Source organism: Zea mays, chromosome 4 (genome assembly GCF_902167145.1).
Source record: "Zea mays cultivar B73 chromosome 4, Zm-B73-REFERENCE-NAM-5.0, whole genome shotgun sequence".
Taxonomy (NCBI): Eukaryota; Viridiplantae; Streptophyta; class Magnoliopsida; order Poales; family Poaceae; genus Zea; species Zea mays.
This window is the reverse complement of record NC_050099.1, coordinates 228,032,235-228,104,323: the sequence shown is the minus strand read 5'-3', so window position 1 is coordinate 228,104,323 and position 72,089 is coordinate 228,032,235. Positions and strand designations below refer to the sequence as shown.

The 72,089-nt window shown below is 43.8% G+C and overlaps 1 protein-coding gene and 1 long non-coding RNA gene across 2 annotated transcripts; both read left to right on the top strand.

The window, feature by feature from the left end:
* The first annotated feature begins 41,072 nt into the window (after positions 1–41,072).
* On the top strand, positions 41,073–43,776 carry LOC109946104 (extensin). Its single transcript, XM_020552870.1, has one exon. It carries the CDS (start codon positions 41,150–41,152, stop codon positions 43,598–43,600), a length of 2,451 nt encoding a protein of 816 aa, XP_020408459.1. The 5' UTR covers positions 41,073–41,149; the 3' UTR covers positions 43,601–43,776.
* Positions 43,777–50,170: 6,394 nt separating this feature from the next.
* LOC109945635 (uncharacterized) lies at positions 50,171–60,357 on the top strand. The gene is made up of 2 exons (XR_002268903.1): positions 50,171–50,376; positions 59,521–60,357. It is a non-coding gene; the product is annotated as an uncharacterized lncRNA (long non-coding RNA).
* Positions 60,358–72,089: the final 11,732 nt, after the last annotated feature.

The window sequence follows — 72,089 nt, the reverse complement described above, 5'->3', positions numbered from 1 at the left end:
TCATCAAATGTAAAGTTACCATGATGAAAGTCATCGTACCATTCATCTTCGTTGAATGAGCTCTCTTGACAAAGCTCTCTGTGCTGAGGCCTTCGGTCCTGGTCATCTTGAGTAAGATGACACATTTCTTCAGCGGCTTCGTCAATCTTCTTCTGAAGGTCGACCAGCCGGGCCATCTTCTCCTTCTTCCTTTGTACTTGCTGATGGATGACCTCTAAGTCCCCGATTTCCTGATCGATTTGTTCCTCCTGTAGAGTTGGGCTGGTGGCCTTCCTCTTTTGGTTTCTAGCCTCTCGCAGAGAGAGGGCATCTTAATTTGTGTCTAGTGGTTGCAAGGCAGCCCCTGGCACCGTTGTCTTCTTCGGTGGCATGTCAAAGATGGATGGTCTTCCGAAGGTTGTGGAAGTGAGTTCACCGGAGGTGGGCGCCAAATGTTGGTCACTTGTTCTCAAATGCTATAGAATAAGAACAAGGCAACACGTACAATTGTTAATGGTTAAAGACCTTTGTCCTCCGAAACATAATTTCCTCTCGGATATAATGATCCTTAGACGAAGGTCATACCTTCATCATTTTTGTCATATAAACGTAAGTATAAATAGACAGAGAAAAGAATACATAAGGATGCAGAGGGACAAAGATAATAATTGTCGCATACCAATGATCTATCATTATTATTATCTTTATCCAGCATAAATAGACATTGTCAAATATTTGTATTACAATTGTACCTTCGGCTTGCCAGAAGGTGAGAGAGCAAGGATGACACGAGAGAGATTACAATCCAATGTGAACAGTATGGTGCTACTGTTCATCTATTTATAGGCACGAGACACAGCCCGGACAAAATTACATTCATGCCCTTGACATTTACTCATGGTTATAATACAAATTATTATGGACTAAGTGGTCACTCAACGAACAGGTCCTTATGGAGAGGTACTCAGGAAACAGCTTGAGTCCCCTAAAGTATCACAAGATCATCATCGGGATAACATCATCATATCATAAATATTCACATCATGTTCATTGATTAAGGTAAAGCAATAGCATAAAGCTAACCATGATAAACCAAAAGGTAAACAAGGATAAGGTAAATACAGACTAGTCAATCCTTAGGGTTCAATAAAGTTGTCACACCCGGATTTAAGGGATAAAGCTGGGTGCATCTCATATATGCGCCAAAGAAGACAACATATATAATAATAGAGTGTATAGAGATAAATGTCACAATATCATCAAAGTACTTAACACTTAGCGGAATTCTTACAAAATAAAAGATAAGTATAAAACGAACTAAAGTCCATCCTTGGCGCCAAAAAGTCAACTGGGAGACGCCACCTAGATCAAGTCAAACTCCTCACTATGTGGCTCCTCATGAACCGCCTGTTCTTCTCCTGTGGGGGGTGTGAGACAGCAAGGGTGAGCTCACACATGTTCATCGCTCAACAAGTTGTGGGGAATATTGTGGATGAACTCTCAAAAGGTGGGAGTTCATGTGATGTGTAAGGCTGATCAACAATAGGGGTTAAAGCTGAGCATTGCTTTTAATAAGTTGGTCAAATTTTATTAGCAGTTACTAAAAATAAGTAAATACCAAACCATAATAAGAATAGAACAAAATTAATAAATAATCCCATGCAATGCAAATGACAATTTGAATTTAGTTTCATAATTTAATCATGCGAGAGTCCTGAGCTGCTCTTGATCGTGAGCTCGGCTAGTATACTAGTTTTACACTCTGCAGAGGTTGTACCCTGTACCCACAAGTCATGTTACCCATCTGCCAAGGGGTCATGAATCCCATACACCTCTACCAAGGAAGCGAGGCAGGGTAACACTACGAGGCCTTTACAAAGTTCCACTAGCTTCCGAAAACCCGCTATAGTTTCTGGGAAGAGCACTAGCTTGCAGGAATCCCTTGTCTGACCGCCATCGCAGCAAAATCAACCCGAGAACTTCCCTGCATGCAACTCCCCTACTGCCCTTGCCCCTTTCGAGTAACGTAGTCTTCCACTAGCTTTCCTAATTAGTCAGCCAAGGGCGTCTCATTCCGCCTTGTGGTGGAACGTGTTTCTCAAGTTAAGCTCCATGTTCCAATTACAGATAATGATCTTGACATGAATATAAATAGCATACAGAATAATTGGAACATGGATATAATGAAATATTAACCCAAAACCATATAAAGCAATAGCAAAACTACCTAAATGATTTAGGGATAAACAAGGTAAAAGATAATCAGACTAGGGTGGCATATTGGGTCCCATCAAAATTAAACCTATGCATGAATAAGTGGTATTAAATAACATTATTGGGTAATAAAAGTGGTCAAGGTCACAACTTGCCTGGCACTTGAGATTCCAGGTACCAGAGTGATTCTTCAGATCCTCGTGACCGCACTGCTAGTCGTAGCAATACAAACAAACATGGTATAGACAAAATTAACATTACACCAAACATAAGAACAAACTGCATAATAATGATCTGCGCGTCGCTACGAGATCGTCGTTTCGAGAACTACTAAGATCGGAGTCATGGTTAAGGAGTTATGATCTATGGAAGATCTACATGGTTGGAATATTAAATTATAAATTGATTATTGTACATCATATGAGAAAATATACTCTAAATAATCAATTCAAATTTAATCTAGATTATACTTGACTAGAGATCCTGTTTTAACCACATTATAATTATGATCAGGTTAGTTTTGATTTAGAAGAGCTAATCTAGTAGACATAGGATAAATAAATATCTAACTATAAAATTATGCAATATGGTATAATTAATGTTGTTACTGCGTAGTAAATACTTATACGAAACTAACACAACTAGAACGAGTCAAATCAGATTAAAACGAAGAAGTTATGAATTTCCAAAGTTCGTATGTGCTTGCTACAAAATTAATTGAGTAATCAATTCTAGTATGGGTTTCATGTTAAAACAATGTTACCAAGTAATAGACAATATTATTATAAAATTATAGGAACCGGAATGAATTAAAAATGAGTTAAAATAAACTTTCTATGAATTATTTAAGTTTCTGCAATAAATTTTACACCAGAAATCATTTTTCTGAATTATTTCCTCTATTTTACTGCATGTATGGACCCCACGCAATATTACCAAGAACCACAGGGTCTGCTATATAAAAAGCCCAGTCCCCAGGGCACGCCCGTGATGGACCGAGGGTTGGTTTCACTATACTTTAGGGGTCTTTAAGCAAAATGGTTTGCCAAAGCGGTTGGATGGATATTGGTCGTTTGATTAGAAGTGAGTGGTTTAGAATAAACTGACCCTAAAACTAACCGGTACGCCGCGCGGATCCTTGGATCCAGATCCAACAACCGATAGCCGAGTCGGGATCAGAACGCCTGAGCACGATCCAACCGCCCGATCCAAAACCTACAGGTCCGATATAAAACACCTGATGTGGCTTCCTACGTGTTCGATTTCCATCCTACGGTCGTGATCAATCCTACCGAACCGGTACGAGACAGGGTAATCCGGCTGTTCACTTTAGGATCGACAGTATAAGCCCCAATCTCCCCCACGATGCGTTGGTTCGCCGGCGCAGACAACCATGGCGACGACGCCATGGCCGGAGATGGCCAACCGACGGCCTGTTAACCCGACTAGAGCGAAGCCTAACCGTAGAGAGAAAGGAGATAAAGCGGACTGGCCAGGGTAGTCATACCGGTGCTGAGGTGTGTGGGCGGAGCCACAGACATGCGGGCGCAATCCCATGATCCAACACAATTCCGACGAGAAATTGCCGTCGGTGGGGTGGTCGACTTCCCGTGCTCTCATGTTCAATTCTGACTGGGTGAATATGTACTTGAGACTCTTGTGATCTGTGTATATATCACACTTCTGCCCATATAAATAGTGCCTCCAGGTCTTTAGTGCATGAACCACTACTGCTAATTCCAGATCATGTGTGGGGTAATTCTTCTCATGAATCTTCAATTGTTGGGACGAGTACGCCACTACTCTTTACTCCAGCATTAACACACATCCCAGACCGGTGTATGAAGCATCACAATATACTGAGAATGGCTTGTGAACATCTGACACAATCAATACTGGTGTTGTTGTCAACTTCTTCTTCAACGTCTCAAAGGACTCTTGGCACGCTGGGGTTCACTTTAACTCAACTTTCTTTGCCAGCAAGGCAGTCGTTGGCCTGACAATATTGGAGAAACCTTCAATGAAACTCCGATAATAGCTGACCATTCCAATGAAACTCTTGATTCCCCGGACATCTTTTGGTGCTTTCCAATCTAGAATAGCTGCTACTTTCTTCGGATCCACAACATCCATCTTAGTTTATAATATGACCCAAGAACAGGACTTCGCTGATCCAGAACTCGCACTTGCTCAGCTTGGCATACAACTAACAATCTTGTAGCCTCTGCAGTACTTTCCTCAAGTGCTCTTCATGTTCTTGCTCATTCTGGGAATATATGAGGATATCATCGATGAACACCACTACGAACTTGTCGAGGTAGTCCATGAATACACTGTTCATCAAGTACATGAAATAAGCTGGTGCATTTGTTAGACCGAATGACATGACCGTGAACTCATATAGTCCATACTTGGTAATAAATGCTGTCTTTGGTATATCCGAAGGTCGGATCCTGAGATGATGGTAACCGGACCTCAGATCTATCTTCGAGAACACACTGGCTCCCCTCAACTGATCGAATAGATCTTCAATTCTTGGCAGAGGGTACTTGTTCTTGACAGTGACTTCATTAAAAGATCTGTAATCAATGCACATTCTCTTTGTCCCATCTTTCTTCTCCACAAATAACACTGGGGTGGCCCAAGGCGAAGTACTTGGTTTGATGTAGCCTTTCTCTAATAGCTCATCAATCTGCTTCTTGAGCTCCACCAAATCTGGTCCGGACACTCGATAGTCTCTCTTGGAAATAGGGACGGTGCCTGGGATAAGCTCTATGGCAAACTCAACTTTACGCTCGGGTGGCATGCCTGGTAATTCCTCAGTGAACACGTCGGGGAAATCTGACACAATTCTAATCTCCTCAATCAGGTTGGCCTCCTTGCCATCTACAGACAAATGGTGACAGACTCCTGCTTCTAATTCAGGCATGAACAGTTCAGTTACTACTTCCTTCCCGGATGGGGACACTAACTTTACTGTCCTCTTGTCACAACTGGTAGTGGCTTGGTTTCTGTGCAGCCAATTCATCCCTAGGATGACATCTAAACCTTGAGTACCCATTACTACTAGGTTAGCAGGGAAGTCTATCCCCCTTATTTCAATCCTTAGATTCGGACACATCTTATCAGACTGAACCTTTCCCCCAACTGAATTAACTCTTAAAGGTGGAATCATTGGTTCTACAAGGATGTTATGTGCTTCTACCCATGATGTAGAAACAAAAGAATGTGTGGCACTAGTATCAAATAGTACTTTTGCTAGATAGGATTCGACTGGAAGCATACTTACTGCCACATCTGGTGCACCATGGATTGCTTCGGCCTCCAAGTGGTTCACCTTTCCATAATTGTAGGCCTGGCCACGACCTCCTGGTGCTTGCTGTGGTGCTCCTTGTCTTGCTGAGGTGTTGAAAGCTGGTGGCTGTTGAGTTGCCTTCTTTGGGAAATGATCCGCCCAGTGACCTTGTTCCCCCCATGCGGAAACATCCACGATATCCTCCTTGCGCTGGCGCTGCCTAATTGTTTTGGTTGGTTGCTAGGGCAGGAAGGCGAGGTGTCTGGTTGTTCTGAGGCTGGTACTGATTTCCTCCTTACTGGTTGTTCTGACAGTACTGTTGTTGTTGCTGCTGAGGGAACTGCCTCTAACACTGCTGCTAGTGCTGACGCTGATGCTGAGGCTGGTGCTATTGACCTTGCTTGAACTGCTGAGGTGGGTTGCCTGAGTAGCAGGGACGGCTGCTACTCCCGGCCTGAGATCCACCAATCTTCCGTTTCCTGTCCTCCATCTCCCGGTTGTAACACCCTGAATTTGGGGGTATAAAATTTCTTTCTTATTATCATCCAAATTCAGGTGTTACTCTTCTCTCTCTCACCCTAGGTTCTATCTCTCCCTAGATTCTCTCTCTTTTTCCTTTTGAGTAGATATAGCTTAATTAAGGGGGAATTAATTATTTATTTTTGCCAAAACATTATGGGTCATGACATGTTGCATCATGTTGAGTTTGAATATTCTTTGAATTGTTGCACATGTTTGAATTAGTTTGAATTTGAAACTTGATTTGAATTTGAATTGAAAACCCTAGTGAAAAGAAATGGAAAAGCAAAGAAAATTCAGGAAAAAGGAAAAAAGGCAAAGCAGCCCAGCCGACCCAGCTCGGCCTAGCCAGGACGCGGCGGCAACCCCCTCCCCCACGCGCCCTCTCTCACCCTCTCTCTACCCAGTGGGGCCAGGCTGTCGGTGTCGGTTTCTCGCCCGCGCGCCCTTCTTCTCTCTCTGCTTTGCGGACCCGCTTTGCCAGTCGTCAAGCCACTACCCCCACGTGCCCGTCCTCTCTCTCTACGCCGTGGGCCTGCGCTGTCAGCTCTGCGTTCCCCGTGCCCGCCGTGGACCAGCGCGCGCGCACTCGTGCACGTCGCCGGGAACCTCGGCCACGTCGTCCGCCCACGCGTCCCAGCTCTTTTTGAGCACCGCCCACACCCGCACTCACTTCCCCGCCTCATTTCACGTAGCCCCGCTCTCGCTAGCGCTCTGCCCACGCTGTTCGACCTCGCCAGAGACCCGCGCCCGCCTCCCCGGTCATCCAGCTCGCTGGAGGCCACGCCAAGCGACCCCGAGCTCCGCCTCGAGGTGAGAACATCCATCCCCGCGCTTGTTTTCCCCTATTCACGCCTACCTATAGCCAATTTGGCCTCACCGGCGTGCGGCCGCGCTTGCTCGGCACGCCCGCACGGTGTTCGGCCAGCCCGACCCCGTCCAGTGGCCCGGTATTGGCCCATAATGCTCCCCCACCTCCACTGGAACTACCCTAAGCCCTATCGCGGCCGATTGCCTCTTCTGGCGGCCGAAATTCCTCACCGGAGTTACCTTGTCCCACTCGGAGCTTTCCTCCCCCCTGTTTCCCCCTCTTTGACCCCGGTCTCGTGGCCACAACCCTGCCATCGAGTTCCCCGAGTCGTCTTCTCCATCTCTAACCAACTCCAACGACCCCAGAACCGCGATAGCACGCACCCGCCCCAACTCCGACGACTTCACCGCCGCGAAGAGGACCGACGCCGCCCACAGCCGTTCACCCCCTCCCGGTTTGATCTCCCCCGTCCGATCTTGATCGCACGACCCAGATCACGGGATACCGCTTCGCGCACGCGCGCCCTGCGTCCGGACCCGCCTGTCAGCGCCTGTGTCCCCTAGTGCTGGGCCCGATCGATCAGCCCGTCCCTTTCCCGGCTGCTGACACCCCTGGCCTGCCTGTCAGCGCTCGCTCGCCCTCGGCCACATATCTAATCTCGGCCATTGATTTCTGATCTAACGGTTGAGATCGTCCGATACCCTTTCGCGTGTAGTTTTGCTTAAAAGACCCTCGGGTTAGTTGGAATTAACCCGCCGTCCCTGGTTTTCGTGCGCAGGCCCCTGTAATCTTGCAAATTGAACCCTAGACTTTTAAATAATTATAGAATTAGACCTAGTTTCATATTTTAAATTCCCAAACTTGTTTATTTCATAACTTTTGCATATGAACGCCAAATTTAGTGATTCAAATTGCAAAATGTTCATAGGAATATTCTCTGTTTAAATAAATTAGTTCCATTTACTGTCAGCACATTCTAATTTTATGGTTAACTATGAACTAGCATATGTGTAGGTTTTTTTATTTAATAAAATAAATAAAAGGAAAATCCTAGGGGTTAAAGTATATTTAGTTTTGTGAGACTAATAACCTGTATTACATGAATTCATCTCTGGTCTAACTTTTAGGTTACAATAAAATAAATAAAACTAGGTTATGTAATTATGGACAACACTTAAAGAATAATCAACTCCTAAATGAAGTTAGTTCATGTTATACTTTGATCTCATCCTTATTTAATACTGTGCCTTTTGAGATGTACTCCAATGTTTGTACATGTTTTGGTGTGCTGTTCATTTGTACTTTCCAAATGTATTGAATGTATGCTTGCTTTATTTAGACAACGAGCAGTCCGAGGTTCCCGAGTGTGTTGCTGAAGACCTCCCTGAGCAACAACCTGGTGAAGGCAAGTGTCCTCTGACCCATTATGTCCTACGTACTTTATAATTCACTGTCCCACATTACATTATTTGAACCTAAGGATTGACTAGTTTGTATTTACCTTATCCTTGTTTACCTTTTTGGGTTATCATGGTTAGCTTTACGTTATTGCTTTAACTTAATCAATGAACATGATGTGATTATTTATGATACGATGATGTTATCCCGATGATGATATTGTGATACTCTAGGGGGCTCAGGCCATTTTTCCTGAGTACCTCTCTGTAAGGACCTGTTCGTGGAGTGACCACCTGGGATAACAGTGCAACCATGAGGGTAGAATGGGACGCCCTTAGCTGATTAATTAGTTGAATCTTGGGGTGTAGTTGGCTTTGCCTGAGGGCCGTTAACGGGGGCCAGGGCGTAGTGCTCGCTCTACCAAGGGGGGGGGGTGCAGAGGTTCATTCGATTTGGTTTTGTTAGTCACCCACCTTGGGGGGTGTACTGCGTTTGTACGACTGGCAAAACCTAACGAGCAGCTATGCACCAGGGGAGTCTTTGTAAAGGCTACGTAGTGTATCCCTGGCCATTCACCGCGGTAGTGAAGATCGGGTCTGTATAACCCAAGCTGGAAAGGGATCACGACTTGTGGGTAAAGTGTGCAACCTCTGCAGAGTGTTAGAAACTGGTACATCAGCCGAGCTCACGGTTAAGAGCAGCCTTGGGATCCTCTTTGATTAGAAGAACTTTGGTTACTTTTATGAGGATGGTTAATAATGTTGGTTATAATTCTGATCTCTGGTATTTCCTCCTGGAGGGAGTACTTTTGGGTAATAACTAGATTTATTACTAAAACTTGGCTCTACTAATAGTAATAAATGTTTGACTAACTAAAAGCAACTGCTTAACCTCAACCCCACATACAGCTAGTCCACTTTAGCCAAACAGGACATTTGCTGAGTACGTTGATGTGTACTCACCCTTGCTTTACAAACCACCCCACCCCAGGTTGTCCCCACTGTACTCAGTACTCAGGAGGTGATGCTGGCAACATGGAGGACTTTGAGGAGTTCCATGACTACGACGAGTTCTAGTTTTTCTTAGTGGCAAACCCCTAGTCAGCTGCCTGTGTAGGCTTATCTTCTATGTTTCGTTTCTTCGCACTTTGATATTTATGTTAAAGACAATGGTTATGTATTAGACTCTGTGGATGTCCTGGACATCTTGATGTAATTAAAGTACCTTTCCGCTATTTATTTCGAGCATTGTGTGATGATGTCCAATTATGTAATCGCTGTGTACGTGAGTTTCTGATCCTGGCACATACATGGTTCGCATTCTGTTTGCCTTCCAAAACCGGGTGTGACATAAGTGGTATCAAAGCCCTGCTGACTGTAGGACCGCTAACCTAGACTAGAATGGTCGCCCTAAGGAACTAAAGACCCCTACTCTTACTTTGATCTCTAGAGTCATTTCAAGAGCTGGTCATCTTGACCAACTCTATGTTATTTACTTATCTCAAAAGTTTTGTCTCATTTTTCTTTCTGTTTACTTTCTGGTCTCATAGTTCTACTCTTACTCTTGTGCTTACGATGTCTTTTGTAGATGGCTCGTATTAGGTGCATGTAACACCCCGAGATGCTACTGGACTTCACTACCAACAGCCAAACACTAAAAAAATAAAATTTGGCAGCGTCTCCTTTGTATTTATAAGCATTGCAGAAGCAAAAGAGATATATCAATACAAAATGAACCATACTAGTATGATATAATTCTCATCAAGGACTATTAACCACGAATGAACCAACTTATGCCTACATCATACTTTAAAGTAGGAACCTCAAAAGTCAATAACCCAAGCTAATTATTTGGTTCTTTAAACAATGTGTGCAATGTGCCGCTACTTCCCACTCCCCTTGATAAGCATCAAGTACCTGCATTGAGTAATGCAAGAGTGAGATGAAACATCTCAGCAAGCAAATTGTTTTGACGAGATATCTAAACCACAAAATGAATTAATCAATATTTTACATGAATCACAATTAAGATCAGAAATACTTGTAGATATAGAACTCAATAGTCCCCATATAACCAGTACCATCTCATTTCTTCGAACAACCACAATAGTTTGTATAACACACCGCATCGTACCCCTCCTCGGGCAACATACGATGCTAAGTTGTACCGGTACAGTCGGACCATAGGTCACGACAAAACTTCAGATGCAAATGAATCATGCAATGCATATGGAATGCTGCATTTATCAATATATTTCACTTCCTTTAGATACAATACAAATCTCTAATAATACTTCATCTTCCTTCAGATACAATACAAACCTCAAATAATACTTCATCTGCCTTCAGATACAATACAAACCTCAAATAATACTTCATCTGCCTTTAGAGGTGTGAATTAATCTCATGGGTCATACTCAAACCATAATCATCATCAATATATGATTGAGCATCAATATAATACAATCAAGTAAAGCATCATCATATAGTTCAATTATGAAAGAATCCAATAATTCTGAATATTAGAGTGTAGGTGATAAAAATAACAAGTCAAAACGGTAGCAACCACCGCTACATTCACTTGCCTTCATCGAAGAAGAAAAATGTACTAGGCATGATCCGGAGTGTAGCCACCTATTGCGGATATAAAACTTAGTACAAATATTTCATAAACATTTGCCAACAATCAACAAATGGCTCCTACACTTGACACCAAGACCCGGTGGAAAGACTCCCACCCTGAACCACATGCCAAACAGCAGCAGCGCTATTTGTTAATTTTGTATCTTTAAAATTATAACAGTGGTGATATTAAACAAATAATCTAGGAGTATCTACAAAAAATACTCTACAACTTCGGTATTCAATCGATATTTAAATTTTTTCATCTTCAACTTGCTCCGTCCTCTTCAATCCAACTTGCTCCTTCCCTTCTCGATCCTTGCTACGTGGAGGAGATCTAGAGGGAGGAGGAAGCAGTGGAGAGGGTAGAGGGCGGCTGCAAATGGGGAGGAGAGGGGGCGGCTCCAGGGAGGGGAGGGAAGGGGTGGCCAGGAAGGGGGAAAGGAAAGGGGCGGCCACCTAGGGTTTTGTGGGAGAAAAGAAACGATGCCTCAGATGACTTCTGACTTTGCATCCAACGGACCACAACCCTTTTCCCACATCCACGCAACGAAGATTAACTTTTAGTCACTTTTTTGGGATATTACAGTGCACTACACGTAAGTCTGTGATCCCCTTTTTGCCTTCTCGCCTAGCAGAGCGTCCACTGCGTTGCACGGTGCGAGGTCAGTCTAGTCACCTGAAGAGATTGCATCGTCGCCTGCATGAGGAGCAGGAGCGTCGACGCCAGGAGCAGGAGCAGGACAAGGAGCAACATGACTCTTCCCCCTCACCTCAGTAGGAGGTGGAGTCTGGGAGGCAGCCTTCCAATGCGCCTCAGCCAGAGATGCCCCCTCCACCACCACAGGGCATCCTGGTTGCTGGAGGAGACCCTGACAGAGATGGAGATGACGACAACGCCAGTGGCAGTTCAAGCCATGACATGGAGCTCTCGGAGGAGCCGGAGGGATGGATCGCTAGACCCATCACTCATGACGTCGCTCGCGGGTGTCACTTCCATGACGCTCTTAACACCTTGCTGCGTTGGGCCTTCAACCGACACACTTGGTCTATCGAGTACCGTTGTGTAGTCTACCAGCATCGTCGCAGGTTATACCTGGACTAGTGGGAGGCTACTTGCTTGGTGCGTCGTCCGGACGATGATCTCCGGGGTGCAGAGGCCTTCTTAGAACACTATTCTATTACTGAGAGGGATACTTCCGAGGCAGCCATGTAAGATGCAGCACGACAGGCACTTTCTTAGTATTGCTCGTTGTTCAGCGGGGTAGCTTATGGCCTCGACCTGAAGTACTACCCTCGCCGTTCGACCGGTAGTGCTAGAGGTGTGATTGTCTCACCAGTTGGTGAGGGCAATCCCAGGCTGAACAGCATGGACAACCTGGCCGCCGTGCTCAACACAGAGTTGGACCACGCCCTTGACGAGTTAGGCAAGGTTTGGGCGGAGGTTGCGGAATTGCGTGCTGAGTGCGCAACATGCCACTATCTGGATGGTGGTTCTCTCGCCCCTGTCGGGATTCAGCACCCTTACCGTTCGTCGCCCCGTGGTCGCTTCGACTATGGTACCCTAGACTGCAGGACCTGGATAGATTTGGATCCGTATATCGATAGACTCGAAGTCTATAATAATGCTTAATTCAGTGTCTTAGTCTAGTTAGTCTTAGTTAGAGTTAATTTTCTTACCATATGTTGGAATGCTTGTCATGATGAACATGTAATGAAGTTGGATCTTTGTAATGATTGTCATCAAGGTGTGGGTATCCCCTACAACTTGGTATAATTATTAATAAAGTTAGTTATTTAGTTGGGTAATCCCTTTATTTCCACTTTCCTCTTTATCTGAGAAGCTGTCAGTGAAGATGATCAATTGTTCAGTGTTATGAAGATTTTCTATACATCTTTTCTTATGCTGAAAGGTTGCAGAGTCAGATTTGATATATGTGTGTGATTTCTACAGATGTCTGAGAATAGGCACAGAGGTGCAAGGCATGCTCAGCCAGAACAGTAGACACCCCAGGAAGATGCAGCTCAGCAGCAGCAGTTGCCACCGCCACCCTAATGACCATTTAGCAAATGTTCTTGATGCAGACACAAGCAGTTCAAGCAATTGGTCAGACTTTAGTAGCAATGCAGCAGGTGCAGCAACAGCCACCCCCACCTCAGCCTCCAGTGCAAGTCCAGATGCCATAGGTGCCCAGAGAAAAGCGGGCAGAATTCATGAGGGGCCATCCCCCTGTCTTTGCCCATTCTACTGATCCATGGATGCCGAAGATTGGCTGTGTACCGTGGAATGTGAGTTGCACACTGCCCAATGCAACGACCGTGAGAAGGTGTCGTATGGTCCCCGACAACTGAGGGGAGCAGCACAGTCTTAGTGGGAGTCTTACCTCGCCACCCATGCCGACCCAAGCCATCACCTAGGAGGAGTTCAGGGACAACTTCCGTCGCTACCATGTGCCCGAGGGACTGATGATAGTGAGGAAGGAGTTTCTTGCCTTGAAGCAAGGTCCCCTATCCGTTAGTGAGTATAGGGATAAGTTTCTGTAGCTGTCACGTTATGGCCCAGAAGATGTCAACATGGATGCCAAGAGGCAGTACCGCTTCTTGAGAGGATTGGTTGATCCCCTACATTATCAGCTGATGAACCACACCTTCCCTACCTTCCAGCATTTGATCGATAGGGCTATTATGGCGGAAAAGAAGTGTTGGGAGATGGAGGACAGGAAACACAAGATTGGTGGATCTCAGGTCGGGAGTAGCAGCCGTCCTCGCTACTCAGGCAACCCACCTCAGCCATTCAAGCAGGGTCACCAGCACCAGCATCAGCGTTAGAACCAGCAGCAGCAGTACAAGAGGCAATTTCCTCAGCAGCAGCAGCAGCAATACCGTCAGAATAACAAGTAGGGAGGAAATCAATATCAGCGTCAGAGCAACCAGGCACCCCGTCTTCCTGCCCCAGCAACCAACCAGAACAACCAAGCAGCCAGCGCAAGGAGGAAGTCGTGCATGTTTCCACTATGGGGAACAAGGCCACTGGGTGAATCATTGCCCAAAGAAAGCAGCTCAGCAGCAGCCAGCGCCCAATGCCCCAGTCAGGTAGAATGCAATGTAGCAAGGAGGCAACAATCGAGGGTAGCCTCGAGTCCAGTATGGAAAGGTGAACCACTTGGAGACTGACACAGTCTAGGAGACTCCAGGAGTGGCACTAGGTACGTTTTCAGTCGAGTACCATTCTTCAAATGTGTTATTTGATACTGGAGCATCACATTCTTTTGTAACTGCATCATGGGTAGAATCACATAATATACCACTAGCACCCATGTATCCACCTATGAGGGTTAGTTCAGTTGGTGGAAGAACCCAAACAAATAGATTTTGCCCTAGTGCAAAAGTTCAAATAAGGGGAATAGAGTTCCCCGCTGATTTAATAGTTATGGGTAACCAGGATACAACTATAGATGTCATCCTAGGGATGAATTGGCTAACCAAGTATCAAGCCAGTCTTAGCTGTGATAAGAGAACGGTGAAGTTAGTGTCCCTATTAGGAGAAGAAGTGTTAGTAGAGTTGGTCTTGTCTGGACCAAGGAAAGGAAGTTGTCACCAAGTCACCGCCCATATTGAGGAGGTTAAACCATTAGAGGCTATCAATGTAGTATCAGAATTCCCAGATGTGTTTCCCGAGGAGTTACCAGGTATGCCACCTGAAAGGAAGGTTGAATTTGCCATAGAGCTTATACCAGACACCGCCCCTATTTCCAAGAGAGCCTATCGAGTGTCCGGACCAGAATTGGTGGAACTCAAGAAGCAGATTGATGAATTGTCAGAGAAGGGCTACATCAAACCGAGTACATCGCCTTGGGCAGCCCCAGTGTTATTTGTATAGAATAAGGACAGAACAAAGAGGATGTGCATTGACTACATATCCCTGAATGAAGTTACTATCAAGAACAAGTACCCCCTACCCATAATTGAAGACTTATTCGATCAGTTGAGAGGAGCCGGTGTGTTCTCAAAGATAGATCTGAGGTCAGGTTACCATCAGCTCAGAATCCGACCTTCGGATATACCGAAGACAACATTCATCACCAAGTATGGACTATATGAGTTCACGGTCATGTCATTTGGTTTGATGAATGCGCTAGCTTACTTCATGTATTTAATGAACAGTGTGTTCAGGAGTACCTCGACAAGTTCGTAGTGGTGTTCATTGATGATATTCTTATATATTCCCAAAATGAGCAAGAGCATGAGTAGCATTTGAGGAAAGTACTTCAGAGGCTACGAGATTGTCAGCTATATGCCAAGTTCAGCAAGTGCGAGTTCTGGATCAGTGAAGTCCTGTTCTTGGGTCATATTATAAACCGAGACAGATTGGCTGTAGATTCGAAGAAGGTAATGGCTATTCTGGACTGGAAAGCACCAAAAGACGTCCGAGGAATCAAGAGTTTCATTGGAATGGTCGGTTATTATCGGCGTTTCATTGAAGGTTTCTCCAAGATTGCTAGGCCAATGATAGACTTGTTGGCAAAGAAGGTTGAGTTCAAGTAGACCCCAGCATGCCAGGAGTCCTTTGAGACATTGAAAGAGAAGTTGACAACATCACTAGTATTGATTCTGCCAGACGTTCATAGGCCATTCTTAGTATATTGTGATGCTTCGTACATCGGCCTGGGATGTGTATTAATGCAGGAAGGGAGAGTAGTGGCATACTCGTCCTGCCAGTTGAAGATTCATGAGAGGAACTATCCTACTTATGATCTGGAATTAGCAGTCGTGGTTCATGCATTGAAGACCTGGAGGCACTATTTGTATGGGCAGAAGTGTGATATCTATACGGATCACAAGAGCCTCAAGTACATATTCACTCAGTCAGAGTTAAACATGAGGCAGCGAAGATGGCTAGAATTGATCAAAGATTATGAGCTGGAGATTCATTATCACCTAGGCAAAGCAAATGTGGTTGCGGATGCTCTAAGCAGAAAGAGTCAAGTTAATATGTTGGCCGCTCACCCGATGCCGTATGAGCTAGCGAAGGAATTCGACAGATTGAGTCTCGGATTTCTGAACAACACCCAAGGAGTGACAATTGAGTTGGAACCCACTCTAGAGCAAGACATCAGGAAGGGCCAGAAGAATGATGAGAAGATCAACGAGATCCAGTAGCTGATCATAGATGGAAAAGGCAAGGATTTTTGTGAAGATGCAAAAGGAGTGGTATGGTTCAAGGATAAACTATGTGTTCCCGACATCAAATCGACCCAGGAACTAATTCTCAAGGAAGCTCATGATACAACATACTCTATACACCCTGGTAATGAGAAGATGTATCAAGACCTAAAGAAAAAATTCTGGTGGTACGGTATGAAACGGGAGATAGCAGAGTATGTGGCTGTATGTGACAGTTGTCAGAGGATTAAAGCAGAACATCAGAGGCCTGCAGGTTTGTTGCAGCCGTTGCAGATTCCTCAGTGGAAATGGGATGAGATCGGAATGGACTTCATAGTTGGTTTGCCTCGCACTCGTACTAGTTATGACTCCATCTGGGTAGTAGTGGACCATTTGACAAAGGCGGCCCATTTCATACCAGTCAAGACCACCTACAATAGTGTAGTGTTGGCCGAACTATATATGTCTCGGATTGTGTGCTTGCATGGCGTTGCAAAGAAGATAGTATCAGACAGAGGCACTCAGTTCACCTCTCATTTTTGGCAGCAGTTGCATGAAGCTTTGGGCACACACTTAAAATTCAGCTTAGCTTATCACCCGCAAACATATGGTCAAACAGTGAGGACCAATCAGATTCTTGAAGATATGTTGAGGGCTTGTGCTTTGCAAGATAGGGTAGGTTGGGACAAGAGGCTACCATATGCAAAATTCTCTTACAACAACATCTATCAAGCCAGTCTGAAGTTGTCACCATTCGAAGTGCTTTATGAGAGGAATTGCAGAACTCCATTGCATTGGGACCAACCTGGTGAAAGACAGGTGTTCGATCCAGATATTTTGCTTGAAGCTGAAGAGAACATCAGAATGGTCCGAGAGAATTTGAAGGCAGCGCAGTCTAGACAGCGAAGCTAAGCTGACACCCGAAGAAGAGAACTGAGTTTTGAAATAGGAGACTATGTCTACTTAAAGGTATCGCCAATCAGAGGAATCAAAAGGTTCGGAGTCAAAGGCAAGCTAGCACCTCGATACATCGGACCATACCTGATTCAAGCAAGGCGTGAAGTGGCATATCAACTCAGTTTACCAGAGAATATGTCAGCTGTGCATGATGTGTTCCATGTGTCTCAGTTGAAGCAATGCCTGAGAGTGCCAGAAGAGCAGTTGCCAACAGAGGATCTTGAGGTTCAAGAAGATCTAACATATATTGAGAAGCCAACTCAAATTCTGGAAACAGCAGATCGGGTCACTCGGAGAAGTACCATTAGGATGTGCAATGTCAAATGGGGCCACCACTTAGAAGAAGAAGCAACCTGGGAAAGAGAATATGATTTGAAAGCCAAGTACCCTGAGCTCTTTTCTAGCCAGCCTTGAATCTCGAGGGCGAGATTCTTTTTAAGGGGGATATGTCTGTAACACCCTGAATTTGGGGGTATAAAATTTCTTTCTTATTATCATCCAAATTCAGGTGTTACTCTTCTCTCTCTCACCCAAGATTCTATCTCTCCCTAGATTCTCCCTCTCTTTTTCCTTTTGAGTAGATATAGCTTAATTAAGGGGGAATTAATTATTTATTTTTGCCAAAACATTATGGGTCATGACATGTCGCATCATGTTGAGTTTGAATATTCTTTGAATTGTTGCACATGTTTGAATTAGTTTGAATTTGAAACATGATTTGAATTTGAATTGAAAACCCTAGAGAAAAGAAATAGAAAACCAATTAGGAAATTCAGGAAAAAGGAAAAAGGCAAAGCAACCCAGCCGGAACTAGCTTGGCCCAGCCAGGCTGTGCGCCCGCGCGCCCATGCCGCCTGACAGGTGGGTTCCACCTGTCAGCGACAACCCCTCCCCCGCGCGCCCTCTCTCACCCTCTCTCTGCCCAGTGGGGCTAGGCTGTCGGCGCCGGTTTTCTCGCCAGCGCGCCCTTCTTCTCTCTTTGCTTTGCGGGCCCGCTTTGCCAGTCATCGAGCCATTACCCCCGCGCGCCCGTCCTCTCTCTCTCCGCGCCGTGGGCCTGTGCTGTCAGCTTCGCCTTCCCCGCGCCCGCCGTGGACCAGCGCGCGCGCACTCGCGCACGTCGCCGGGAACCTCGGACATGTCGTCCGCCCACACGTCCCAGCTCTTTTTGAGTGCCGCCCGCACCCGCACTCACTTCCCCGCCTCATTTCACGCAGCCCCGCTCTCGCTAACGCTCTGCCCACGCCGTCCGATCTTGCCGGAGACCCGCGCCCGCCTCTGTCACACCCAGTTTTAGAAGGCAAACCGAATGCGAACCTTGTACGTGCCAGGATCAGCAATTCATGTACATAGCAGTTACATAACATGGACATCATCACACAGTGCTCAAATAATAGCATAAACAGGTATAATAGTCGATTACATCATGATGTCTGAAACATCCACATATTCTTTACAATAATCAAAGTGCGAAAACGAAACGTAGATACACGCGGCCTTCACAGGCAGCCGATTGGGGGTTGCCGCTAACCCACGCCTAGAACTCATCATAATCTTGGAACTCCTGGAAGTCTCCTTCCACGACTTCATCTTCTCCTGAGCAGTGGTTGCAATGCTAACAAACTGGGGATGGGGGGGGGTTGGTGTGTAGAGCAAGGGTGAGTACACATCAACATACTCAGCAAGTGTCCTGTTTGGCTGTAGTGGACTAGCTTTATGTGGGGGTAAGTCAAGCAGTTGCTTTTAGTTGGTCAGATTATTATTACTAGTAGAGAGAGCCAAGTTTTAGATTTAACCCACGTTATTAACCCATACATACTCCTTTCCAAACGGAAAGAGTACCACTTACCATTACCAGAGTCAATACCAAGAACCATCAATCTCATTGCCACCAGCCGTCCGAACATCTCTGATCAAGTACCACTAATCACTGGAGCTCCCTTGGCCGCTCATAACCGCGAGCACGGCTGATATATCAGTTTTCATACACTCTGCAGAGGTTGTGCACTTTACCCACAAGCCGTGATTCCCTTTCTGCCCGAAGATCATGACTCTCCATTGATCACTACCAAGGTGACCCAGCAGGGCATCACTACGTAGCCTTTACAAAGATTCCCCAGGGCTGTAGCCGTTCGTTAGTTTCCTAAATGCACCGCACTCCTCCCCAAGGGGCGAACCCAAACTTGGCAGAGCGAGCCACATACACCGAGCCCCATTGACGGCACGACGGCTAAGCGAACTACACCCCAGATCCTCTAATTATTCAGCTAAGGGCATCCCATTCCACCCTCATGGTTGCACTGTTGTCCCGGGCGGTCATCCAACGAACAGGTCCTTACGGAGAGGCACTCGAGAAACCGCTCGAGCCCCCTTGAATGCCACAAGTATAACGTCATAATAAAGGAGGGAAAACAGCGTATCATTGATAAATCTCATCATGTTCATTGATTAGAGTTGAGCAATAGCATAAAGCTAAACAATAATAATCCAACCCAAATAGGTAAACAAGGACATGGATAACAAAAGCTAGTCAATCCTTAGGTATAACTGTGAAATGCACGAGGTGAATTAAAGAATGTATAGGACAGAGATAGGTCAAGGGACACTTGCCTTCACCAAACAGATGCTCAGGGTCTTCAACTTTGTAGAACTCGAAGAATTCGATCACTTGGTTATCGAAGCTTGACTGTCGATTCCTTGAAGCTCGAAAATGGATCGCGGTCTATTCGCAATGCGAAGCGAAGATGAACAGGCACAAGCAAACAAACATATACATATGCATAAGAACATTACATCATACAAAGAAAGACATAATCAAAACATGCAATACGAAATAGAGCGTGTTACTACGGTCACACGAGGACAAAGAAACGCGACGGTCGAGGCTACGGTCAAGAGGTTATCGTGTTTACGCTAAATAAATACTAGTTAAAACGTTTGATTCGACCTGATTATATTAACCGATATTTATTATATAATCCTAAGTGGAACGCTACGCATTTAATCTAGTTAGAGTATTAATCTAACAAATATTAGTCGAGCAACCCCGACCTAAGTCAATTATCTAAAACATATGACTTGACAAATTAACCTTATTAACATGAGTGATTATAGGCGAAAACAATTTATTATAACACGCAGACGTCGCGCGGCACACGTGATCGACATGCGAGATATGCGTGGGAGAGGAACCGAGGCGATCGACACATCGGTCAAGAGATATCGCGTGCATGCTAAGCCGATATTAATTACAATATTTTAATACGACCTAGTCATACTAACAGATAATTATCGCATAGATACCATTGACGCTTAGCTTTGATGGGTTTACTACTCGGTTACCCGTTGTTTAAATTACGTAAATTAATTAACGGGAGCGATTCTAGGTGAAACATTTTATTGCCACGTGACAAGGCACGTGACCCATTAAACTAGGTGTGGTACATGTGGAACAACTCAAGCGATAGGGCACGCCGACACGTGCGAACGACACACACAGTGCGCGCGAACGGCACACGCGACTTCAACGTGCTACACGCGGACACCGGCGAGGATAGACTACTACGTCTAGCAGTAGACGAGGGGTAGAAGCATGCTGTCGTCGAGCGAGGGCACTGGTGCGATTCGACGAATGACACGCACGGGAGCTGTACCGGGGCCGCGCGAAGCACGCCGGGGCACCGGGCCGCGCACGGACATGCTAGGGACGCGCGAGGGCCGCGGACGACCATGCAGGGACGCCGGTCGTGCATGGACGAGCCGCGCAGGGCACGGGCGAGTCGCTGGCTTGATGGTCGTGCCCAGCCACGGGGCTCGCCGTGTGCGCAGGGCACGCCGGGCTGGCCACGCAGGCCACGAGCCGCGCCAGGGCGAGACTGCACTGGGCACCGCGCGCACTGCGCAGCGGGCACTGCGTGCCGCGCCGGGGGCAACGCGTGCCACGCCAGGCCGTGCCACGGGCACCGTGGCTGCGGGCTACGCCGGCCGAGCACGCCACGCCCGCGCGCAGCGAGCACGCTGGGCGAGCTCCGGCCATGGCGGGCGAGTGCCATGTCGGGCGCCGCGAGAAACGGGGAGGAGGGGAAGGTGGAGGGGGAGAGGGGCGAGCTTACCACGAGGACGGAGACGGCGCGGCTGCACAGCACGCTAGCGCGCTAGGGCGCGGAAGGACGAGTGGATCGTGGGCGCTGGCGCCTCCACTCACGCGCGCGCATGCAGGTGACGGCTGGGAGCGCGCAGGCGGCTAGGGTTTGGGGCGTGGGCGTCGCGTGGTTGGGCGAGCCACGCAGGCGGCGGCGCGGGCAAGGCCACGGCGCGCGCGAGGGCTAGGGCGCACGAGATGGGCCGAGCAGGCCAGGGCACGCGGAGGGGCGCTGGCCGGGATGCGCGCTTGCGGGGGAGCTGGGCCGCGCGAGCTCCGGGTGGGCCGCGGGAGTGGGCCGGGAGGGGAGGTGCGCGCTGGGCTGGGACGGTTGGTGGCTTTTCCCTTTTTATTATTTCTATTTTTCTTCTTTCTGTTTGAATATGGCTCTAGCTTTTAGATTCAAAACTAGACATGCTTCTTGAGTTCACTCATTAAACAAAATGAAAGCATGCTCCAGCATGATGCGACAGTCAAGCATCTCTAGGATTTTATTTTACTAGGCTTACATATATAAAACAAAATAACTCTCCACTATTTGGAAAAAGAGTAGAAAAGAAGGAAAGAAAGAGGGTAACACCTGAATTTGGTGGATATTAGAAAAAGAAATTTTACACCCCAAATTCAGGGTGTTACAGCCTCCCCGGTCATCCAGCTCGCTGGAGGCCACGCCAAGCGACCCTGAGCTCCGCTCCGAGGTGAGACATCCATCCCCGTACTTGTTTTCCCCTATTCACGCCTACCTGTAGCCAATTGGGCCTCGCTGGCGTGCAGCCACGCTTGCTCGCCGCGCCCGCACGGTGTCCGGCCAACCCGACCCCGTTCAGTGCCTCGTTATTGGACCATAATGCTCCCCCACCTCCACTGGAACTAGCCCGAGCCCTATCGCGACCGATTGCCTCTTCTAGCGGTCGGAATTCCTCACTGGAATTACCCCGGCCCGCCCGGAGCTTTTCCCCCGCTGTTTCCCCCTCTCTGACCCCGGTATCGTGGCCACAACCCCGCCATCGAGTTCGCGGTGTCGTCTTATCCATCTCTAACAAACTCCGGCGACCCCGGAACCGCCGTAGCACGCACCCGCCCCAACTCCGACGACTTCACCGCCACGAAGAGGAGAGGCGCCGCCTCCAACCGTTCACCCCCTCCCTGTTGATCTCCCCCGTCCGATCTTGATCGCACGGCCCACATCACGAGATACAGCTTCGCGCATGTGCGCCCTGCGTTCGGACCTGCCTATCAGCGCCTATGTCCCCTGGCGCTGGGCCTGATCGGTCAGCCCATCCCCTTCCCGGTCGCTGACACCCCTGGCTCGCCTGTCAGCGATCGCTCGCCCGCACGTGCTCACCCTCGGTCGCATATCTAATCTCGGCCATTGATTTTTGATCTAACGGTTGAGATCGTCCGATACCCTTTCATGTGTAGTTTTGCTTAAGAGACCCTTGGATTAGTTGGAATTAACCCGCCGTCCCTGGTTTTCGCGCGCAGGCCCCTGTAATCTTGCAGATTGAACCCTAGACTTTTAAATAATTATAGAATTAGACCTAGTTTCATATTTTAAATTCCCAAACTTGTTTATTTCATATCTTTTGCATATGAACTCCAATTTAGTGATTCAAATTGCAAAATGTTCGTAGGAATATTCTCTGTTTAAATAAATTAGTTCCATTTATTGTCTGTACATTCTAATTTTATGGTTAACTATGAACTAGCATATGTGTAGGTTTGTTTATTTAATAAAATAAATAAAAGGAAAACCCTAGGGGTTAAAGTATATTTAGTTTTGTGAGACTAATAACCTGTATTACATGAATTCATCTCTGGTCTAACTTTTAGGTTACAATAAAATAAATAAAACTAGGTTATGTAATTATGGACAACACTTAAAGAATAATCAACTCCTAAATGAAGTTAGTTCATATTATACTTTGATCTCATCCTTATTTAATATTGTGCCTTTTGAGATGTACTCCAATGTTTGTACATGTTTTGGTGTGCTGTTCATTTGTACTTTCCAAATGTATTGAATGTATGCTCGCTTTATTTAGACAACGAGCAGTCCGAGGTTCCCGAGTGTGTTGCTGAAGACCTCCCTGAGCAACAACCTGGTGCGTGTCCTCTGACCCATTATGTCTTACATACTTTATAATTCACTGTCCCGCATTACATTATTTGAACCTAAGGATTGACTAGTCTGTATTTACCTTATCCTTGTTTACCTTTTTGGGTTATCATGGTTAGCTTTATGCTATTGCTTTAACTTAATCAATGAATATGATGTGATTATTTATGATACGATGATGTTATCCCGATGATGATATTGTGATACTCTAGGGGGCTCAGGCCATTTTTCCTGAGTACCTCTCCGTAAGGACCTGTTCATGGAGTGACCACCTGAGATAACATTGCAACCATGAGGGTGGAATGGGACACCCTTAGCTGATTAATTAGATGAACCTTGGGGTGTAGTTGGCTTTGCCTGAGGGCCGTTAATGGGGGCCGGGGCGTAGTGCTCGCTTGCCAAGGGGGTGTGCAGAGGTTCATTCGATTTGGTTTTGTTAGTCACCCACCTTGGGGAGGTGTACTGCGTTTGTACGACTGACAAAACCTAATGAGCAACTATACACCAGGGGAGTCTTTGTAAAGGCTACGTAGTGTATCCCTGGCCATTGACCTCGGTAGTGAAGATCGGGTCTGTACAACCCAGGCTGGAAAGGGATCACGACTTGTGGGTAAAGTGTGCAACCTCTGCAAAGTGTTAGAAACTAGTATATCAGCTGAGCTCACAGTTAAGAGCAGCCTTGGAATCCTCTTTGATTAGAAGAACTTTGGTTACTTTTATGAGGATGGTTAATAATGTTGGTTATAATTCTGATCTCTGGTATTTCCTCTTGGAGGGAGTACTTTTGGGTAATAATTGGTTTATTACTAAAACTTGGATCTACTAATAGTAATAAATGTTTGACTAACTAAAAGCAACTGCTTAACCTCAACCCCACATACAGCTAGTCCACTTTAGCCAAACGGGACATTTGCTGAGTATGTTGATGTGTACTCACCCTTGCTTTACAAACCACCCCCACCCCAGGTTGTCCCAGTGTACTCAGTGCTCAGGAGGTGATGCTGGTAACATGGAGGACTTTGAGGAGTTCCAGGACTACGATGAGTTCTAGTTTTTCTTAGTGGCAAACCCCCAGTCAGCTGCCTGTGTAGGCTTATCTTCTACATTTCGTTTCTTCGCACTTTGATATTGATGTTAAAGACAACAGTTATGTATTAGACTTTGTGGATGTCTTGGACATCTTGATGTAATTAAAATACCTTTCCGCTATTTATTTCAAGCATTGTGTGACGATGTCCAATTATGTAATCGCTGTGTACGTGAGTTTCTGATCCTGGCACGTACATGGTTCGCATTCGGTTTGCTTTCCAAAACCGGGTGTGACACCGGCGCTCCCTTTCAGTCATTATAGCTCTATCGATCAAATGCTGGAAGGTGGGGAAAGTGTGATTCATCAGCTGATAGTGAAGGGGATCAATCAAACCTCTTAGAAAACGGTACTATCTCTTGGCATCTGTATTGACATCTTCAGGTGCATAACGTGACAATTGCAGAAACTTGTCCCTGTACTCACGGACAGACAATGGACCTCGCTTCAACGCTAGAAATTCCTACTTCCTTACTATCATCATGCCTTCAGGCACATGGTAGGGACGGAATTTGTCCCTGAACTCCTCCAAGGTGATGGCTTCAAGGTCGGCATGGGTGGCGAGGTAAGACTCCCACTAGGACTGTGCTTCCCCCCTAGCAGGCGGGGACCATACAGAACCTTCTCACGATCGTTGCACTGAGCAGTGTGCAACTCACGCTCCACAGTATGCAGTCAATCTTTGGCGTCCATGGGGTCTGCAGAATGGGCAAAGACAGAGAGATGACCCCTCATGAACTCCGCCCGCTTGTCTCTGGACATCGGTGGCATTTGCACTTGCATCTGAGGTTGAGGTGGGGGTTGCTGCTGCTGCACCTGCTGCATTGATGCTAAAGTCTAGCCAATCGCTTGGACTGCTTGAGTTTGCATCAGGAACATCTATTCAATAGTCATCAGGGGGTGGCGGTGGCAACTGCTGCTGAGGTGCCTCCTCCTAGGGTGCCTGCTGCTCTTGTTGAGCACGCCTTCCACCTCTGCTCCTATTCTCAGACATGTGTCGAAAGCGCACAAACATCATATCTGACTCTGTAGTCTTTTAGCACAAGAAAAGGTATATGGAAATCTTCATAACGCTGAACAATTGATCATATTTACTGACTCTCCACATAGCCAACACAACTTCTCAAATAAAGATGAAAGTGAGAATAAGTGGGTTGCCCAACTAAATAACTGACTTATTATAGGGGCTTATGAATCGATCCTAAGCACCACAGATTCTAACAGTTTTATCTTTCAAGGTTTCTAGTTATTTTTGTTCCTTTAGTCGATCTTTTGCTGTGGTCGTCCTAGATCCAGTTTTTCATGTTTTTTTCCTAGGGTCGAGTCGAGAGTAGTGGCAGGATCTTTTTGCTAGTGGTCTGGTCGACAGTAGTGGCAGTTGTTCAAAGACAATTAGAGACTTTTTATGCTTGAATCTCTATTTTTTTATTCTTCTATATATTAATCGACAAAGTTGTTGTCTTTCTTTCTAAAAATTACTTAATGATATATTTGAATTGTATTTGAGTTAAAAAGTTTTTGTAACAAAGACTTGTGGATTGTGGATGTAGTTCTAGAATCATCAAAACATGGATGCTTTAGGTCTTTTTTAGGGTTTGTTTGGGAGAAGAGGAGCTAAAATCCTTTTACTATTCAATTTTAAATGGTAAGAGAATTTTAGCTCCCTTAATCTTCTTCTCCCAAACATGCCCTTAGTATGACCTAACATAATACTGAGTTTGGCTTGGTGTTGGACATGATTCGTGCTAAGGGGTCGGCTAGGGCATCCGAATTAAATTGGGCAGTTTTGCCACGTCTAATTAGTAGTATTGATTTTCAAGAATTTCTAGGATGTATCTTTTTTATAGTGCGTCATTTCATGATTAATGTTGAGACTTACACTACACGACGGTTTATTTACGCTGACTTACGGTTGGTTGCTAAAAGCGTCTCCAACGACGTACGATTGGTCGCTAAAGACCTTTAGTGGCCTATAAAAATGGTCGTTGTAGATGCCGTCGCTACCGATCATCCGTTGCTGATATTGTATATTTAGCGACCAATTGTATGTTGTTATACATTTAGCGACCAACTGTGGGTTGTTATACTATACATTTAGCAACCAACAGAAAGTTGTCCTATTTACAATTGTTAACAATAATAAATTACAGTTAATGATATATACAAAATCACCACAAATCATAGATTTTCTTACACATAAACACATAGTGACATAGACATATACAATTAATTAGTATTCCATAATTAGTATTTTAGATAGACATACATAGATTTTCATAGCACCACAGATCTAATAAGCTCTTAGAGGGGAGTCGACGGCAGGGGTGCACATTGTGGAGGCGGCTACTTGGAGGAAATTTGGTCGCTGGTGAGACATTTTCTCTGTTTGGAGGAAATCAGATATGACACAATTTGATTTAAGCACTACTACAGGAAACCTCTGTACAGGCGGTCCGGTTAGCCTCTACACAGGCGGTTCCAGGAACCGCTTGTGGTGCACCGACTGTGATGTAAAACAACATCACAGACGGTCAATCAAAAACCGCTTGTGATAGACACACATCACAGGCGGTCTGGTTTAAAAGAACCGCCTGTGATATACACACATCACAGGTGGTCCAGTTTAAAAGAACCGCCTGTGATAGACAAACATCACAGGCGGTTTTAAATATAAGTCCGACTGTATTTCAATATACAGATTCCAAATTCGTATTTAGATTCCAGATTCATATACAAAATTAATAACAGATTCAAACACATATTCCATACACAGATTCAAACACATATTCCATACACAGATTCATAATACACAAATTCCATACACATATTCATCCACATATCAAGTTCCATCATACACAGATTTATACACATATCAAGTAGCATAACAACTCAACATCTCAAAGTTCCATAGACAACTAAACATCTAAAGTTCCTAACTAAAGATTTAAACACTGTGTGATATCGTGTACAAACTTAGTTCTGGGAATTGTTGCAAATTTCCATTTGTATTGTAGAATAGCCCTTGTTGATAAAGAACTTCACGACGCATAAAGTAAAGCAAGTCTTTTACAACCTTAGCCACGCCGATGGAAACCATATCTCTTTCTAACCATTCAGTATTGATCTTGGATTTAGGAACCTGCAATGAAAGCAAAAAGCAAGCAGTACTAAGAGTAATGTGATGAGCAACAATTATAACATAAAAATTGCAACATAGACAATGATAGCGAACTTACATCCTCACGATTGACCATGTAATGAAAGGTGACACGACACCATTCGCATACATAATAACCGCACAGGACAGTACCCGGAGGTTGTTTGTCACCATATGGAAATAATGATATTGACAAATTAGGCTTGTCCTCTGGATGTTCGCCGCCAAGACCTTTCCAATAAAAACGGTATGCACTGCATATAAGAATAGCATTGTGAGATTAAGAATACATTTGTTAAGTTGTAATAAGTACAAGTGTGCAATAATAATCATACTTATCTAAAATCTTCAAGAAGTCATTATACGTAGCCTTTTCCATTCTCAGTGAGTCGAAGACCACGACTTTACCATGCTTTGGAAAGATCATGATACAAATGTAGTGGTCACTATATAGACATAGACGAAAACACATGTTAAGATCACGATTGCCATAATTTATAGTTCAAAACCATGTCGAGAACTTACTTAAAGTGGTGCGGAGCTATTATTAAGTCCTTGCCATGTTGTACATGATTATACATGGCTCGTCCAATGTATGCCGCCATTACCTTCATTTTCTTTCTCTGATTCTGTTTGACGGCTTTCTCAAATTCAGCATCATCCAAGTCTTTGTATTCTTCTCCATGTCTCCGAGCAACTTCTTTGTAGCGAGCTTGGGATATCATCAACGGGTCAAGAAACCCTGTCTTAAGTTGTTTCTTCTTATCATCCATGTATTGCATCCTACGTGTAAAAGTGTTAATCGTTAGACTCTCGTTTATGTGTGCGTGTACAAAACTAACAAATATGAAAGTTTAGAGGTACTTACAAGCAAAAGAGGGTTAAGTAGTTGGTTTCCATCCTTTGTCGGTGGTACAACGACCAGAGATCGTCAAAGAATAAATGCCGCACAGGTTCTATATTATCATTGCTCCAAAATGCATCTTCTGGCACAACAAATGTGAAGTCCTCGAGTTTGTATTTGTTGCTAGCCACCATGTACCACTCATGCATTCTAATCTCCGGAGTCGACAACTTAGAAAGTTGCACCATCGTCAAGAACGGCCTCCCATTCACAAATTTAGGAGGAACATCCTCCTTCTTGTATATCGAGATATTGGTTTTAAGACGTAATGATTCTCGAGTATGAATCATTCCATCTTCTTCCCATACTTCGAAATTGTCTATTTGGGACCGTGTGCGTACTCCATGAGATGCTGATTCTGCTTTTGATTGATTTGTCATAACTCTCCGCAATTTATGGAGGTAGCGTGCCACTGATTCTGACGGTTTCTTGACATCGTCAGTGGCGATTCGCTGATGAATTTTCTTTGAAATAGTTGGCCCTTCAACATTGGTGTCAACCTTTGCTTCCTTTTTGATGTTTGCGTCGACATTCTGAGGAACAATTTTGTCTACGTCCCCCTCGTCGAGTTCCTTCGCAAGAGGTGATATGAAAGTTTCAACGATTTTTGTGGAGGTCGGTGTCTTATTTTCCTGCACCATGGGGTATGGAATGATCGAACTATCTTTCTGTTGCATTGGTGTTGAATTCGGCGTTGGTGACTTATGACGCGTTACATGGCTTAAGATCGGCTCATCACCCAACTTGATGTCGCGTCGATGCCAAAGGACCAACTTGTTCATTGCCTCCTGCAAAGTTATGATCCCCTCAACTGGAAAGTCTATCTCCCAATCTTCACAACCACTATCTGTGATCTCTAGAACTTGGACCACAGCATAGTGTGGCGGGACATGATTATCCTTGTAGTTAACAAGTCCTGGTTTTACCAAACCAGTAGCAGCTTGTTTTGTTTTTGTCCCAGATTGATTGATTGGAATATGAAGAAAGCAAGGCTTGTCCTCAACAATATCGTCTACAGGGTACTTGGTGAAGTCTTGCACAGATCCTACGCTGCTAGGGACTATAGGTGGACTCATGTGGCCTGGCTTGAGTTCAAATGATATGCATTATGTTTTCTTCATTTTGTTCATCACGTCATTAATAGCCTTTTGTACCCTTTCATCAATAGTCTCTTTAAGGGTCCTTTTCGATTTCTCGTGTTTCCTATATGACGACACATACTCTGGAAACGCCTCTCTCCAGGAAATCTTAGAAGAGATTCCCCGAGCCCGTCCAGTGTGTTCAGGATTGCCTAGTGCTGCAGTTAGTATGTCATTCTCCCTTCGAGGCTTAAATTTGCCCTTCTTTCTCTTATCTGCATATTCTTAATTTTTTGTTGAAACTTCGCCTACCAATTCTAGATGCAAAAGTTTGCCGTCCTCACTCAAACCTGCCCGACCTAAGATCCAACGAATAGCTCGCTCATCGATATCTTTTAATATTGGGTCCAAAGTGTCGTTAGCTATAACTTCCTCGATTATCCTGTTCCACTGCACAACTTTATGGTGATATCCAGTTGACCCCAGGCGATGGGGGTGTTTGTTCATCTTTGCTCTCTGAGAATTAGTTTTGCCCAGTTCTTTGGCCTTCAGTTCGGTCTTCTGACGAACAAATTCCTCCCACTGAGCTTGAGTGATTTTCCCCATTTTCTTGGGCGGAGGAACCTTATTCTTCTTAACAAATTCCCTATTCATCTCAGCCTTCCACCCATGAAACATCTTGGCCATAGCAGAGAGCATCAACTTCCTTACTGCATCCTCTGTGCCTTTTGGGAACTTGAATGACTCATACAACTTAGCCCATAGCTTATTGCGGGTGTCTTCATCTAAATCCTTCCATTTTTGAAGTGTGATTGACACTATATCTCTAACAGTAGACCCACAGGAATTTCGAAACTTTGTAACCACGTCAAGTGGTTCTTCAGGAAACCCCTCTGCATTTAGTTTTGTTACGTACATAACTGCACCTTCTTTCATCTGATTGGGACCTCGTCGCCCTCGTTTCCGCTTATGTGAAACGGATGATTCAGGCATCGGAGCATCCTCCGTGTTTCGTGTTGAACATGCATCCTCTTTCTTCTCTTCATTTGAAATCTATATATTGAAACAATTAATGGCCTTTCATATATGAACATTATTTTAGAATATAGTCGGCATATTTCTATTTACCTCTTCATCGTTGGGAATATAGTCGACATCAAGCTCATCTGATGTTTTTTTCTTCCTTGGAGGTATAGGAGGACAAGGATTGTCGTCACTAGAACTATCCTCCCCGCTCCCTTCACCAGAGCTGCTCGTTGTATGCCATTCAAGTTTGGTCGTGTCTTCATCAACTTTGTTAGACGCACCGGTGCAGACCACATTCATCCTAGTAGGTACCTAGTGCACGGCTGGTTCCATCGATAAAGGGATATACTGTTAGTCTGATATACTGGTTCCATCAATAAGGGAACTTGGAGAAAAGGTGATTCAAAAGAAATCGAGCCCAAACCTGCCTCCGGGGCAGGATCGGGCCGGGAAGCACGGAGCAGATAGAAGTGCACTTTCCAATGCAGTTAGACAGAGAAGGCATGGCTGTGATGTTATAATGCTGAAGGACCCCAAGAAGAGATTATGGTCTGTCGTCCACCACCACTGCCCGTTATTTGTGGGCTTCACCGAGGGCTGGAAACATTTGGTGACAGCAAACAACCTTTAGACTGGGGACGTCTGCGAGATTGTTAAGGGGCCAGACGATGGTGAGCCGGTGTACTCTGTCCGGATGTGTGGTCACAAAATTTAAAGCCGCCCCAACTTCATCTGTGCGCTTCTCTTCTCTTATGTCGGCTACTAAGATCACTTAGCACCCCACCTAAGAGAAGAGAAGCGCACACATGAAGCTGGGGCGGCTTTAAATTTTGTGACCACACATCCGGACATAGTACACCAGCTCACCATCGTCTGTCCCCTTAACAAGCTCGCAGACGTCCCCAGCCCGAAGGTCGTTTGCTGTCACCAAATGTTTCCAGCCCTCGGTGAAGCCCACAAATAACGGGCAGTGGTGGTGGATGATAGGCCATAATCTCTTCTTGGGGTCCTTCAACATTATAACATCACAGCCATGCCTTCTCTATCTAACTGCATTGGAAAGTGCACTTCTATCTGCTCCGTGCTTCCCGACCCGATTCAGGCATTCAGCCGATGCCATTCTCCATATAAGTCCCAAACAGAGAATAGGGATGAGGTAGTCAAGATTGTAGGCGCTAGTGCTCAACTACTAGCATCTATAGATATGGACACAAGTCCAAATATGGTGCTACTCGGCACCATCAATATCACTAGGGAAAACAAATACATCAAAGAGATCCACTTCCCAATAGTACTCGAAGATAGTTCATTGACTTGACACTCTCTAAGAGGTTCATACAAAATACATTATCTCTAAGAGTGAAACCTACGATACTCATATCGTGTTGTTTAGGACTAAACATCAACAACCCCTTGACTGGTCGCTATCATACTCAATTACAAAATATTTTTCCAATATGTCGGCTTGAGTAAGGAGATCTAGGCTTGGGAGTTCATCCAAATCATCTGCAGCTTCATCATCTTCAGCATATTGTAGGGCTTCATCTTGAATAATTTTAGCCCTCTTGGATCAGCATACTTTTTGATGGACAGAGCACACTTCTCAAGCATGTCGCATACATCTCCAATTTGAAACAAAGTGGTCTTAAGTGTGTACACTGATTCCGGTTCACTAGTATCCACAACCCCATCAGTCACTAGACTACGAATGATGTCAACATGTGTCTCGATGACTCGAACTGAGCTCTCAACCATGTCAAGTGGCTCTTTTTCCATCTCTAAAACTGAAAATGACCAAGTCTCACAATCAAAATTGAGATCGCAACAAAGGCAGAGATCAGAGGGAAAACAAGGATGTGGCTTATAGGGCAAAAAGAGGGGTCCAAATAACATTGTCATGGCTATGAACAAGTCAAAGATGGGAGATAAGAACAAGTCTTATAACATAGGGTTGGGAAGCAAAGATAGGTAGTCAAAAAACTAAGAAGGGAGATAAGAACAAGTCTTATAACATAGGGAGATAATAACATTGTCATGGCTATGTACTTCCATGATGTATGTGGCCATAAGCACATTTGCCCTAATGATTATCAAACAAAGATAGGTAGTCAAAAAACACTAAAAATAGAATTGTTGCCCCAATCACTATGGAGATTTTCTTATAACTGAATATGTAAGTGAAAAAACATTTAATCAGAAGGGATAAAAATAGATCCCAATCGATGGAGGGACACAAAATTCTTCATTCGAAGGATACTAACACCTTAATGGTATACAAGCAATAAGCATATGATTCAGGGATAGCCAAACAAGTAATTGACAACCAAGCAATAAGCATATTGACAACCAAACAAAATATGTAAGTGAAAACACCAACAATAATTAATCTAAGCACTGATAATCAGGGATAGCCATTGATTAACACCTTAATGTGTTTGAACAATTGATTAACCTAAGCATTTGATTAACCTAACCATTTGATTAACCTAAGCTATGATTCAAACACATATATATCCAGCTGTGTATTCAAACACATATATGATTCAAACACAAGTAATCTGCCATCAATTAACATATATGATTCAAACACATATAGGAAATTCGAGCCATGAACTTATAAGAAATGGAACCTGAACTTTGACCTTACTACGAGAGGAAGAAGAAAGAGCTCGGGGACGGCGGCGCTTCGGGCTCGGGGACCGTGACGGCGGCACTTGGGCTCAGGGACGGCGGCGCACTCGACGCTCAGGCTCGGGGACGGTGGCGCTCGGGCTCGGGGACGGCGGTGCACTCGGCGCTCGGGCTCTGGGACGGTGGCGCTCGCGCTCGGGCTTGGGGACAGGGACGGCGGCGCTCGGGCTCGGGGACGGGACAACGGTGCTCGGGCTCGGGGATGGGACGGCGGCGCTCGGGCTCGGGCTTGAGGACGGGGACGGCGGCAGCCTGGCGGCGCAACTGTGTCAGCTCGGGCAGGACGAGTTAGGGTTCCTGCCGACCAACAAGCCTTTTATATTGTAAACAATCACAGGCGGATATTTAGAAAAACCGCCTGTGATAGATAACATCACAGGCGGTTGTTTATTCCGACCGCCTGTGATAGACTGTGATGTGTGTACACTATAAAAGGACTAGCCCACGGGTTCCAGAACCCTATCTCCCAGAACATTGACAGCACTGTAGCGACGGCGGGTATTTTTTGAGATCTACAGGGAGAAGGTTTTGTTTTTGAGTTTATTGATTGATTTCAATAGTTTATGCATATATATGATCTCCATTTGTTTTCTTTCTCATTTTGATGCGATTTTTTGCCTCAATTTTGTAATATAGACCGGATTTGAAGAAAAGCTTAGGAATTCTAAGATTTGGACTTGTAATAGTTGATCTAGTTTAAAGATTCTTTAGAAACACAGTTGTCTCACCTCAAGGTACCTATTGCTGCAATGTTTGTTTCATTTTCATGCACATCAATTTGTTTCATGTTTTATGGATGAATTCAATTAATTAATGATTTTATTGATGTTAATCAATATGGGGATAGGTAATTCACCAAGGTTGGATGTACAATGTGCCAAGACCACATCCGTCGTACATTCGAAATTTGAGAAGCTTTATTGAAGCGGCCAACAAGCACGCGAATTTGCGAAAGAGCAAGGAGATATTATGTCCGTGCATCGATTGTGATAATAAGATAGCTTGGAGAAATACAGGAGTAATCCAATCACATCTGCTAAAAAGAGGGTTTAAAAACAATTACACGATATGGTCAGAACATGGTGAGTTGGATCCGTGTGAAGTGCCTGGTAATGACGAGAGAGTTGTCGGAATTTTAGATCTTAAAGTTGATGGTAAAGTGGATAATGTGGATGCTAATCAAGATTTTGAAGAATTTGATTGCGAAGAGATGTTGCGCCATATGGAACCAGAAATGTTGAGTTCTGTGGGATCGCAGAAAGGGCTATCTAAAATGGAGGGACTGGAAAGTGCCTCAAAAGAACCTTTATATGATGAATCAAAGGGTTGTGACAAAGAGTTTACTACACTACGTACAGTTCTAGAACTTCTTAAGTTGAAGGCTAGCGCCGGATGGTCTGATACTAGCTTCACAGATCTTTTGAATTTTCTGTCCCAATTACTACCAAAACCCAACAAACTGCCAACAAGCACTTATAAAGCGACGAAGCTTATATCTCCCATAGCTCTGGGTGTGCAAAAAATTCATGCATGTCCGAACCATTGTATTCTGTATCATGGCGATTTTGAGAACGCATCAAGATGCCCAGTTTGCAATGTCAGTCGATACAAGAAGAGCTACAATCAAGACTATGTAAAAAAATTCCCGAAGAAAAATAAAAACAAGAAATCCACTATTGGACCTGAAAGTGACGATGATACTTTTGATGACATGGATGGGAAAAAGAAGTCAAAGATCTCAACTTTGGTGATGTGGTATCTTCCAGTAATTGATCGCTTAAAACGTTTGTTCTCAAATCCTAGGGAGGCTGAGCTTATGCGTTGGCATGCTGAAAATCGCAAGCAGAATAACAAACAGATTCGACACCCTGCTGATGCATCACAATGGAAAAATTTCGATCTTATGTATCCTAAGTTTGCCAAAGAAACCAGAAATGTAAGATTTGCTTTGGGTACAGACGGAATGAATCCATTTGGTGAAAAAAGAAGTGTACATAGCACCTGGCCCGTGACTTTAACAATGTACAACCTTCCATCATGGCTGTGTCACAAAAGAAAGTACATTATGTTGACTATTCTTATTCAAGGTCTGAAATCAGCTGGTGTTGATATTGATGTGTTCCTAGAACCTCTTATGGAAGATATGACAAAGCTCTGGAATGAAGGAGTTAGAATATGGGATATTGCCATGAGTATTTCAACTTAAGAGCAATTATATTTGTTACCATCCATGATTCTCCCGGTGGCGCCACACTATCAGGGCAAAAGACTAAAGAAAAGAATGGTTGTGTAGTGTGCGTCGATGGAACTGCTTCCATGTACCTTAAATCATCCAAGAAGTTGGTGTTCATGGGACACAGACAGTTCTTGATGAAGCAGTATAAGTACCGAAAGATGAAAGAGGAATTTAACAATGAACTGGAAAGTGAAGGTGCACCAAAGCCTTATAGTGGGAAACTTGTTTTTGAAATTGTAAAGAACATTCATGTTGTATTCGGAAAGGGAAAAAACAAAGGAGAAAAGAGAAAGAGAACTGACCCTTCAACTTACACAACTTTCAAGAAGCAATCAATTTTTTTCATGTACCTCCCATACTGGAAGGATATGGAAATTTGCCACAACATTGATTTGATGCATGTAACAAAAAATGTTTTTGACAGCATCATTGGAACCTTGCTGGGCATGCCGAGTAAGACAAAGGACGGACTTAAATCACACAATTATCTAGTAGATCTTCAAATCAGACCGGAACTTCATCCAGTGGATAGTGGCAAAGGGAAGCCTTACCTCCCCCAGCTAGCTACAACTTGTCAGTCGAGGAGAGAACAAAGATTTGCAAATGTTTGCGTGGGGTCAAAGTGCCCACAGGTTTCTCATCCAATATCAGCAAACTAGTCAGGATGAAGGACTTGTCTCTATTTGGCTACAACTCTCATGACTGCCATGTGATGATGACGGTGTTCCTCCCAATTGCGGTAAGAGCCCTCGAAAGAGAGCATGTCAAAGTTGTCATCACACGCTTGTGTTACTTTTTCAATGCGGTTTCACAAAAAGTAATAGCTTTAGAAGACTTGGACTATCTAAAGGCATACATCATCGAGACTATGTGCAAGCTTGAAATGTGTTTTCCTCCATTTTTTGATATGCAAGTACACCTAATCATACATCTCGTGGATCAGATAAAAATATTAGGGCCACTATATTTACATCATATGTTTCAGTTGGAGCGATACCTGGGAGTATTAAAAGGTTATGTGCAAAATCGCGCTCACCCAGAGGGTTCAATCATGGAGGGATACACTACAGAAGAAGTGATTGAGAGCTGTATAGATTACATCAGTGACGGAACAATGATAGGTGTGCCTGTACCTAAACATGAGGGTAAACTATGTGGGAGAGGGAGAATGGGCAAGAAAACTTTTCGCGTTGAGTATTACAAGCTAGTACATTGTGCTCATGGTAGTGTACTACAACATCTCACGATAGCCGAGCCTTACATAGAGGAACACCTGGATGAGCTTCGTAAAGAAAATCAGAACCGCACAGAGGACTGGATCATGAGGGAGCACAAACATCGTTTCAGCGAATGGTTAATGGACAAAAACATCCCATTCGAAGACTCTTTGGAAGAGAAAACAATGAAGAATTTGGCTTCTGGGCCATCGTGTTTTGTGACATCATGGCAAGCATATGACATCAATGGGTACACATTCTACACTAAATCAAAAGACATAAAAAGTGTTGCACAAAATAGCGGTGTTCGTATCGATGCTTTTGACCTACATGGATAGAAGACCACATATTTTGGATTCATAGAGGAAATATAGGAACTTGATTATGGCCCAAGCATGAAAATACCCTTATTTAAGTGCCAATGGGTACAACATCCCATGGGGGTGATAGTGGATAACTACGGACTCACACTGGTAGACTTAAAGAAAGTAGGATATAAAGATGACCCGTGGGTTCTCGCCGAATGTGTTGCACAAAAGTGTTCTATGTACTCGATCCAGCAGATGAGAAGATGCATGTAGTTATTTCTGGAAAGCAAAAAATTGTTGGAGTTGAGAATGTGGGAGACCAAGATGAGGAATACAATAAGTATGAAGAGATGTTCGTCTTTAACGGTCTAGAGAGAATCAAGCGTGTGGAAAAGAAAATTGATAAGAACTTAAAGCCATACATGCGGAAAAATGGTAGTTCATGAAAAATTGTATGAATCAAATTGTATTTGTTATCATGTATGATCGACTATGAATTGTGGTTGCCAATTAATTTAAAATCTCTCTAGTTATCTATGTGTGCTATTATAATTCATTTAAATTGTATTTGCATATTTATGTTAAAAATTAAATATTAATTCATTTAAATTGTATTTGCATATTTCTGTTAAAAATTAAAATATTAATTCATTTAAATTGTATTTTCATATTTTCACAATCACATGCGGTTTTTCCTTAGGGTCCGTTTGTGAAAAGAATAGAGCACCACAGGCGGTCCTAAACAAAAACCGCTTGTGATACTAATACATCATAGGCGTACTGAACCGCCTGGGACATCACAGACGGTTTTCTAACCGAACCGCCTGTGATGTAAAAAGCCTACCGCTTGTACACAACAGTAAACGGACGAATTTAGCCGTCGGACATAAGCTTTGGACCGTCGGAGATAGGTTATGTCCGACGGCATTAACCTATCTCCGACGGTTTTAAGCCGTAGGGGATAGGGCGTCGGAAATAGCGTTATGTCCGACGGCTGCCGTCGGACATAAGCTATCTCCGACGGTCCGATGGGGCCGTCGGAGGTAAGGCGTGGCAACCGTTTTAACCGTCGCCTGGGCCCACTGGTGTTATGTCCGACGGTTTTAAACCGTCGGACATAACATATATATTACGTCCGACGGTTTTAAGCCGTCGGACATAACATATATCTTATGTCCGACAGCTTACGCTAGGCCGTCGGACATAGCATATTTCAGAAATTGCACAAAATTCTGAAATTTAAAAAATCTGACATTTGCAAATACAAAACAGATTTCATACACATATACACATTCACAATCACAAATATACTCACATAAGTATACACATTCACAAATATAGTCACATAACTATTCACATTCACAAATTTAACATAACGACATAGTTCCAAATGGTTGCAACAAGTGTTTACATAAACATAGTTGTCCAAACTCCAAAATGAACATTATTCGACGGATAGGCTTTCACATGAAAGGTTGCAACAAGTGTTTTACATCATTATCACTCATATCCATCGCCACCTCCTCCGGCTGGACTATGCGTGCTGAAAAGATTGTTCACCCATGAATGTGTTGTGTCGTCCTGACCAGACCCATCTCCAGGTGCGGCAACTGAAGCGGGTGGTGTCTGAAATCCCTATAACATAAGCACATGAAATAGTAACCACTCAGTTGTTCATTTAAACACATAAGACATCTATGAACATGTCACACACGCATATGTGTACATACCATAGGGAATTGTGACGGAGGCGGTGGTGGAGGCGCCAACATTGGCATTGGCAGTGCAAAGTCCGGAGGCGACATCCCATATGTCGGCATCGGGACGCCCGCTTGTTGGGCTAGTTGCTACAAATTATATACAAGTCATTGTTGAGCAAACAAGATACACATCAAGTGTTTTGCAAAATAAGCTACAAAATGTTACTTCAACTTACCGAGAGAAGAGCTTGATTTTGGGCCTGGAGGCTTGCATAATACTCGTCCCTCTTCTTCTGGTACTCGGCTTGTTGTCTCTGGTATTCAGATTGTTGCCTCTGGTACTCCAATTGTTCCCTCAAGACTGATTGATGGTACTCTGCCTGTTGATGCAACACCGCAAGCTCTATCTCATGGGCTGCTGATCGTGAACGGGACGACTGTAAAGACGACGATGTGGATTGTCGTCCACGGCGTCTCAGCTCTCTGGAATCAATCGTAGAATCAAAAATACCCAACCTACAAGAGTGAACCATGCACTTAGTATAGTAACTCATGGCTCAGTTGAATCGCAAGCATATGATGACAATTTTGAAAACCAAATCAAATAATCTCACCGTCCATGGGCTTGTCCTCCTGCACTAGCATATGCTACCTGAGGGCATAATAATTACCCTCGGAAATTAAAAATTTAAATTATCTAAAGCACCACTAAATAAACTAAAACAAGCTACTTTAATTACGTAATCAAATTTAGGTCATATAATCAAATTTCGCCAAATAATCAAATTTAGGCCATCGGATATAATAAGATAAACATTATTTAACATACTAATTATTTAATAACAACATTAGAAACTACAAAACAATATTAATATATACAAAATAAATCTAAAAATACTTACTTTGATAATATGGCGGGCGGAGATGTAGCCGGCAGCGACGGGGCACCCCCGTTGATGTGAGCGACGGGGCGAGCGGGGCGGCGACCGGCGGCCGGCGGCGACGGCGGGTGGGCGGGGCGGCGTGTGGGCGGGGCTGCGTCGACGGCTTCGGGGCTTTGGGAGGCGGGGCGGCGGGGCAGTGGGAGGCGGGGCGGCGGCGCGGCGGCGCAGTGGGCGACGGCGCCGGGCAGCGGACGGCGGCGGCGCAGTGGGCAGCGACGGGCAGAGACAGAGAAGAGAAGAGCGCGCGCGTGAAAATGAACCGCGCGCCGGTTCCTGCGGTATTAAAAAATCTTACCTCCGACGGCTACGCTGCCAGCCGTCGGACATTACCTTATCTCCGACGGCTGCCTACGAGGCCTTCGGAGATAAGCACTATTTCCGAGCGCCCGTTGTGGCCGTCGGACATAACCTTATCTCCGACGGCCTCGTGGGCAGCCGTCGGAGATAACGCGGCCGTCAGATGTTTGTTAGTTTACTGTAGTGGTATAGAGCCAAATTGTACTAGTGAAGGATTCAGATGCAAAACTTGTAGCGACTGGCTGTAAGATGTGGACATGACTTTTAACCACCAACCATTAGTCGTTATATCTTTAGAGAATTAGCGACAACCCAAGAATCGCTAAAAAAAGGATTTAGCATCCAACCGTCCGTTTCAAACTTTTCAAACTTTTAGCGGCCTAAGGTTGGTGTAAAATAAAGGTCGCTAAAACTCAATCAAGGTGTAGCTAGTGTCATATGACTCTAAGAGACTTTCTATTAACATATGGTGTCGAAAACAAGATAATTAGTTACATGAAAAACACCTTATGGTAAATGTAATTTTGAAACGAAGAGAGCATATACTCGTGCTATCAGCCTGAATATAGTTATCATATCTGACATCATTGGATCAGGTGTTGAGTTCGATAGATGCTATCTGTACCTCCAAAATGGCTACAAGATCGATCCGGTGCCTCACGTGATATGTGAGATGACGACACGTGGAGATGCAGGCGATCGACTTCACGGAGCCAGCCACTCTGGGTAAAATTAAATTCTGAAGAAAGCTTAAGAAAAAAGGTCAAACCGAATACGTAGTATCCGAAGTTTACACAGGTAGATCTTCCCAGCTGTAGCGTCTCTCCTGAATCCTGATGCAGCCGTGTCAGCAAATTAAGATGCTCCGTGCATGGCACGATCCTTGAGGTAATTAAGATGCTCCGTGCGCGCGCGCGGAGATCCGCGCACGCTGCAAAATGTCAACGTTATTAGGGTAGCAGGAAATGATATCTAGCAATGGACGGCTACTGTCAGCTTATAAGATTCTGTTTATTTGGTCATAGACGTGGACAAGTGATCATAGGCAGCTGACACTGAATTAACAAAATCCAATTAAGCCACTGAGCAGAGAGAAGCTGATCTCCAACTCGATCGGTCGGAGCAGATCAAGTAAACCCTATGCATCTAGCTATGTGTCACACCACTTTAAATAGAGCCGTCGCCCTGCCCATGCAACACAAGCCAGCTGCAGGTAGCTAGCTAGTAGCTAGGCAGTAGTAACCTCTCTTAGCTTCCTGATCGCTGGCAGCCAACGATCTGTTGCCATGAGATGGATAGTAGCTCTGTTGCTTCTCACCCTCCTCGTTACCTTCCACATAGCCCAAGCCGATGACAAGTCGTCCGGGGATAAAGAACATGGTTCTGATTCCAAGGATGGCAATGGTCCAAACTCACAGAGGGATAAGGGAGGTGATGAAGAGCAAGGCACCAGCAAAGGCGACAGCAATAATGGGGTTGGGCCGGTGAAAAACCCGCATTGCCAAAAGCCAGGGCGAGGCCCGGATCCGCATGATGACGGTCATGGGCCTCCAAAGAAAGGTGATTGTGGTGATGGCCAAGATTCCTCATCACCGCCCGATGACTCGTCAGGGCCACCACAATCTACTGCTCCATCCAAGCCACCAACTAGCACTTCACCTCCACCACCATTGAGTCCACCCGCTACACCTCCAACCTATAGCCCACCATCTCCAATGCTTCCTAGTCCACCTCCACACCAAGCTACACCACCACAACTATCTAGTTTTCCTCCACCACCTTCAAGTACTGCCACCACACCTCCAATGTACCCGCCAAATAACCATGCACCCATGTCGCCCTCTAGCCCTCCTACCATGCCTCCGTACAAATCTCCCATGCCACCACAATCTATTTCTCCAGCCAACAACTCTCCTTCACCGCCACTAAGTCCACCCACTGCACCTCCAACCTATAGTAAACCACCTCAACCTAGTCCACCTCCACATGAATCTACACCATCACAACCATCTAGTTCCCCTTTACCACCTTCAAGTACCCCAACCACACCAACAATGTATCCGCCAAATAACCCGCCACCCTTGATCCCTCCTACCACGCCTCTAAACCAATCTCCCCAATCACCACAACCTAGCTCCCTAGCCAATCCTCCAATCAACATTTCACCATCACCGCCATTGAGTCCACCTATGACACCTGTATCCTATAGTCAACCACCTTCATCACCATCGAGTTTCCCTGCCTCACCTCCACAACATCCTCCAACTCCACAACAATCTAGTCTATCTCCATTATCTTCAAGTACCCCAGTCACACCTCCAACATATCAACCAAATAATAAGCCACCTCCACCACCATCTAGTAACCCTGGTGCAGAACCACAACAATCTCAAGTGCCACCACAATCTAGTCCATCCGCTAAAGCTCCAACTAACCATTCACCTCCACCACTTTTGAGTCCACATGCCATGTCTCCATTGTATATGCAGCCACCTCAATCGCCATATGTTCCCTCTACCACACCTCCACATCAGTCTTCAATGCCACCACAAACAAGTACCACTACCACACCTCCAACACATGAACAAAATAACCAATCACCTCCACCATCATCTAGTCCTTCCTCTATGACTTCAATCTACAATTCACCTCCAATGTTAAGTCCATCTTCCTCGACACCAAGCTATACCCAACCACCTTCGTCACCATCTAGCCCCCCTATCACACCTCCACAACAATATCCACCATCACCACAATCTAGTCCATCTCCAACACCAATAGGTATTCCATCCACACCTCCAACATATCAGTCAAATAACTCTCCACCTCCTTCACCATCTAGTACTCCTACCACACCACCTCAACAATCTCAACCACCACCACAATCTAGTCCACCTTATATGCCTCCCCTAAGCCATGCACCTCCATATCCTTCGAGTCCCCCTAGCTCACCTCCACAACAATCCCCAGTACCACAACAACCTATTCCAGCCCCAACACTACCCAGTACCCCTTCAACACCTCCAACATACCAACAAAATAATAAATCACCTATAGTACCAACTAGTACTCCAACACCTCCATATCAATATGCACCACCAAATCCTAGTCCACCATCTATGCCTCCATCTAGTTATTCGCCTCTACCACCCTTCAGTACAACTGCCACACCTCCAACCTATACCCAACCACCTCCATCACCCTCTAGTCCTCCTACTATGCCTCCAATCTATCAAGCTAATAATAGTCCACCTCCATCACCAACTACTCTATCTACTTCACCTCCAACTTATCAAACCAATAACCAACCACCATCACCACCACTTCTTAGCCCTCTTACCACACCTACTTCACCAGGCTACATGCAACCTCCACTAGCACCTGGTGCCCCTACTACACCTCCAACCGACCAAGATCATGTCCAGACACCCCCATCATATGGTGTCCCAGATGGACCCAAAGGATGGCAACAAATAAACAACTTCCATGATGGCTTGTATTGGCAAATTGGAATATCTATTGTGCAACAATTATCAAAGAATAACAAGTATTATATTCTTGTGGAAATTCTTCGAGTGAGCATGATGTCTGTAGACGTTGGTAACAACTACTTCCTGGTGATGAAAATGGAAGATGAATACAAGAAGGTTGGAAGGTATCATGCATTTGTGTGGGGTGTGCCACAACAACCAGAATTTCCATGGAAATTGTTGTCATTCCAGTATGTTGGAAACTAATGTCATTGTGCTTGGCATCCATGATCATACCAACAGATGTTTAGGATACATCATACAACTTGTGTTAGTTTCCATGTTGTAGTTTGTTTTGATGTCACTCTATTGTTGTACCATGGCTTTGATTTTCTATATGGTGGTTAGATTTTAATAAGAACTATGTTGCTTTCATTAGTAAACTTTTTTTTCCAAATGAAGAGGAAGAATGCATGGACCTCAACATTTCTTACACCTCTAGCACGTCATCTCCTTAAAACTGCTACATAATATGTGTATATTATTTAATTACAAGATCTAGGGTACTAAAGGATGCATATGAAGGCATTTCATGTCATAAAAGGATAACTAGACACATCTGAAGTAGATTGAACTCTTTTGTGTAGAATGTGGGAAGAAAAATGAATATCAAACTAATTTTATGTATGATGATTCACTCTAAACAATACACCATTCATTTGAAATCAAAAGTCTTATTTTATTTTGTTAAAGAAGACCTTGAATAGAAATTACTCTATTTTGTGACATAACTTTTATTTGATTGAAATCATATCATGAAAAATATACTTACGATTATAGTCTTACATCACATAAATGTTGGTTAGTGCCTTATCATAACAATGTGAAGTATGCATTATCGACCCATTGCAAATACTTCTAGGTTGTGTTAAACCAAACTTTTTTGTTTGATAATATTAAAGGATCGAGTGTCACCATTAGGTGTGTGGGACTGAGTGTCACCAAAAGATTTGTGTGTGGGGGTGAATAGTTGTTTCATGAATAGGTTACCGAGATTCTTAAAAGTAGTTATCAGAATGCATAGAGAAAATATAGCAGAGCAAGAATACTTTCTTTAAGATTCACACAATATCTTAAAGGTGCTGATGATGTATAGAATCTTCAACCTGCAACATATAAGTAATGTCAATAAACAAATGGAGAATCGATAGAACTCAACCAAAACTAGATTGATGGGGTTTCATGAGTTTGCACTATACAGAGACAAACATACCCTTTTCAACCTAAACTTTAATCTTTAAATCATGTAGCTTATCTAAAGCTTCTCTATTGTAGGTTTCAAAGATTCGACACACAATTTGGCACACCCCAAGTAGATGGAGGCAAAATTCAAAGTAATGCAAATAAATTTAAATGCAAGAAAGCTATAGTGAAGATATGCTGATTTGGTTTATCAAAGTTCAATAACATATATGATGTGCCTATGACCCCACTAAGGAGGTTTTGAACAACACATGGGTCATGCTCAAGATAGGTCTCTTTCAATCACCTCCCTCAATACACTAGGTTGTCCTTTTTCATATGTAGGCAAGATCACAACCATAAAAATGACCTACGACCTTTCACATGCTCTAAAGATCATCAAACAACACATAGCCATTATGCGAGCTTCATGTCTAAGAGTAACAAGTGCTTCATGAATTTCATGACCTAACATATGGGCTCAAACTTTGGCTTGCTCTCTTTTCCACTCTAACTCTAAATTGCTTGACCAAACATTAGATCTCACAAGAATTATATAGTCTCACAAAGTGAGGGTTGGTCGGAGTTCTCACAATAGCTAAAAATCATACAAGTTCATAAGATCATGATACAAACCATGGTACTAGTACAATAACATATATTATTGATCCACATAAATAAAGGTAGAGAGGATTTTTAGGAAGAGATCACAATAGAATCCATGAGGCTAAAGTGTTAATGGATTGTTCGCCTTGTTTGTGCATAGATAACCTTTGTTATATCATTATCCACTTTTTTAGCATCATACTACTAGCTCGGTAATGTAGGAGCAACAATCCCTAACAAATTGCGATCACATTACACAAGTAGCACTAGCAAACCATGCCAATGCTAGATGTATCCCTCATTGCCACCATGTCCCATCAACGCAGGTCATGCATGTGCACCCATCCAATAAATATAAAATCTCCATGATTTTTATGTTTCTTATGCTCAAGTTGATTTATTCTACAATAATTATGTTGCCATTTCACCCTAGAGGATTCCAGAGCATCATATTTTCATCCCATGGGAAAGCTATGGCTAATAGCATTAATAAATATGTTTCTTGACTATATGGTTGCATCTTAGCTAATTACTATAACACCCTACTTTTGCTTACTATAAATTTCTTTTAATTCAATAACAACACACTACAAATCTTGTGGGAAATTTAATTATTTTCCTTCTTAAACTTATTTTTACCTATTTTACCCTATAGAGAGAAAAGGAGAAACTATATTTATACAAAATTCTGAGAAAAAATGAGCCCAAACCCCACCAAAATGTTCATTTGAATATTTCTGATTTTCTATAAACTTTTGAAGTGGTTCGAGGTTCATTTTATTTGAATTTAAAAATCAAATTTTAATTCAAATTTAGAAAATGGAAAAAGATAAAATAGCGCACGCGCCCAAGTTGCTTGATTGGTAGGACTGCATGACCCCATCTGTCAGCATGCCCTCGCACCCGCTCAGCCTGAGCCACTATCGCCCTAGCCCCACATGTCAACCTCACTCCACGCTCCCTGACCCAAGTCGCTGCCACGAATGCCCAACAAGCCATCCCTAATCTATCACATCTCTCTGCTCCCGGACTTGGGCACGCCATCGTCGATCGAGTCATCCCTCGCATGAGCACCGATATTCCCCATCACTCGATAGTGGTCGTGATGAGCATTCAAGGCAGATGTTTCTCCCCCTCTTCCTCCCCCGACACCATGCAATTTAATGGTGTGGGCTCACAGGCATTCAACTGGAGCACGACCTCGTTGCTCACACTGGAGCCACCGCCCTCGAATCAATAGCGCACGAGTATTAGTGGAGACCCCCTATACCCTATACTCACCCCAATTCGAACCCCTAGCCACCCGAGCACTCTCCCCTCGCAACCAGCGCCGCTACCATCCACGAGCACTGGAGCCTGCATTATGACCACTCCGGAGCATCCCCGATGTAACATCCTAAAACACCTCCCTCCGTACGTCGAGCGACGGTTCCTCCATTCGCTCCATAAAACCTCCACGTATCGCACAATCACCTCGTCCACTATACCCTCTCATACAACAGTTTCCACTCGCTCTACACACGGAGGTGTGCATCCCCAGGTGAAGCGCCCCTACAACAATCGAGGAGGAGCACCATCGTTTTCCCCATCGGAGCATCGTTCCTCGTTGTCCTCGCCCGGAGCATCGCCTTCCTCACCGTCGACGACACTTTGTCGCATGTCCCTCCTTTCCCCTCAGTGAGAAACGTATGCCCCTTCTCTGTTCTGTATCGGTGTTGTGACATCCTCTGCTCAGTAGCATAGACTCAGTAACCAAATCCCCGCTCCTCCCTCTCCAGGATCATAAGAACAACATTCTAATCATGTTGACCATGGTCAGAACTCATTGTATCCCAATTTTCCCCAATTTCTCATTTGCCTTTCTCTTTTCTCTCTTCTTGGGTAATCTTCTACCTGCGTGCACATAGCCATGGCCCCATGGTCGAGCTCTCTCTCCCATGGTTGGTCCCTATGCGCCCCTCCCTCTCTACCTATCATGCGACCCTCCTCTCCCTTCCCAGCGGTCAGCCCTACTGCACTGTTGCTCACCCCCTTGCTGAACAAGCGCGCCCACGACCCCTCTCCATAGCGCTCGACGCTCTTCTCGCTGCAGCGTGCGCTGATAGCTTGGCCACGACTTCCCACGGCTGCACCGAGTGGACGAGCCCTAGCCACACTAAGGGCGTGTGCCCCCACACCACCGCAACCCGCTATTGTGCGCTCAGGCTTGATTACAGATATACCTTTGAGAGCTAAGATGACAATATGAAGGTAAGAAAGCAGCACAACTTCGGAGGTAGAGCAATTCAGATCTCTCTTGTCCTAAAGCTAACCATCTTCATGGCTCTGTACCTCTATTTATAATAGCGAGCTACAATACAATTTTATATAAAATTACAAGTATGTCCTCGGCTCCTAAACATTCAAACTACAAAATCCTCTAGGGGTATCATCATCTTTTCCTTTATGAGTGTGCTAATCAAGCCTTCAGATCCTTTCTCCTTCATTTCTAATGTCTTGTTATTGCATGCTCAGAACACAAAGCCAAAGCTTCCTATCTTTGCTTTCACATCTACATCGCTCAAATGAAAGCCCCAAACGAACGTTAGCTTCATCATTTCTTCGGAAGACCTAAAATAGACTTAGAAACCATTGATGCCCTATTGTTTTGAGGAGCTTCGGCAGGAGAAGGCCCCCAACACTTATGTTAGAGTCTTTGGGAGAAAATGTTATATTTTGGTCAAGAGAGGTAGAAATTCTAAATTTGCTCCCAAAGTCATAGAAGGATTTTTACTTGGTTATGATTCAAACACAAGGGTATATAGAGTCTTCAACAAATCCACTATGTGTGTTGAAGTTTTTGTGATGTTGTGTTTGATGAGACTAATGTCTCTCAAGAAGACAAAGTTGATATTGATGAACTAGATGATGAAGAGGCTCCATGCACGACATTGCAGAACATGTCTATCAGGGATGTGCGTCCCCTAGAGCCCAATCAAGAGCAAGATCAACCATCCTCCGTCCAAGCTCAACCCCCAACTCAATATGAAGGTCAAGAGAATCAAGATAACGTCAATGATCAAGTGGGAGATGAAGAAATTCAAGAAAAGTAGGTTGAAGTAGAGATTCAACCACAAAGAAGTCAAGTGCCTCACCAAAGGGTCCACCGAACCATTCAAAGAGATCATCTGGTGGACATGATCCTTGGAGATATACATAATGGAGTAACCACTCATTCTCATATTGCAATTTTTTGTGAGAATTACTCTTTTGTGTCTTCTCTTGGACGTTTAAAGGTTGCCGAGGCTTTGAAGGATCCGAATTGGGTGGTGGCGATGCAAGAAGAGATCAATAACTTCAATAGGAATGAGGTTTGTAATTTAGCACCACGTCCAAACCAAAATGTTGTAGGAACCAAGTGGGTCTTTTGCAACAAGCTAGATGAACATGGTGTGTTGACAAGGAACAAAGCCCGACTTGTGGCCAATGGGTACTCACAAGTCAAAGGTTTGGATTTTGATGAAACCTTTGCACCCGTAGCTAGGCTTGAGTTAATTCACATATTATTAGATTATGTTACTTACCATGATTTCAAGCTTTTTCAAATGGATGTAAAAAATGCATTCCTAAATGGACCCATCAAGGAAGAGGTATAAGTTGAGCAACCTCCCGACTTCGAGGATGATAAGTATCCTAACCATGTCTTTAAGCTCAATAAGGTGACCTACGAGCTGAATCAAGCACCTAGAGCACGGTATGAATTTCTTAGAGACTTTTTAATTGCTATTTCATTTAAGCTATTCCATATGTCTTTGTTTATATCTTTGTATATTGAAATGATGAAGGTACGTCCTTCATGACCTTCGTCCGAAGATCATTATATCCTAAAGGAGCTAATGTTACGAAGGACGAAGGTCTTTAACCATTAACATTTGTGTTTCCTTGTTCTTGATTTATAGCCTTTGAGAACAAGTGACCAACAGTCAGCATGTGGGGTGAAGGCTCTGGAATAGGTTGCGACGTAGGCTGGTTGTTGACTTGCATAGGGGAGTAGGTGGATGTTGTCGTCTAGTCCCCTCCGACTATCTTTGTCACCTGCCTCCGTAGCGGGAATAGCAGAAGTCATGATGGGGGTTCCTGTCACACCCGATTATAAGGGCAAAATCGAATGCATTGCATATGTGTGTTAGGATCTATTTACGCACATATATTGACATCACAAATGTAATATACCAAAAAACAATGCATAAAAGCGTAAATAAAGATTATATTAACATATTACAAGTCAAAATGACATAATGTCTTAACCTTTATTATTCATCAAAGTACAACAAAACATGGACATCCTTCCACAGAAAGATGACCGAGGGAATCACTAGACTAGCATCCATCAAGTTCACCATCGTAATCTTCATCTGCAAACTTCTGATGAAAATTAAGCAAGGGTGAGCTCACTTACTGTAACACCTTGAATTTTGGGATATAACAATTTCTTTGTTCTATACTCAAAATTCAAGTGTTACTCTCTCTTTTCCTTACTTTTCTTTTCTTTTTTCTAAAATAATGGAGAGTTATTTTGTTATATATTGGTGTAAGCCTAGTGAAGTGAGCCCTAGAGGTGCTTTGGTTGTTGCATCCATGTTGTTGCATAGTGTTTCTAAGTGCAAAAGGTGTTTGAAGCATGTTAATATACCCTGTAGAAGCTTTCGGTAAATTTTCATATTTTTTGGAATATTTTTCTATTTTCTAAAAAACAAAATATATTTATTTGAGGTACTTAAAACATTTTCAAAAGCTCTAGATACATTTTTTGAGTTCATTGGATGCCAAAACATTCCTAGGAATTTTCTTGGAATTTTTGGAAGCTTCTACAGTATTTTGAGAATTAAAAACAAATTTATGTATTTTCTGGAATTAATAAATGCTAAAATCCAAATTTTACTCGAATTTTGTTTCATCCAAACTCTAGCAATATATATATGGCTGGAATTCTCTTGCCGAGCCCTTTCTAAATATCAAAACGGTTCCAACTCCGGTGGCAAATCTGTTGAGCAATTACTTTCTATCCGTGCGTAGTTAGCGAAATCCAAGAGTATTGCTGCGTTCGTATCATAAAGGGCTTCATCTTGGTGCTTTCAATTTAATTGTCGATCTGACCTCCGATTCGACGTTAGTCGACGATTTTCTTCTCGGCTCCAACGAGATCATCTTCTCCGGTGAGCTGCCTCCATTATTCTTCGTTTTTCGTCGTATTGTCGCAGCCCAACCCCATCTCGTGGCCCCTCTCACTCTCCCTCCACTTCTTCTCCCTGTGCCCCTCTCTCTCCCCATCCCATCCCGTTCTCTCAGCGGTTGGCCGACCAGCCGCTCGACCGGGGGTCCGTGCGACCCCCTGCTCGTCCCTCCCGGCATGGTCGCCGCCGGCCGTGCGGCCCCTGCCCCCTAGGACGAGCGCCCCTGCACCTTGAGCCCATGGCCGACCCCCTCCCCTGTGCCATGCGTGAGATGAGAGAGGAGAGGAAGAAGGAAGCCTCTTTTGCGAGAAGGTCCCTGTTTCTTCCTAAAATTATTTTCCTGTTTTCTAAGTCATGTGAAAATCACTTGCTACCCCCTAAGATATGCAGTTATTTACGTATAAGTCTCTAGTTATTTAAATACTCAATATCTTGTGCGTTATAACTCTGATTCACTCCATCATAGTCGCGTCCGATTCGTATTAACGTTGTTTACGCATTAAAAATATTGTGTCATCATTTTTCATGATATAAATAATTTATTGAATATTTGTTTAATCGATGTTTTAAATTTAGCTTTCCAGTTGAAAACTAATGTATAGTTTAACTTACGCTTTATAAATATCTGTTAATGTGATCAATGTCAACTCACATGTCTTGAATTAATGCCTATTTAATGTAAACACAACATTTATTTAGTAATTCTCCTGTGTCGTGTTTGTCCGTGTGTCGTTCGCGCATCGTTCGTGCATGCTGTTTGCGTGCTGTCATGCTAGTTCGCGTGTCGCGCGCACCATTTTCACACATCACACGCCTTGTCTTGTGTCGTGAATTTGCCTCGCTTAGAATCGCTCATATTAATTAAATTACTTATTCAACTGAGAGACGTTAGTGTAGCAGATTAATTCACTACAGGAAATCAATTAATTACCGTCGGCCAGGAACCGACGGGAATAAGCCTTAAACCGACGGGAATTACTTATTCCCGTCGGTTTATGGCTTATTCCCGTCGGTTGTTAGCCGACAGGCGTCAGATGTCAGGGATACGGTTATTCCCGTCGGCGGCTGACGGGAATAATTAATCCTCGTCGGCTAGTTAATGGCCGACGTGAGTTATGGCTAATTCCCATCGACCAGGAGAACCGACGGGCGTTATCAATTAATTCTCGTCGGCCCTACCAGCCGACGGGAATTAACAATTAATTCCCGTCGGCCCAGTCAGCCGACGGGGATTAACTGGGCCGACGGGAATTAATAGTTAATGCCCGTCGGCTATGGTCAAACCGACGGGGATTAACTGGGCCGACGAGAGTTAATCTATAATTCTGCAACAGCAACACCAAATTAGATATTTCTCCACAGACAAACATATGAAAAAATATATATATCATCCACATGAACATACACATCACAAAACATACACATCACAAACATATATATCATCCACATGAACATACACATCACAAACGCATTATAGGTTAAATCCGTCACATAACATACACAAATATTTCTGATACGAGTTAAGATCAAGTGTTTACACAAACATAACGTTCAGGAGTTAAAAACATAACGAGCACGAGTTCAAGTGTTTAGAGATAACCACCACTTGGGTGGTTAGAGCTTTGACCGCTGCCGCCACTACCACCAGGAGGAGGGAATGCGAAGAGCGAGTCAACAAATCCAGTCCCTGCTGCGGGATCAGACCCACTACCACCCGCTTCAGGCGTAACCTATGCAAGTTAGCAAATATCAACACGTTAAATACAAATATCAAAAAGTATACAAGTGTATAAATTAATCGAGAGTTATGAAACGTACCCTATCTCCAGGTGCAGGTATATGTGGCGGAGGGGTGTTGAACTGTGGTGGTGGAACCGGTGTGTTTGCAAATTGGCTCCATTGTGGTGGCGGTGGAAAATTTGTTGCCATGCCCTGTTGCTGCATTAACTGTTAAACATATATGTTACTACTGAAGATGTTGTATTGAAATATAATAATTTAGAGTTCGGATTATGTGTACTCACTTGATACATGGCTTGGTTATGGGCATTGCAAGCCTCCATAAATTCGCGTTGTTGTCTCATCTCTTCACGCATCCTCATAATCTCCAACTCCTGCTCGTTCGGTCGACGAGAGCATGAGCTACGGGAAGACGAATCCGTCCTATGAGATCTCACCGACGATGAGTCAATGAATCCGTCAAAGAGTGCATATCTATAAGTGATTCAAAAAATGTTATTACTGCATAATCAATTTAGTGTCAACCATATAATTTCATAAGTTAGAGCTTACCGTCCATGCGCTTTGCCACCACCACTTGCGTACACCACCGAGGGATCCACCGGTTCATGACGCCAGTCGAAGTCAGGGCCATGGCGACGAACCATCTCCTCCCCATATGCCGCCTATACATCATTCACAACCTTACAAATGCAGGAATTTCTATACTTTGAACGTTTGTACTTTTGGGCCAAAACTTACCAAGCGATCTGTGGCTGTTTGGCTGCAGAGCTGGTCAGGGTTGTTCGGGTCTGGTCCTTTGTGGCCCTCCTGGTAGACCTCAATGTCACTAGGCTTTTGGCCACTTGTAGCTTCCTGTATAAACAAAAAACGTTCATAAGAAATCATACTATTTGCTGATCGACATAGCTAGATCAAACTTACCATTCTTTTAGCTTTTCGTATCATGTCATCACCGCCAAACTTGTGGTTAGGATTGGTTCCTCGACATTGTCTGTGATGCGCTGACGCTTTCTTGAAGCCTTCGGAAGCCCAATATCGGCACCAAGCATAGTACGCATCAGGCACGGGCGCCATCCATGGAACCATCACCTACACACACAATGTTACATATTATATCAATCACAACAATCAATATAAAGGGTAAAACAAATTAAATACTAACCTCACGATATTGATCCTCAGTCAAATATATCTTTGAGGACCCTTCCTTTTTACTCAAGGGGCCTGCTTCTTCTGGATGCTTTTGAAAATACAGGTTTGTAGCCTGAATTCTCGCATAGTATATGGCATCCTTCACCAGCTTCTTTGCATTGTTTTGGAAGACACGTTCAGCGTGCCCCATGTAATCCTCTCTGTCAGGCAGCCGATATCGAAGCTACAACATAAAGAATACAAATACAATGGTATAAGTCATAGATTTACAATATTAAGAAACATAACAAAAATAATAAAGAATTCATACCCAAAAGTCATTACGCACAAGTCCCTGTCTGTCGATGTGGTTTCGTTCCTTTTTAAACTTGTACTCGTCCTAGGTACTGACGAGCACCTCATCCTCGGTATCACCGTTTGACACCTTCACTATACCAGGGTAGTGAAGGCAGCAAAGAGAACCCAACGTAAGGTTAACCTGAGTGTGGTGTCCCTTGCCGTCGAAGGACAGGTCCTCCCAATTCCTGCATTACACAAAAACATTAATAATACACATAATAGTTATATGAGATAAGTTAATATATTACACTCACCGATCTCCATGTGGCATGATTAAAGTCCTATCAGCCTCTCGCTCTATCGCGTGACGAGGCTTTACTGAGTGGCTTTTTCTTGAGCGACGTGTGCGTGTCGCTGAAGAGCCTCCCGAGCCATCATCCATCGGGTTGTCAGCCGGTTCGCCCTGTTGGCCCCACTGGTCCCACGCCTGTTGCTGCTCTCTCTCTGGTGGTCCCACTGGTCCCATGGCTGGTGATGCTGTGCGGCCTGGTCCCATGTCACGTGCTCCACCTCCTCATTGTGCTCCACCTCCTCATTGTGCTGCTCAGCCTCATTGTGCTGCTCCTCCTCAATGTGCTGCTCCTCAGTGTGCTGCTCATCCTGGTACATACAACTCAAGATTTATTTGTAAATATGTAAACAAATTTATTTGTACAAGATATGTTACCTCATCTCCATGTACCGCGCTCAACAGCTCTCGACGTCTGATGCTGCTCGAAGAACTGCCCTGAAAAAGGCCCAGGCCCTTGAACAACCCCTTCACTGACTTCTTTGATTTTGGCGGCATCCTGCATAAAAATTAAGAAATTATTCATTAGTGCATCAAAAATGACATAATACTTAAAATATAAACAAATGAAATAACAAAACAACTTTACTTGTTAAATATCATCAAAATCAGGATCTATTTGTTCTCTTCTATGCAGAGGTCGCCATGTAACTTTTCTCCTAACAGGTTGTCTTCTCCGTCTCTCGGGAAAAGTTAAGTCGTTAACGTCTGCAACTAGTGAATCTAATGCCGGTGCAGGATCAATATGAAAACTAGTTGGCAACTCTTCTTCTTGAAACACCTCATCAACCTGCTCAAGGTGACCAATTTGATATTCGTCCTCACCAGGAGTGTATAGGCGTTCGCGGGGATTTACATTGTACACAACCCTCCATTTAGACAACTTTTTGCATGGATATGTCGAGAAATAAACTTGGTCTGCTTGATGGGCAAGGATATACGTGTCGTGTCCTTGAAGCAATTTCTCAGGTTGGATCTGTGTCATCCCAAATTCGGTCCTATAATAATACTTCGGGTCATACCATTTACACTCAAAGAAAACTAGCGCTAAAGGCTTATTTCCAGCAAATGTAATCTCGATTATATTTTTGATTTTCCCGTAATAGCAGGCTTCGTGTCCTTCCATGTCGGTTGCCCTAGTAACGACTCCACTATTTTGAGTGGCGGCCATAGGATGACTTGATTCGAAAATGCTTGAACGAAAGCGATATCCATTGACGTCGTAACGTCCATAGCTTTTGGCAGTTACGCTTCCAATAGATAACTGACGTAAGTCATCATTCAAATTCATTTCCTCCCCAAACTGTCAATCATGCCACAAAGCATTAGCAAATTCTGTAATATTAGTTAAATGAAATTAGCTCTCGGAGCCACATAATTAAGACTTACACGGTCCTGAAGCCACATAATGAAATTAGGTCGCCCATGCATACCATCGCGTCGCAATTTGTCTATGTCTCTCGCTGTTGGCCTACCGAGACACCTCATGTTTTGTTCATCAAACTCGCTGTCAAATATTATTGTATGACATGAGATATTTGATAACATAAACTAATTCACATATGAACAGTTTAAGAAAACAAGCCTTACACAAAGTATTTCTCCACCTCAGGCATATTCGTGAACATGTACAGTAAAGCAGACTTCCGTTCTTCCATACTGAGGTGATATGCCTTGGGTGGACCAACGGCTTTGCCGTTTGTCTGAAAAATCGAAAGATCACTACACGGAGGCATCTCTCGTTCATCATCATGGTACCTTTTCTTTCGAGCAAATACATTATGTTCTTCTGCAAAGTAACAACTTGTGAAGTGTGCTACCTCCTTTAGTTTAAATTGTTCCGCAATACATCCTTCAACTCTTGCCTTATTGCCCACCATTGCTCTAAGCTTCTTTAATGCTCTTTCTATATGAAACATCCACTTATACTGAACAGGACCACCGACCTTAGCCTCATATGGAAGATGTATAAAGAGATGCTGCATAGGATTGAAGAAACCCGGTGGAAATATTTTTTCCAATTTGCACAAAAGCACCGGTGCCTCTTTCTCCAGTTGTTCCATCACATCTCTTCTGATTTCTTTAGCACACAACTGTCTGTAGAAATATCTAACTTCAGCTAACGTTTTCCACACAACTTCGGAAATGTACCCACGAAACATTACAGGCATGAGCCTCTCCATAATTATGTGGAAGTCATGGCTCTTCAGTCCATTCATCTTCATTGTCTTCAAGTTCACAGATCTTCTAAAACCAGCGGCATAACCATTTCCACTTCATCACTTCTTTCCGTTGCTTAGATTTCAGACAATAGTCAGCTTTTGGTTTGCCTCCGTTTTCTCTAAGCACTAGGGTTGGACGATCACATATCACTGCTAAGTCCATGCGTGCCTTGTCATTGTCTTTCGTTTTATCAGGGAAATCCATGCATGTATTTATGAGGGCTTGGCAAAAGTTACTCTCTTGATGCATGACGTCGATGTTGTGCATCAAAATCAATGACATAGCATAAGGAAGCTCCCACAAGCCACATATGTGAGTCCAGTTATGCTCCTCACCAAAACCTTGATACCTTTTCCCACTCTCGTCTAGGACAAGTTTCATATGCTCTTCTGTAATTTCTATCCCACTACGTCGCTTGGGCGGTCCCTTCGTGACGATGGTGCCCTTCCTAAATTCCTTTCTCTGCCTTCTGAAGGGGTGATTGAGGGGTAGAAAACATCTATGGCAATCAAAGTAACATATCTTGCCACCAGCACTAAGACGAAAACAATCTGTATCTTTAGCACAATAAGGACACGTCAATCTACCATGCACGCTCCATCTAGAGAAAATACCATACGCCATAAAATCATGAACCGAGAACAAATATGCAACACGAAGATTGAATTTCTGCTTCTTGAAGCAATCATAGGCTTCCACACCTTGCCATAGCTTCTTTAACTCTTCAATCAGTGGTTGAAGCATCACATTGAGGCGTACGCCAGGATGCTCAGGACCAGGTATAACAAGACATAGGAACATAAACTCATATTTCATGCAAAGAGCAGGTGGAAGGTTGTACGGTATGGCAATGACAGGTCAACATGAATTCGGTCATATTAAACGGCGTGAAACCATCAGTTGCCAAGCCGATACGAACGTTTCTTGCATCGCTGGCAAAATCTGGATCAAATTTGTCAAGAGCCTTCCATGCATCACCATCTGACGGGTGCACCATTAACCCATCTTGTCTGTCCGTACAATCTTTATGCCACCTCATGTGCATAGCGGTCTTCCTCGAGAGAAACAAACGTTTCACTCTAGGAGTGAGAGGCATGTACCGAAGCTGTTTATGTGCAATCTTTGTCACCACCTTCTCCCCATCTTCATTTACAAGCTCCACGTACCTCGACTTCCCACATTTTAAGCATTTCTGTTCTCTGCCATGTTCCTTCCAAAAAAGCATACAGTTGTCTTGGCAAACATCAATCTTCTCATACTCCATACCAAGACCTTCAAGCAATTTCTTGGACTGGTACATGTCTTTGGGCATCTTGTGACCCGTAGGAAGAACCTCGCTAATCAAATCCACAAGCTCCTTGTAACAATTAATTGAGAATGCAAACATGGACTTGATTGACATCAGCCGGGTCATGAATTCCAGTACGGTCACGTCAGTGTGCCCGTGAAGAGGCTCTTCTGACGCTTTGAGTAGGTCGAAGAACTTCTGAACCTCCGGTGTAGGTGAATCATGATGATCTGGTGCCAGTTCAGGCTGCAGATCCTCAAGCATCTGGTCCATCCTATCAACATCATCTTCACCGTCATCAACTTCTACTTCTGCTGCTCGTTCAACATCTTCACCATGGAGATACCAGACCTTATAGCCTGGCACGAAACCATGCGAACACAGGTGTAGTGTGACCTGCCTCTTGGTGTGGCTCGTCATATTTCTACATTTATTGCATGGACACCTAATATTATCTATTTGTGACAAAGCAGCTGCATGGTCCAGAAACATCTGCGTCTTGGCAAACCATTCACTTGTGTGACACCCACCCTTCTTGAAACCTTCATACATCCAATCACGTCTATCACCCATTATTGCGGCTGTGTGTACAAGTAAAGAGTGTGTGTGAGACATTCATGTTTCTACACGTCACACATACATCTATAGGTAAGTAGTAAAACTATATATATATATATACATAACATCACCTTCAACACAATAACATGATATTCATTAATTAACAATAATGCAACATCCAAATTTAGATAAACAATATTTGCAACATTTTTAGAACATCAAATTTGCAACAAATACCAATATTAAATAAATTGTAATCGCATTACAGTTAACTCCCGTCGGCCATAAAAACCGACGAAAATAAACAATATTTGCAACATTAAATCCATTAAATTAAATAATATTTTCAGAACATCAAATTTATTAACAATAGCATCAAATTTATCAATATCGAAACCTTCATACATCCTAATATTATAAGTTAAATCTAATCAATAAACAATTAACAATTTTAAATTAACTCTAATCACATGAAACTTAACTTCCGTCGGCCATAAAAACCGACGAAAATAAACATCTACACACATATTTAACTATTATAATCACACTCGTATTCACAATTTAGGATGTATACCTCAACGACATGGCGGCAACGGCGCTCGGGGAAGCGGCCGGGACCGGCGGCGGCACTCGGGGAGGCGATCGAAGGTGACGGCAGACTTGGGGCTGCGGCGGTGCTCGGAGAGCCAGTCGGAGCGATGGGCGGCGGTGGAGGAGGCCGACGGGGGAGGCTATTGCGGCGGCGGCGGGGTCCGGCAGGGGCGGCGTGGTGGTTGGCCGACCGTTAGGGGCGGCGCGGGGCCGGTAGGGGAGTGGCGGCGGCGGCGGTGGATGGGGCAGGGGCGGCGGCGGACGGGGCTGGGGCTGCTGCGGACGCGCGGGGTCGGGGCGACGGCGGGGCTTGGGGAGGCGCGGCGGCGGGGCTTGGGCAGGCGACGGCGGGGCTTGGGGAGGCGCGGCGGCGGCGGCGGCGGGGGGGGGGGGGGGGGGGGGGGCTTGCAAGAGGCGATGGCGGCTCGGCGGGTTGAAGACAGAGAGAATGCGTCCGTGCGGGTGAACCCGCGCTCATAAACGGCTAATCCTCGTCGGCCTGAGCTCTGGCCAACGGGAGTTAAGTAATCCACGTCGGCCTACGCTCTAGCCGACGGGAGTTAAGTTAACTCCCGTTGGCTGCGTTTTAGCCGACGGGAGTTACATTATCCCCGTCGGTTTTCTCCCTGGCCGACGGGAATTACCCTGGCCGACGGAAATCAATAGGATTACTGTAGTGATTGAAACTAGGTAATAGCTCTAATTCATATTTGATAAATGTCGATTAACATAAGTATGTCGAATTAAATATTCTAGTTCATATTTGTATAACGTAAACGCGATAACTTCTCAATCGTAGCTTCGATCTTGGCGTTTCATTTTCTCGTGTGACCAAAAAAGCGAGCTCTATTTCGTATTGCATGTTTTTATAATGTTTTCCCTTGTATGGTGTACTGTCCATTTCTATTTCAAGAATATTGAATGTATGTTCGTACTCCCTTAGATAACATTCCGTTCGTGGAGTCCGAGGAAGTTGCTGGAGACCCAGAGCAGCAACTGTTTGGTGAAGGCAAGTGTCCTCTGACTTATTATGTCCTATTTACTTTATAATTTACTCTCCCGCATAACATGATTAACATAAGGATTGACTAGCTTTCTATTTATCCTCTCCTTGATTACCTTTTTGGTTGGGCTATTATGATCAACTACATGCTAGTGCTTTACCCTAATCAACGAACATGATGAGAATTACTTTATGATACATTGTTTTTATTCTGGATATGATGAGTTATGTTATTGTAATTTTTCTGCTTTATCCCTGATGCATGTTTATGAAATGTGATTATTGAAATGTCCATGATATGGGTTGTGTTCGATCAATTGGGGAAGTTAAGTTCAGGTTCTATGGAACTCAACAGACCTTGTTAAGTTATCTGGTACACATGCATAACTATGTGAGGTCATTAAGACAAAGATTGGTGTTGGGGGCCTCTTATGCTGAAGATCACTTATTAGCAAAGATCATCTATCTAACACATATTGCTTCTGCATTAACAAGTATATTTCAGGAATGTTCCCACTAACGGACGAAGCTAAGCTTCGGCTAAAGCGGTGTACAAAGGCACTTCGTCTATGCATAAGTAACAGAGATGATGGCCGAAGGCAGCAGCTTCGGGCGCAGGCCAAAAGGGGGAGGCTATTGGACGACGAAGGTTGGAACCTACGGAACTAAAACTGAGAAAATACATTACTATCCTGATGTCACTTGTAAATGACTTATGTTAAAATGGATGCGCATTATTGTAAATATATATTAAGGCGGTTCATCTCCTTATAAATAGATGAACAGTGCCCTACATAAGGTACCTTTTTTGGCAAGGGTCATTACTTCGTAGAGCTTAGCCTTCGAAGGACCTTCGTGCATACTTTTGTTCATGAGCTGAAGGTATGCATGTGAATTTGTTTAATGTGATGAGAAACATACTGAGAATGCTAAGGCAATAGACATAAGTTCTTGTACATTATTTCATCTGCCTCATCTCATTACATTTTCACCTCGGTTATGAATTCTTGTCCGGAGATCTTCATCCTTTGTGTTTACCCTTCGAAAGAGTTGTAAACCTAGGACGAAGGTCTTCACCTTTAACTTGTGGTGCCTCGATTTTCAGTATCTTCAAGGGACTGATTTCAAGTGTCCAACAATTGGTGTCTGTGGGTCCTATAACTTGGGAGGTTCTGTGACACACTGCATATCCGTCGGTATCAAGGACTCTCTTCTTCGTTTCATGTTTTAAGTGCTCCTGTTTATGCTTTAGTTGTCATATCTTATGAGGAGTAATGTTAAAGGCCACTTGAATGTCTCCGTTTTTGGAGTTTGATGCCAAAGGGGGGAAATTAAACGACCAAAGCAAATGGAGTGCACCACCACTTGAATTTCTAAGTTTTTAAAATTATGTGTTTTGAATTTATTAATTGGTATAAAAAATCCTCTTGATAACTAAGAGAAGGGTCTCTTATGAAAGCTGATCAAAAGGGGGAGAATTTACCAAAGGAAATTTCATTTATGCCAAAGGGGGAGAAAAGCATTTTGAACTTGACAAAAGGGGAGAATTTCAATACAAGATTCTTTGACATAGGGGGATTTTCAAAACTTTGAAAAGGATTTGATATGTAAAATCAAAAGCAAGTGGTGGCTAATATGGTCCAACATGTTAAAATTGATACAAACTTACATCCACCTTAGTTTTGAAATTCAATTGGCATCTTATGAACATATGATGGATACCAAACAAGTTAGTGAGTTAGATATTTCTATTTGCTTTGGTTATGTTGGAATCAATCACTAAAGAAGGGGGAGATTGAAATAGAAATGAGCTATATGCCATTTCTATATTGATTTTAGTGTTTGATGACCAAGACAATATTGTGAACTAACTAATTTGCCAAGTATATGGTTGTAGGTTCATAAGAATCAAATTGAAGTATTCAATGCAACAATAGCTCAAACCAAGGCTAGAAAAGGGCATAATCTAGATGAGGTGAACTATGAGTAGTTCATAAGTTTGGATAAGTTCTAAATGCCCTTAGCAACCTTAAAAGGGTTAAAAGTTTAGATTTTGGAAAAGGTTCATTTGGAGCCAAGTTTGAGCCAAAACTGGATTCTAAGTTAGATTAGTCAAAAAGTGAAGAACTATGACTTAAACTAGTTGGACAAACTCTAGATAAGTTTGTCTCAGTCATAACATAGACAAATGGAATCAAGAAAGAAAAGCCCAAAAGGACTTAACTCTAGCTTGTCTACAGTGCACCGGACCAGTTGCACAATAAAGGCAGACTTCGAGCTTGAGTGGCTTGGTGCATCGGACCACTTGAGTAGAGAGGACTTATTCAGGGCTTGTGTGGCCTAGTGCACTGGACCAGTCCGGTGGTGCATTGGCCCACTTATGTAGAACAGTTGTCTTTGAAGCATTTGAAGACCACGACGCAATGGACTTATCAAACTCAATGGCTAGTTCATGCTCCAAAGGCTAGATGACATGGTGGCTCGCAGGGCACAGTATTGTGGTGCACCGGACCAGTCCAGTGCCACCTGACATGGCAAGCTTTCCACTGATTTTGCAAACTATCAAAGGTCTGATTGTGCACCGAACTTGTACTGCAGGAGGTCCGGTGTACCTAAGGAAGGTGTAGATCTTGGGGATTCCACCCAATGTCTATTTGGGTGGCTGAGGGCTATAAATACACCCCAACCAGACCATTCAAGATGCAAGAGCTATGAATCAACTCCTACAAGCTAGAGCAACACTCCATATAGATCAAAAGCCTCCTAACTGACAATTAGTGAGAATTGTGCAGATGATAGCCATTCTAGAGCATCTTGTGCTAGTGCCTTGAGTGAGTGTGTTGTGTTGCTGAGATTTTGTGCTCTTGTGTTTGGTGTTCCATCGTTATAAAAGCTAGCAAGAGGCTTCGAGTCTGTGGAGTGCCTTGCGGTGACTACGACCTCTCATCTTAGAAGGTCTAGAGGGCTCAAGCATGATCTTTGGAATCATTTGAGAGGGTTGAAATAGACCCGTCCTTTGGGACACCTAAATAGAGATATAGGTTCGTTTGGAACCGAACTCTAGTAAATCAAATCGCCATGTCTCTATGTTTATTTTTACTTGCGATTTGTTCTTCCCTCTACCTCTCTAAGTTCTCTTGCATTAATCTTGATTCACATCTTAGGTGTTGCTCTTAAAGTTAATTTCACAATCGTTTGAGCAACACTTTGCAAGAAGAACTCCTCTCCCTACTCTGATTCTATTTTCTCTTGCTCTAACAACTAATTGAGATCGAAGTTTTTTATATTTTAAGTGCATAAATTTTAGGTGTCGCCCATTGACCCCTCTAGATGACTACCAAATATTTTATAGTCTTATATTGAATGTTTTGGCTATTAAACAAATTTAAATGGGGAAAATAACTAAAATGTTTAAAATCTTACTGAGAACTACAACTTTGATATAGGATGTCTCTCCATATGAGGTTGTTCGAAAAATTTTAAAAATGAAAACCAACGAGAATTTAAAATAAATATTTGAGACTCTAAATAACTTCAAATACAAAACTTGTCAACAACAAATATGTAGCTTAGTTTAGTACTACCTCCATTCACAAATATATGACACAACTGACTTTTTTGAAAAGTTTGATCACTTGTCTTATTCAAAATATTTATTCAAAAATATAAAATTTTAAGTCAAACATAAACTAGCTTAAGTAATAAAACAAATCATAAACAATAAATGATAACTCATTTTTTTGAATAAGACGAGTGGTCAAAGTTTTTTAAAAAAATCAACGGTGTCATATATTTATGAACGGAGGGAGTATTAACCATGTGAAACATTCGAGGTCATTTAGAAATTCTAAATTTTGATATTTAATATCTATAAACTCAGAACACATATTTGGAACTCTAAACAACTTTAAATAAAAAGTTTTACCTATAAATTAAAGTTGTAGATTGCATTAAGAACTATGACTATCATATAGATTGTATCAACATATGAGATTGTTTAATAATTTTAAATTTTAAAATGTGTGAACTTACAACAATATTTTGGGCCTAAATTGTTCAAATTCAAAAAGCTTTTCAATGATAAAGATGTAAATCTCATCAACAACTACAATTTTGGTATTAAATCCCAAGTTTATATGAAAAAGTTAAGAAATATTTTTTGAAACAAGTATTTACAAAGGCAAACATCCTAAGACATCCACCTCCATAAATCAATTTTAGGATGTGGACTCTTATAACGTCTAGGTTTGAAACCATTAGTAAATAGAGGTATATCAAGCAATAAATAAATAACATATGAGCAATGTGATTTATCTTGTGGTTCAGCTTACAACAATGGCTTGCCTACCTCCACGTTGTTGAGGAAGCCACCAAGGCTTGAATTTCTCAAACCTTATCCTCGTTCTTAAGTCAAGAGGCAAAGCTCTTGAAATGAGTGTTTATTACTTGGTTCTTGGAGATGATTACTTTTGGTCCTTGCTCTCAGATGCTATACATCAAGAACAAAGCAACACAATTGTTAATAATAAAAGACCTTCGTCCTTTGAAACATTATCTCCTTTCGGGTATAATGATTCTCAAACGAAGGGCGTGAAGGGTGAACCTTCATCATCTCAATAAACAGGTATAAATGAAGGTATACAAAATACAAAGGAATGCAAATAATGATGACACATATTCCAATTATTCATATCCTCATTCGTAATCGCAAGTGAATATCCACAACATTAATACCTTTGGTTTGTCAAAATGTGAGAGTGTGAGAGTGACGAGAGTGCGATTACAATGCTGCGTGAATAGTACGGTGTTACTGTTCATCTATTTATAGGCGCGGGACGCAGCCCGGGCAAAATTACATTCATGTCCCTGGCATTTACTGTTAATCATAAGGCAAGCTATCAAGGACTAAGTAGTCTTTTCTCCTTTAGGTCGGTTCCATCTTTCACCATCGTTATCATGCTAAGCTGAAGGTCCTTCAGCCATAGCTTCGGCGCTCGTTCACCCTTCCTTCAGATCGCACCTTCATATCACGCACACCTTCATCTCAAAGCCAAAGCCTCCTGTAACAGTCTTTGTTATACTGAAAAACATGTTAGTTAAGTTTTTGAGGACCTTCGGAAGAGAAAGGCCCCCAATAGTAGCCCCTCGTAGTATTAATTTGTTTTTGTATTTAACAAATTCAGACTACGACGTGAACGAAGGTCTTTAGCCGAAGGTCCGAAAAAACACCTTCCCTTCGCTAGAATAGCGAAAGTCAATGACATGTAGGGCCCACCAAATTGTGATGCGCTAGGCATATAAATAGGAACCCACATTGATAGCATTTGATGTGCCATCTCAATCGCTTGTGCTATTTTTTCAAGCTTGGATTTTCTTACTCTGTCAGATTTTGATTGATTTGTGAGCTTCGACATTCGCACAAGTGCTTACTGGATGGCTGAAGAGAAGAAGGTGGTTGACCCTGCACTAGCTGGGTTTTACGAGGCTATGGAAAAGACAAACACAGAGAAGATCACCAATGAAATGCTAGCTGGGTTATCTAAAAATTCTGGCGATAGCGAAAGCTTTGATTTAGAAAGTGGGAACTAAGATGCCGAAGATCGGCCCTAGCAGCCGAGCCATACCATCTTCGGAAAATCATCCATCAAACAGAGTCAGATTGATGCTATGAAAGAGAGATATTTTTGTGATATGTCCATTGTGAGAGTTGGAGGGGAATGCGCCGCCCCTGTGCCCGAAGTACATGAAGTTGTTGTTTACAACAGCTTCATGAAGGCAGGGCTTTGGTTTCCATTGAGTAAATTTCTAGTTGAAGTGCTAAAGACCTTTGAGATTTTTCTTCATCAGATTACCCCGAAAGCCATAATCAGGATGGGGATTTTTATTTGGGCCGTGCGAAGCTAGGGATTAGAGCCAAGTGCAAAATGCTTCTGCAACATGCACGAGCTGTCCTATGAGACGAAGGCTACTGGCAAGGAGCAGTATCATAATAATTTTGGTTGTTATGGCTTTGTGCCCCGCTCTGATGTGAGCTATCCAGTTCCAACGTTTCAAAAGAGGTGGCCAGGGGCCTGTATGGAAGAATGGTTTTATGTAAAGAATAACTTAGTTGAAAGGAAAGATATAAAGGGGATTATCCAACGCCCTATTTGGTCTCGCTTCGGCACCAGAAGGCCGGCTACTGCTCTTGGAAACGATATCGAAGCATGCCAGAAGGTTTTCAACAATGTATGCACCTTTATTGGCACAAGAGACCTAGTCCAGGAGCACATAGCCTATAGAGTGTGGCCTCTTGTGAATGACTGGGAGATGTCAAAGGAGACTGCTGCCGGGTCCAGTCAAGGCGGCCTGGTTTATTTGAAATATACCCTCAGATACAGAGAACAATTTGATGAGCCGAATGATGACTGGCTGAACTGTGTTGAGGCAACTAGTGACGAGTTGCTTGGGGCCTACACAAGGGCCGAAGATGATGCCATGACCTTAGCCTTCGGAAGACAAGGCAAGAAAAGATTAAACAGAGTTTTCGATGTTATTGGTTTTGTATACCCAGATTATTGCTATCCCTCGCGAAAGCAGGGAAAGAAAAGAAAAGTTGATGCTTCGACCATCTCTGCTACGCCGAAGGGTAAGAAAATCAAAGTTTTGATGCACCGACCTAGATACATTGAAACGGCCAGGGTGCCGAAGCTTGCTGAAGGGACATCTTCCACTGCTTAGCCAGGATACCCTGCTCCTGCCGGCTCCAAGGGAGAATCGGCTGAAGTGCCAACGGTTCCTGCAACCGAGTCGGCCGAAGCGCCAAAGCATCCTGTTGAAGCTAAAGGAAAATCGGCCAAAGAGCCAGAGCTAGGAGAGCTGGCAGGGCTACCAAAAATCTTGAGCCCGCTACCAGAGCCGGAATTGCCGAAGGTATCCAAAGCTCCTGCAATAACTCCCAAGAGGAGGAGGATGGCTAGAGTGCTGGACGTAGTCTTGGAATCGACAAGGGCATCAACTCCTGCTCCTGTAAAGGAGGCCGCCGCAACTACTATAATTCGTGCTAAAGTCGAAGCCGGGCCTTCAGGGCCCATTGAAACAGGGCCTGCTGAAACAAGACAGAGTATTGAACAAGGACCTTCGGGTGCCGCTCTAGTCTTAGAAGAAGACGAACCCAAGAAGGTCGAATCTCCTACTCCCGAAGCATCTACTAAAGAGCGAGACTTTATCATTCGACACGCTTCGGGTAAAAAATTGTCGAAAGAGGAAATTGCCGAAGCTAAACACTATGCCCGAGAACTGAAGTACCCGAAGGGATCTTTGGTGTATAATGGTACTAATGAAGCCGACTTTCTGTACTACCTCCTGGACAACAAGGAAATATCTGTTTGCCGGGAGATGGCTAGAAATATAGGATTTCCGAAGCTCGAAGTTGGTCTCTCTGCTATATTGAAGGATGACCTCGCAGACAGCCTCGCTTACAATAGTCTGAAGGTAAAGATGTTTTGACATAATTAGATTATTTTTGTATCTTCTACCATTGTGATGATCCCCCTTTTTGTAGGACTTAATCTTGAGCAATGCCTTAAGGGCACAAAAGAATGCTGAGGATGAGAGCTGCGAGATAGCCCTCGGAAATCTTCGGCCAGAGGTTATCAGGCTGAGGAATGAAGTTGTGGAAAAGGATAAAATTTTGCATTCTTTGGTAGACAGAATAAAGGTTAGCGAAGCCAATCTTGCTGCACAGTCCGAAGCTCATAGAGCTGAAATTGAAAACTTAAAGAAAAAGCTTGCAGAAAAGAACGAAGATTTTGAAGTAGCTAAAGCAAAACAAGAAATAAGTGAATGGACTAGCGCAAGACTACAAAAGAATATAGATGAGCTTCGGGAATCGAAGGAGAGATATTATGAAAAATCCTTGGATTGTGCTAAGAAGCTGAAAGATAGTTTTGCAAAGGTGGGTGCTTACTCATCTGAGCGAAAATTTATTAGAGGCGATCCCGAAGGAATCATCGAATGGATCGGCGAAGAAGCTGAAGCCTTTGACGAGATCCTTAGCTACCATGGTGATTTCTACGCCTTTGCTGGTGCCAAAGGGGTTGCAGCAATTTTAGGAAAATCTAGCTGTGAACATGTTAAAGCTGCAAACCAGACGGAGGCTGTCTTCACTGTAGAGAACACAAAGGATCCCTCGGCTGAGGCTACTCTGATGGGCGGGAAATTCTACTCCAACGTTTGGATGAAAGGCGGTCGAGAATTAGCCGATGAAGCTATAAAGAAGAACAAGAAAGAATCCCATGAAGCTCGAGAAGAAGCCAAGCGAGCCGAAGAGGCTATTGAGCACACAAGGCGCATAGGTATTTTAATTGTTTTATAGCTTCAGTATTTTTTTGGCTTCGGATTAACAACTTATTACTTTTACTGTAGCTGAACTTTCATCGCCACCCGAGCCCTATGATCCCGAAGCCGATCCAACCATGAAGGCGGCACTAAACCATAAGAATTGCTGAAGAAGCTATTGACGAAGCTGTCAACAAACTTTTGAACGAAGCTACAAAGAAAATTTTAAAGGAAGACTAGATTTTTGTGTAGTTAAGAAATGTAACATTTGAGAAGTGTAATATTTGTACATGAGTTAAACATTGTATATTTGTATGTGTATTAATGTAATATATTTATTTGCGATGCATGAAATTTGCATACATACCATTTTTGAGCCTTCGGCGAAAAAACACCTTCCCTTCTTTTCATTCTTCGTAAAGGAAAAGCCTTCTATAGCACAGTTGTTGTATGATGTTGTTGTTGACGAAAATTTTCCTGGCGTGTAAGATTATAATTGCAGAAGGTGTACTTTGTGCTCCAGCACACTGTTTCATTCATCGTATATTTTGAAAGAAGCAACTTTCCTTCTGCACAATCTTGCTGCTGATGCGACATGATGTATGATGTAATGCTATGCGGAATGATGCGATGATATGATGCAGCATGATGTTTATGCCGAAGACACATACCCACACGGAAACACTCCCAGACTCTGCATCCCCTTAGGGACGTCTTTTGAGTCTCTTCACCTTTTATTTCGGTGGCATTTAAGCTCTGCAGCCCCATAGGAACGACTTTGGAGTTTCTTCACCTTCTATTTTGGTGGCATTTAAACTCTGCATCCCCTTAGAGATGGCTTTGGAGCTTCTTCACCTTCTATTTTGGTGGTATTTTAGCTCTGCATTCCCTTAGGAACGACTTTTGAGCTTCGGAACTTACTCTGCGCTCCCTTAGGAACGACTTTTGTAGCTTCGGAATCTTGTTAAGGGGATGCATCCCACTCGATGATGTGACTACAATATTATTACATCAAATTGGAATTAATCCTCCGTGAATTGTTTTTCATACAAGAAAATAAAATGGCGGAAAAAACAAAGATGCACTAGGGTAGGATATTCTTTAGTAAATGTGCTTGGATTCGGGCACAGTGCTATTGACTGTGCGAGCTTCAGACTCCTCCCGAAAATCTCGCTGTTGCTGAGCGTGTTGATGCCCTTCTGGCTGCTGGCTCCGGACCAGGGTAGGTGCTAGCGGTGGTGGTGGTGGGAGCTGGGCTCAGGAAGCTTGAGAATGGCTTGCCGAAGCAACAGAGGTCGTAGGCTGTTGATTGCCTACGTACTCTGGGACGTATGGAGAATAGCATGAAGCGGTATGTAGAACATGCTTCGGCTGATTCTGTCGTGCTTCAGCTTTGGCAATCTCTTTCTGCTTCTGAATCGTGACTTAGCATGTTCTTGTGGTGTGGCCTTTGTCTTCGCCGTAGAACAAACAAAATAGTCTCCTGGGCTGATCTCCATATCTTCCTCCGAAGCTTCTGCCCCTCTGCCTCTTGGAGTTGGTGGCCTGAAGGAACTTTGTTGCACCCCTGATGATTGGGAGCTATGTTGTTGCCTTTGGGTTTGGGTTCCCCTGTCATCACTTGGGTTGGCATTATGGATTGACCTAACATGCCTGGGGTGTAATCTTCCTCCGAAGCACCTGGCCATTTTAGAGTATCTGTAAGCTTCTTCCCTTCTTTGTCAAAAATCATTGTCAGCTCTGATGTATTCATCCATTTTCTGGAGAAGCTTCTCCAAGGTTTGTGGCGGCTTCCTTGCAAAATATTGCGTCGTTGGTCCTGGTCTGAGTCCCTTGATCATGGCCTCAATGACAATCTCATTGGGCACTGTAGGCACCTGGGCTCTCAATCACAAGAACCTTCGGACATACGCCTGGAGGTACTCTTCCTGGTCCTGTGTGCACTGGAACAGAGCTTGGGCAGTGACTAGCTTCGTTTGGAAACCCTGGAAGCTAGTGACCAGCGTGTCTTTTAGCTTCTGCCATGACATAATTGTCCCTGGCTGAAGAGAAGAGTACCAAGTTTGAGCTACGCTTTTGACTGCCATGATGAAGGGTTTCGCCATGACTACAGTATTGCCCCCATATGAAGATATGATTGCTTTGTAGCTCATCAAGAATGGCTTCGGGTCTGAGTACCCATCATACATAGGAAGCTGAGGTGGCTTGTATGACGACGACCACGGGGTAGCCTACAATTCTGCTGCTAAGGGAGAAGCATCATCAAAAGCAAAATTGCCATGATGAAAGTCACCGTACCATTCATCATCATTGTATGGATTTTCTTGGCGAAGCTCCCTGTGCTGGGCCTTCGGTCTTGGTCATCCTGAGTGAGGTGACACATTTCTTCAGCGACTTCATCGATCTTCATCTGGAGGTCGGCGAGCCGAAGCATCTTTTCTCTCTTCTTTTGCACCTGTTGATGGATAGCTTCCAAATCCCTGATCTCTTGATCGAGTTCCTCCTCCTAAGGTGTTGGGCTGGTAGCCTTCCTCTTCTGGCTCCTAGCTTCGCGTAACGTCTCCTGATTAGTATCCAGTGGCTGCAGTGTGTTGGAACTTGCTCTCCGGTGCAAGGTGATCCAACGGGGAAGCGATGTGACGTAAACAGGGTTTTCGCACGAGATGGCAATAGCTCTGTTAATCTAGCCTCTCAAGGGCACTGTGCGGGGGTATTTATAGGTATCTGAGTGCCCAGCGTCCTGTGTTAAGGACGCATGTGCCCTCAGACACCTAGGTTATCCCCGGAATATTCCCATAAAGCGGGGTTACAGACCGTAATTACAGAGATGCCCTTACAAATTAGGCCCGTAATGCGCAGCGGCCACGCAGGGCCTGTTACATTGGGCCGGAACACACGTGGGCCTCCATGCTGGACGAGAGCGCGAGATGAGACGACCTCGTCCCAGGTCTTCGTCCGGTGACGTATGGGACGAAGGGTGAGCCTGCCCGTTGTCTTGTCTCTGTTGGTCCAGCGATTACGGCGAAGGCATCGAGCGAAGGGTGGCGTCTTCGCCTTCGCCCCAACATAGTGCAGCCTCTGGCATTGTTGTCTTCTTCGGCGGCATGATGAAGGTTGATGCTTGCAGAAGGTGGTCAAATGAGTTCACCGGAGGTGGGCGCCAATGTTGGTCCTTACTCTCAGATGCTATACATCAAGAACAAAGCAACACAATTGTTAATGATAAAAGGCCTTCGTCTTTTGAAACATTATCTCCTTTCGGGTATAATAATTCTCAGACGAAGGGCGTGAAGGGTGAACCTTCATTATCTCAATAAACGAGTATAAATGAAGGTATACAAAATACAAAGGAATGCAAATAATGATGACACATATTCAAATTATTCATCTCATTTCGTAATCGCAAGTGAATATCCACAACATTAATATTACATTGATACCTTCGGTTTGTCAAAATGTGAGAGCGTGAGAGTGACGCGAGTGCGATTACAAAGCTGTGTGAACAGTACGGTGTTACTGTTCATCTATTTATAAGCGTGGGACGTAGCCCGAGCAAAATTACATTCATGTCCCTGACATTTACTGTTAACCATAAGGCAAGTTGTCAAGGACTAAGTAGTCTTTTCTCCTTTAGGTCGGTTCCATCTTTCACCATCGTTATCATGCTAAGCCGAAGGTCCTTCAGCCACAGCTTCGGCGCTCGTTCACCCTTCCTTCAGATTGCACCTTCATATCACACACACCTTCATCTCAAAGCCGAAGTGTCACACCCGGTTTTGGAAGGCAAACCGAACGCGAACCATGTACGTGCCAGGATCAGAACTCACGTACACAGTGATTACATAATTGGACATCATCACACAATGCTTGAAAGAATAGCGGAAAGGTACTTAATTACATCAAGATGTCCAAGACATCCACAGAGTCTATTACATAACCATTGTCTTTAGCATAACTATCAAAGTGCAAAGAAACGAAACGTAGATGATAAGCCTACATAGGAAGCTGACTGGGGGTTTGCCACTAAAGTAAACTAAAACTCGTCATATTCCTGGAACTCCTCGAAGTCGTCCATGTTGCCAGCATCACCTCCTGAGCACTGGGTGCAGTGGGGACAACCTAGGGTGGGGTGGTTTGTAAAGCAAGGGTGAGTACACATCAACGTACTCAGCAAATGTCCCGTTTGGCTA

Bases quoted from the DNA above. Each gene is read 5' to 3' on its own strand.
- LOC109946104 (XM_020552870.1), top strand. From the start codon at position 41,150: ATGAGATGGATAGTAGCTCTGTTGCTTCTCACCCTCCTCGTTACCTTC.